This window comes from Phyllobates terribilis, unplaced genomic scaffold, assembly GCF_046119375.1.
Source record: "Phyllobates terribilis strain yellow unplaced genomic scaffold, ASM4611937v1 Scaffold_2__4_contigs__length_985480577, whole genome shotgun sequence".
Taxonomy (NCBI): Eukaryota; Metazoa; Chordata; class Amphibia; order Anura; family Dendrobatidae; genus Phyllobates; species Phyllobates terribilis.
The window spans coordinates 982,620,811-982,691,805 of NW_027362762.1; the positions used below are offsets into that span (position 1 = coordinate 982,620,811).

At 52.6% G+C, this 70,995-nt stretch overlaps 1 protein-coding gene across 1 annotated transcript; it reads left to right on the forward strand.

Moving 5' to 3' along the window:
• Positions 1 to 6,191: 6,191 nt before the first annotated feature.
• PDXK (pyridoxal kinase) lies at positions 6,192 to 43,554 on the forward strand. Its single transcript, XM_073668807.1, has 11 exons — positions 6,192 to 6,379; positions 21,072 to 21,126; positions 21,202 to 21,306; positions 26,754 to 26,837; positions 36,139 to 36,185; positions 38,716 to 38,801; positions 39,152 to 39,197; positions 39,266 to 39,377; positions 39,882 to 40,018; positions 41,645 to 41,711; positions 41,871 to 43,554. The coding sequence occupies exons 1-11, from the start codon at positions 6,281 to 6,283 to the stop codon at positions 41,981 to 41,983; spliced, it is 951 nt and encodes a 316-aa protein (XP_073524908.1). The 5' UTR covers positions 6,192 to 6,280; the 3' UTR covers positions 41,984 to 43,554.
• Positions 43,555 to 70,995: the final 27,441 nt, after the last annotated feature.

Here is a 70,995-nt window from a genome sequence, read left to right on the forward strand (position 1 = left end):
GTGATCTCCTCTCTCTCTCTGTACATTACAGGGTGATCTCCTCTCTCTCTCTCTGTACATTACAGGGTGATCTCCTCTCTCTCTCTCTGTACATTACAGGGTGATCTCCTCTCTCTCACTCTGTACATTACAGGGTGATCTCCTCTCTCTCTCTGTACATTACAGGGTGATCTCCTCTCTCTCTCTGTACATTACAGGGTGATCTCCTCTCTCTCTCTCTCTCTGTACATTACAGGGTGATCTCCTCTCTCTCTGTACATTACAGGGTGATCTCCTCTCTCTCTGTACATTACAGGGTGATCTCCTCTCTCTCTCTGTACATTACAGGGTGATCTCCTCTCTCTCTCTCTCTGTACATTACAGGGTGATCTCCTCTCTCTCTGTACATTACAGGGTGATCTCCTCTCTCTCTCTGTACATTACAGGGTGATCTCCTCACTCTCTCTCTGTACATTACAGGGTGATCTCCTCTCTCTCTCTGTACATTACAGGGTGATCTCCTCTCTCTCTCTGTACATTACAGGGTAATCTCCTCTCTCTCTCTCTCTGTACATTACAGGGTGATCTCCTCTCTCTCTCTGTACATTACAGGGTGATCTCCTCTCTTTCTCTACATTACAGGGTGATCTCCTCTCTCTCTCTCTGTACATTACAGGGTGATCTCCTCTCTCTCTCTACATTACAGGGTGATCTCCTCTCTCTCTCTACATTACAGGGTGATCTCCTCTCTCTCTCTCTGTACATTACAGGGTGATCTCCTCTCTCTCTCTGTACATTACAGGGTGATCTCCTCTCTCTCTCTGCACATTACAGGGTGATCTCCTCTCTCTCTCTCTGTACATTACAGGGTGATCTCCTCTCTCTCTCTGTACATTACAGGGTGATCTCCTCTCTCTCTCTGTACATTACAGGGTGATCTCCTCTCTCTCTCTGTACATTACAGGGTGATCTCCTCTCTCTCTCTCTGTACATTACAGGGTGATCTCCTCTCTCTCTCTCTGTACATTACAGGGTGATCTCCTCTCTCTATCTCTCTGTACATTGCAGGGTGATCTCCTCTCTCTCTCTGTACATTACAGGGTGATCTCCTCTCTCTCTCTCTCTGTACATTACAGGGTGATCTCCTCTCTCTCTCTCTGTACATTACAGGGTGATCTCCCCTCTCTCTGTACATTACAGGTTGATCTCCTCTCTCTCTGTACATTACAGGGTGATCTCCTCTCTCTCTGTACATTACAGGGTGATCTCCTCTCTCTCTGTACATTACAGGGTGATCTCTCTCTCTCTGTACATTACAGGGTGATCTCCTCTCTCTCTCTCTCTGTACATTACAGGGTGATCTCCTCTCTCTCTCTGTACATTACAGGGTGATCTCCTCTCTCTCTGTACATTACAGGGTGATCTCCTCTCTCTCTGTATATTACAGGGTGATCTCCTCTCTCTCTCTGTATATTTCAGGGTGATCTCCTCTCTCTCTGTACATTACAGGGTGATCTCCTATCTCTCTCTGTACATTACAGGGTGATCTCCTCTCTCTCTCTCTGTATATTACAGGGTGATCTCCTCTCTCTCTCTGTACTTTACAGGGTGATCTCCTCTCTCTCTCTCTGTACATTACAGGGTGATCTCCTCTCTCTCTCTGTACATTACAGGGTGATCTCCTCTCTCTCTCTCTGTACATTACAGGGTGATCTCCTCTCTCTCTCTCTGTACATTACAGGGTGATCTCCTCTCTCTATCTCTCTGTACATTGCAGGGTGATCTCCTCTCTCTCTCTGTACATTACATGGTGATCTCCTCTCTCTCTCTCTCTCTCTGTACATTACAGGGTGATCTCCTCTCTCTCTCTCTCTGTACATTACAGGGTGATCTCCTCTCTCTCTCTCTCTGTACATTACAGGGTGATCTCCTCTCTCTCTCTCTCTGTACATTACAGGGTGATCTCCTCTCTCTCTGTACATTACAGGGTGATCTCCTCTCTCTCTCTCTGTACATTACAGGGTGATCTCCTCTCTCTCTCTCTGTACATTACAGGGTGATCTCCTCTCTCTCTGTACATTACAGGGTGATCTCCTCTCTCTCTCTGTACATTACAGGGTGATCTCCTCTCTCTCTCTCTCTGTACATTACAGGGTGATCTCCTCTCTCTCTGTACATTACAGGGTGATCTCCTCTCTCTCTGTACATTACAGGGTGATCTCCTCTCTCTCTGTATATTACAGGGTGATCTCCTCTCTCTCTGTACATTACAGGGTGATCTCCTATCTCTCTCTGTACATTACAGGGTGATCTCCTCTCTCTCTCTCTCTGTATATTACAGGGTGATCTCCTCTCTCTCTGTACAGTACAGGGTGATCTCCTCTCTCTCTCTCTGTACATTACAGGGTGATCTCCTCTCTCTCTTTCTGTACATTACAGGGTGATCTCCTCTCTCTCTGTATATTACAGGGTGATCTCCTCTCTCTCTGTACATTACAGGGTGATCTCCTCTCTCTCTCTGTACATTACAGGGTGATCTCCTCTCTCTCTCTCTGTATATTACAGGGTGATCTCTCTCTCTCTCTGTACATTACAGGTTGATCTCCTCTCTCTCTCTCTGTACATTACAGGGTGATCTCCTCTCTCTCTCTCTCTCTCTGTATATTACAGGGTGATCTCCTCTCTCTCTCTGTACATTACAGGGTGATCTCCTCTCTCTCTCTCTGTATATTACAGGGTGATCTCCTCTCTCTCTCTGTACATTACAGGGTGATCTCCTCTCTCTCTCTCTGTATATTACAGGGTGATCTCCTCGCTCTCTCTGTACATTACAGGGTGATCTCTCTCTCTCTCTGTACATTACAGGGTGATCTCCTCTCTCTCTCTGTACATTACAGGGTGATCTCCTCGCTCTCTCTGTACATTACAGGGTGATCTCCTCTCTCTCTCTCTGTACATTACAGGGTGATCTCCTCTCTCTCTCTGTATATTACAGGGTGATCTCCTCTCTCTCTCTCTGTACATTACAGGGTGATCTCCTCTCTCTCTCTCTGTACATTACAGGGTGATCTCCTCTCTCTCTCTCTGTACATTACAGGGTGATCTCCTCTCTCTCTCTCTCTGTACATTGCAGGGTGATCTCCTCTCTCTCTCTGTACATTACAGGGTGATCTCCTCTCTCTCTCTCTCTGTACATTACAGGGTGATCTCCTCTCTCTCTCTCTGTACATTACAGGGTGATCTCCTCTCTCTCTGTACATTACAGGGTGATCTCCTCTCTCTCTGTACATTACAGGGTGATCTCCTCTCTCTCTCTGTATATTACAGGGTGATCTCCTCTCTCTCTCTCTCTGTACATTACAGGGTGATCTCCTCTCTCTCTGTACATTACAGGGTGATCTCCTCTCTCTCTGTACATTACAGGGTGATCTCCTCTCTCTCTGTATATTACAGGGTGATCTCCTCTCTCTCTGTATATTTCAGGGTGATCTCCTCTCTCTCTGTACATTACAGGGTGATCTCCTCTCTCTCTGTATATTACAGGGTGATCTCCTCTCTCTCTGTATATTTCAGGGTGATCTCCTCTCTCTCTGTACATTACAGGGTGATCTCCTCTCTCTCTCTCTGTATATTACAGGGTGATCTCCTCTCTCTCTCTGTACATTACAGGGTGATCTCCTCTCTCTCTCTCTGTACATTACAGGGTGATCTCCTCTCTCTCTCTGTACATTACAGGGTGATCTCCTCTCTCTATCTCTCTGTACATTGCAGGGTGATCTCCTCTCTCTCTCTGTACATTACATGGTGATCTCCTCTCTCTCTCTCTCTGTACATTACAGGGTGATCTCCTCTCTCTCTCTCTGTACATTACAGGGTGATCTCCTCTCTCTCTCTCTCTCTCTCTGTACATTACAGGGTGATCTCCTCTCTCTCTCTCTCTCTGTACATTACAGGGTGATCTCCTCTCTCTCTGTACATTACAGGGTGATCTCCTCTCTCTCTCTCTCTGTACATTACAGGGTGATCTCCTCTCTCTCTCTCTGTACATTACAGGGTGATCTCCTCTCTCTCTGTACATTACAGGGTGATCTCCTCTCTCTCTCTGTACATTACAGGGTGATCTCCTCTCTCTCTCTCTCTGTACATTACAGGGTGATCTCCTCTCTCTCTGTACATTACAGGGTGATCTCCTCTCTCTCTGTACATTACAGGGTGATCTCCTCTCTCTCTGTATATTACAGGGTGATCTCCTCTCTCTCTGTACATTACAGGGTGATCTCCTATCTCTCTCTGTACATTACAGGGTGATCTCCTCTCTCTCTCTCTGTATATTACAGGGTGATCTCCTCTCTCTCTGTACAGTACAGGGTGATCTCCTCTCTCTCTCTCTGTACATTACAGGGTGATCTCCTCTCTCTCTTTCTGTACATTACAGGGTGATCTCCTCTCTCTCTGTATATTACAGGGTGATCTCCTCTCTCTCTGTACATTACAGGGTGATCTCCTCTCTCTCTCTGTACATTACAGGGTGATCTCCTCTCTCTCTCTCTGTATATTACAGGGTGATCTCTCTCTCTCTCTCTGTACATTATAGGGTGATCTCCTCTCTCTCTCTCTGTACATTACAGGGTGATCTCCTCTCTCTCTCTCTCTGTATATTACAGGGTGATCTCCTCTCTCTCTCTGTACATTACAGGGTGATCTCCTCTCTCTCTCTGTATATTACAGGGTGATCTCCTCTCTCTCTCTGTACATTACAGGGTGATCTCCTCTCTCTCTCTCTGTATATTACAGGGTGATCTCCTCGCTCTCTCTGTACATTACAGGGTGATCTCTCTCTCTCTCTGTACATTACAGGGTGATCTCCTCTCTCTCTCTGTACATTACAGGGTGATCTCCTCGCTCTCTCTGTACATTACAGGGTGATCTCCTCTCTCTCTCTCTGTACATTACAGGGTGATCTCCTCTCTCTCTGTACATTACAGGGTGATCTCCTCTCTCTCTCTGTACATTACAGGTTGATCTCCTCTCTCTCTCTGTACATTACAGGGTGATCTCCTCTCTCTCTCTCTGTACATTACAGGGTGATCTCCTCTCTCTCTCTCTCTCTCTGTACATTACAGGGTGGTCTCCTCTCTCTCTCTGTACATTACAGGGTGATCTCCTCTCTCTCTCTCTGTACATTACAGGGTGATCTCCTCTCTCTCTGTACATTACAGGGTGATCTCCTCTCTCTCTGTACATTACAGGGTGATCTCCTCTCTCTCTGTATATTACAGGGTGATCTCCTCTCTCTCTCTCTCTGTACATTACAGGGTGATCTCCTCTCTCTCTCTGTACATTACAGGGTGATCTCCTCTCTCTCTCTGTACATTACAGGGTGATCTCCTCTCTCTCTGTACATTACAGGGTGATCTCCTCTCTCTCTGTACATTACAGGGTGATCTCCTCTCTCTCTCTCTCTGTACATTACAGGGTGATCTCCTCTCTCTCTCTGTACATTACAGGGTGATCTCCTCTCTCTCTCTGTACATTACAGGGTGATCTCCTCTCTCTCTGTACATTACAGGGTGATCTCCTCTCTCTCTCTGTACATTACAGGGTGATCTCCTCTCTCTCTCTGTACATTACAGGGTGATCTCCTCTCTCTCTGTACATTACAGGGTGATCTCCTCTCTCTCTGTACATTACAGGGTGATCTCCTCTCTCTCTCTCTCTGTACATTACAGGGTGATCTCCTCTCTCTCTCTGTACATTACAGGGTGATCTCCTCTCTCTCTCTGTACATTACAGGGTGATCTCCTCTCTCTCTCTCTGTATATTACAGGGTGATCTCCTCTCTCTCTGTACATTACAGGGTGATCTCCTCTCTCTCTCTGTACATTACAGGGTGATCTCCTCTCTCTCTCTGTACATTACAGGGTGATCTCCTCTCTCTCTCTCTGTATATTACAGGGTGATCTCCTCTCTCTCTGTACATTACAGGGTGATCTACCCTCTCTCTCTCTCTGTATATTACAGGGTGATCTCCTCTCTCTCTGTACATTACAGGGTGATCTCCTCTCTCTCTCTGTACATTACAGGGTGATCTCCTCTCTCTCTCTGTACATTACAGGGTGATCTCCTCTCTCTCTCTGTCTGTACATTACAGGGTGATCTCCCTGTGCAGCTCTCTGTGAGCTCCCGGTTTGTCTCTCCGGTCTCCGCCTCCTCTCCCGGGGTCTCCGCCTCCTCCCCGGTCCCTCCTCCTCCTCGGCTGCCCCGGTTCTTCCTGTCCTCGCAGCCTCTGCAGTGTCCGGTCATGGAGGACCCCGCGGCTGCCGAGTGTCGGGTCCTCTCCATCCAGAGTCACGTGGTCAGGGGATATGTGGGCAACAAGGCGGCCTCCTTCCCGCTGCAGGTACCGGAGACCTGGGAGAGCGACGAGGGGGTGACAGGAGCGACGAGGAGGTGACAGGAGCGACGAGGAGGTGCATGACAGGAGCGACGTGGGGGTGACAGGAGCGACGAGGGGGTGACAGGAGCGACGAGGAGGTGCATGACAGGAGCGACGAGGGGGTGACAGGAGCGACGAGGGGGTGACAGGAGCGACGAGGGGGTGACAGGAGCGACGAGGGGGTGTATGACAGGAGCGACGAGGGGGTGACAGGAGCGACGAGGGGGTGCATGACAGGAGCGACGAGGGGGTGACAGGAGCGACGAGGGGGTGTATGACAGGAGCGACAAGGGGGTGACAGGAGCGACGAGGGGGTGACAGGAGCGACGAGGGGGTGACAGGAGCGACGAGAGGCTGACAGGAGCGACGAGGGGGTGACAGGAGCGACGAGGGGGTGTATGACAGGAGCGACGAGGGGGTGTATGACAGGAGCGACGAGGGGGTGACAGGAGCGACGAGGGGGTGACAGGAGCGACGAGGGGGTGTATGACAGGAGCGACGAGGAGGTGCATGACAGGAGCGACGAGGGAGTGACAGGAGCGACGTGGGGGTGACAGGAGCGACGAGGAGGTGCATGACAGGAGCGACGAGGGGGTGACAGGAGCGACGAGGGACTGACAGGAGCGACGAGGGGGTGTATGACAGGAGCGACGAGGGGGTGACAGGAGCGACGAGGGGGTGTATGACAGGAGCGACGAGGGGGTGTATGACAGGAGCGACGAGGTGGTGACAGGAGCGACCAGGGGCTGACAGGAGCGACGAGGGGGTGTATGACAGGAGCGACGAGGGGGTGACAGGAGCGACGAGGGGGTGACAGGAGCGACGAGGGGGTGTATGACAGGAGCGACGAGGTGGTGACAGGAGCGACCAGGGGCTGACAGGAGCGACGAGGGGGTGACAGGAGCGACGAGGGGGTGTATGACAGGAGCGACGAGGGGGTGACAGGAGCGACGAGGGGGTGTATGACAGGAGCGACGAGGGGGTGTATGACAGGAGCGACGAGGGGGTGTATGACAGGAGCGACGAGGGGGTGTATGACAGGAGCGACGAGGGGGTGACAGGAGCGACGAGGGGGTGTATGACAGGAGCGACGAGGGGGTGACAGGAGCGACGAGGGGGTGCATGACAGGAGCGACGAGTGGGTGCATGACAGGAGCGACGAGTGGGTGACAGGCGCGACGAGGGGGTGTATGACAGGAGCGACGAGGTGGTGACAGGAGCGACGAGGTGGTGACAGGAGCGACGAGGGGGTGACAGGAGCGACGAGGGGGTGTATGACAGGAGCGACGAGGGGGTGTATGACAGGAGCGACGAGGGGGTGCATGACAGGAGCGACGATGGGGTGCATGACAGGAGCGACGAGGGGGTGCATGACAGGAGCGACGAGGGGGTGCATGACAGGAGCGACGAGGGGGTGCATGACAGGAGCGACGAGGGGGTGCATGACAGGAGCGACGAGGGGGTGCATGACAGGAGCGACGAGGGGGTGTATGACAGGAGCGACGAGGGGGTGACAGGAGCGACGAGGGGGTGTATGACAGGAGCGACGAGGGAGTGACAGGAGCGACGAGGGGGTGCATGACAGGAGCGACGTGGGGGTGACAGGAGCGACGAGCGGGTGTATGACAGGAGCGACGAGGGGGTGACAGGAGCGACGAGGGGGTGCATGACAGGAGCGACGAGGGGGTGCATGACAGGAGCGACGAGGGGGTGACAGGAGCGACGAGGGAGTGACAGGAGCGACGTGGGGGTGACAGGAGCGACGTGGGGGTGACAGGAGCGACGAGGGGGTGACAGGAGCGACGAGGGAGTGACAGGAGCGACGTGGGGTTGACAGGAACGACGTGGGGGTGACAGGAGCGACGAGGGGGTGACAGGAGCGACGAGGGTGTATGACAGGAGCGACGTGGGGGTGTATGACAGGAGCGACGAGGGGGTGTATGACAGGAGCGACGAGGGGGTGTATGACAGGAGCGACGAGGGGGTGACAGGAGCGACAAGGGGGTGACAGGAGCGACGAGGGGGTGCATGACAGGAGCGACGGGGGTGCATGACAGGAGCGACGAGGGGGTGACAGGAGCGACGAGGGGGTGACAGGAGCGACGTGGGGGCGTGTGACGGGAGTGGCGTGGGCGCGTGTGACGGGAGCGGCGTGGGCGCGTGTGACGGGAGCGGCGTGGGCGCGTGTGACGGGAGCGACGTGGGCGCGTGTGACGGGAGCGACGTGGGGGGTTGTCACGCCAGGTGTGGGAAAGATTTAGTGTAACGAAGAGGGAAAGGGGGAAGTGGAGACCCCCTAGTCTGGTCTAGTGTCACCCTGTCTCAACTATCGGCCCTGTATTGGCTCTTCAGCAATCGCCGCACGCTTGCCTCGCCCTGCCTTTCCCTGGCATGTGGCTAAGGCTAGGGAAGGAAAGAGATGAGCGCTAGTCGATCTCCACTAAACTCTATAGACAACAAGGGAGGACAAATGGGGAGAATGCTTAGCTTTAGACGACTCCAGAGAGGACGAAGTACCGCTCTTGCTAAGCCTTCACAAGTAGAAATGAATATAGCTGGCACCTCCCTCTCAGACACACCAGGTATATATACACCCAGGTAGAGAGTTAATTAGCCAGAGGGAGGTAGCCACTCAGTCCTAAAGACAGCCTCATATCTAAGAGGCGGTCTGCAATGCCAAACGTAGAGATCTCCTGCAACCCACTGTCTGTCACCTCTGATACACCCATGACAGTACCCCCCCCCTCTACGAGTGGCCTCTGGACACTCAGGACCGGGTTTCTCAGGAAAAGAGGTGTAAAATGAGCAAAACAATCTGGTAGCGTCCACCTCTGACGCTGAAACCCACATCCTCTCCTCTGGACCATAGCCTTTCCAGTGCACCAGGTATTGTAGAGAACGACGTTGGAGACGAGAATTTACAATCCTCGAAATTTGGAGCTGTAGATTACCATCAACCATTACTGGGGGCGGCGGTAGAGGTGAGGGCTCAAGAGGTTCCACATACTTTTTGAGTAAGGACCTGTGGAACACATTGTGGACCTTAAAGGGGTTGTCCGGTACTTTTAAAAATATGCCAATGTGTTTTAATGAATAATAGAAGCTTCTTTCTAATTACCTCCTGGTGCTGTTTCTGCCTGTGGGAGGCGCTATCGGTGGCCGCTCACAGGCAGCACATGACCCCCGGCTGCAGCCGGCTCTAACATCTTGACGTCACGACAAGTCCAGGCTGCAGCCGAGGGTCCCTCTTCCACGTTCCACTGGTGGCTGCTAGGCTGTGGGCGGGGTTACCCCGCGCATCACACCCGGCATCCACCGCGCGCTTTCCCTGTCCCCATTCATTGGGAAAGCGCGTGGTGGATGCTGGGTGTGACGCGGGGAATAACCCTGCCCACAACCCAGCACACACCGCGGGGACCCCAGCACCGAGTCACGCCTCACTTGATGTGACGTCAGCGGGGGGTCACGTGCTGCCTGTGAGCGGCCACCGATAGCGCCTCCCACAGGCAGAAACAGCACCAGGAGCTAATTAGAAAGAAGCTTCTATGTATCATTAAAACACATTGGCAGATTTTTAAAAGTACCGGACAACCCCTTTAAGAGCCTGAGGAAGTTCAAGACAAACGCTGCTGGGTTAATGACGGCGGTTATTTTATAGGGACCAATAAACCTAGGTCCCAGCTTCCAAGAAGGAACCTTCAATCTTATATTCCTTGTAGACAACCACACAAAGTCATTCACTTTCAGGTCCGGACCTGGCAAGCATTTTCTGTCAGCCATATGTTTATAAAAGTCTCCCATGGTCTTTAAATTACTCAGAACACCCTGCCATACCGAGGAGAGCGACAAAGCAAACCGTTCCTCCTCAGGCACTCCTGAAGCTCCTCCCCACTAAAGGTACCAAACTGTGGGTGATAACCGTATGCACCGAAGAACGGTGACCTGCCAGTGGATTCTTGACGATGATTATTAATGGCAAATTCTGCCAGCGGTAGGTAGGATGCCCAATCCTCCTGATTTTCGGAGACAAAATACCTGAGGTAGGTCTCCAAGTTCTGATTGACGTGCTCGGTCTGTCCATTCGACTGAGGGTGGAAGGCAGAGGAAAAGGACAGCTGCACCCCCAGCCGAGAAGAGAATGGCTTCCAAAACTTGGAAACAAACTGGGTCCCCCGATCCGACACCACAATCTCATTTATGAACGCCTGAGCAAGTGTCTTGGCATTTTGAGTGCAGGCAATGCGACAAAGTGAACCATTTTACTGAACCTGTCTACAACCACCAAAATTACAGTTTTGCCTGCAGAAACCGGTTGGTCAGTAGTAAAATCCATGGACAAGTGTGTACATGGCCTATTAAGGATAGGTAGCGGAAGAAGAGTACCAGACGGACGGGTGTACGAAACCTTAGACTGCACGCAAATACTACAAGCAGCTACGTGTTCAATCGCAACCCGATGCAACCCCGGCCACCAAAAACGACGAGAGTGGAGGTCCGCGCTTGCCTTACCACCTGGATGCCCAGCAAGCACTATGTTATGATGTTCTTTAATTACTTTGCGGCGCAGATTAGATGATACAAATAACTTTCCTGGAGGCAGGGGCGTCCCCCTGAGCCTCCAACACCTCACCCTCCAGTTCAGGATAAAGTGCCGAATTGACTACCCCTTTCTGTAATATCGGGGCAGGGTTCTCATGGTCCCCACCACCAGGGAAGCTCTGGGACAAAGCATCAGCCTTGACATTTTTGACCAATGGATGAAAAGTGACAACAAAATTGAACCTAGTTAAAAACAGGGACCATCTGGCTTGCCTAGGGTTGGGACGTTTAGCTGACTGGAGATATGACAGATTCTTATGGTCAGTAATAGGATGGACAGCCCCCTCCAACCAATGTCGCCATTCCTCGAACGCCAATTTGATCACCGAAAGTTCCCTATTACCTACGTCATAATTTCTCTCAGCCGAAGACAATTTTTTAAAAATGAAGGCGCATGGACGCCATTTACCAGGGGACGAACCCTGAGACAACACAGCCCCAACCCCGACATCCGACGCATCAACCTCCACAATAAAGAGTTGGGAAACATCGGGTTGACTGAGTATAGGTGCAGTGGCAAAAATGATTCTTTAAGGAAGAAGAAGCCTGGAGGGAAGCATCCGACCATTTGGAAAAATCAGACCCCTTCTTAGTCATGTCAGTAAGGGGTTTCACTATAACAGAGTAATTTTGGATGAATTTCCGATAAAAATTAGTAAATCCCAGAAAACGTTGTAGAGCCTTCAGGTTCTCGGGACGTTCCCAGTTAAGAACTGCGCGGATCTTCTCCAGATCCATCCGAGAACTCGAAGATGACAAGTACCCCAAAAACTGCACCTCCTGAACAGTGAAAACACATTTTTCCAGATTGGCATAGAGTTTGTTATCCCTTAATATCTGGAGCACCTGCTTAACATGCCCCCAATGAGTCTCGAAAGTAGGTGAGTAAACCAAAATATCGTCCACCACAAACCTCCCCACCAAATGATGGAAAATATCATTTATGAAATGCTGTAACACCGCAGGTGCATTGGTCAAACCAAAAGGCATAACCAGACTCTGGAAATGTCCTTCCGGGGTATTGAACGCTGTCTTCCATTCATCCCCTTCTCTGATTCTAACCAGATTGTAGACTCCCCTTAAATCCAACTCGGAGAATACCTTAGCTCCCACAACCTGGCTGAATAAATCAGGAATTAGAGGAAGAGGGTATGGATCACGGATGGTAATTTGATTTAATTCCCGGAAATCTAAAAATGGACATAGACCACCATCTTTTTTTCTTCACAAAGAAGAACCCTGCTGCCACGGTTGAAGATGAGTATTTGATATGTCCCTTCTCCAGACTTTCTGTAATCAAATCCTTCATGGCTTGTCTCTCAGGGCCAGAAAGATTATACAGTCTGGACTTCGGTAGTTTAGCTCCGGGGGTTAATAGGACAGTCATAAGCCCGATGAGGAGGCAAATCCTGACACCCCCTTTTAGAAAAAACGTCCTCAAAACCAGACAGAAAAGCGGGTAAAATTACCGTAGAGACAGTAGCAAGGGAAATATCTAAACAGTTCTCATGACAGTAATCTCTCCATTCTATAATCTCCCCGGTTTGCCAATCCACCAGCGGATAATGTTTAACAAGCCAAGGTACACCCAAGACAATCGGTGTGGGAAGATTGTCCAGAACATAGCAAGGAATTATTTCACAATGAACTGACCCCACACTCAGTTTTACATTATGTACAATCTGAGTAAATGCTTTCTGTGCAAGCTGAGTCAATGACAAAGATGGAAATAGGTTCAGCTAAAGCACAGCAAGCAAGACCATGAGTTTTCACAAACTCAACATCAACCATGCTGACCCCGGCTCCACTGTCAACAAACACAGAAATTTTCTTGGTTTTGCTCTCTAGCACCACCTCAGTTGTCAGGACAAAGCGGGAACTGCAGTTTGGCCACAAATGCACCCCTAGTTTATCCAACTCCAGACTACCAAGAGTTAATTGAGTCTCCTTTTGTTTAGGAATTGAAGGACATGTCCCAACAAAATGTCCCTTTTTCCCACAAAAAAATACGCCTATTTTCTTACGAATCTCTGGGGAGATGTATGATGTAGAGGCACCCCCTAACTGCATGGGTTTCTCCACCTTCCCCACTACTTCTTGTTCACCCCAGATCGCTCCCCTGGCAGAGGTACACAACCCCGACAAGAAGGCCCCGGAGAAAGTGGTCTCACCCATCTATCCCGAAGACATCTATCAAGACGTATGGCCAAAGACATGGCAGCCTCCAAGGACTAATGGGTTTCATACACAGCCAAGGCAACTTTCAACCTTTTCAGTAAGCCCCTCACAAAATTGTCTTCTAAGGGCTGAGTCATTTCATTTGGACTCCGTCGCCCATTTACGGAATTCCGAACTACGTTTCCACTGACCGAATCCCCTGCTGAAGACGACGTAGCCTGGACTCAGCCAAGGCGACTGTCAGGGTCATCATAGATGAGGGCCAGAGCCCCGAAAACCCCTCCACAGAATGGAGACAAATCGAGTCCTGCGGTAAAGAAAACGCCCACGACTGAGGATCTCCCTGCAATAGGGAGGGCAACCTTGGGTTCAGGCTGGACAGGCCTACCTGCTGAGACCCCCACATTAGCGACCTGTACCCGCTGATGCTGCTGCTGTACCTCACCACAGAGGTCATTCACTTCCAGAGTCAGCCTGTTCAGCCGCTTTGCAACTGATCCCCATACCAAGGGAGAAAGGAAAAAAATGTGCACGCCCAAAAACACACAGAAAAAAAATGTCAGTTTTTTTTTTTCCTTTTTAAAACGTGCTCGGACGGCTATAATGTCACGCCAGGTGTGGGAAAGACAGTGCAACACAGAGGGAAAGGTAGCCCAGACACTAGGGAAAGGGGGAAGTGGAGACCTCCTAGTGTCTAGTGTCACCCTGTCTCAACTACCGCCCCTATATTGCCTCTTCAGCAATCGCCGCATGCATGCTTTCTCTGGTTTATGGCTATGGCTATGGATGGGAGAAGATGAGCACTAGTCAAGCTCCACTGAACTCTATAGACAACAAGGGTAGACGAACAGGGGGAGAATGCTTAGCTTTAGACTCCTGACAAATGCGAACTTGGCCTCAAGCTCCAGAGAGGACGAAGTACTGCTCTTGCTAAGCCTTCACAAGTAGAAATGAATATAGGCGGCACCTCCCTCTCAGACACACCAGTTATATATACACCCAGGTAGAGAGCTAATTACCAGAGGGAGGTAGCCGCTAGGTCCTAGAGACAGCCTCTCCTCTAAGAAGATGTCTGTAATGCCAAACGTAGAGATCTCCTGCAACCAACTGCAGGGCGACTATCACCTCTGATACACCCGTGACAGGGGGGTGACAGGAGCAACGTGGGAGTGTATGACAGCGACGGGGTGACAGGAGCGTCGTGGGGGTGTATGACAGGAGCTACGTGGGGTTGTTGTGATGGTGTGTGATATGATATGTGGGTATCATTTTGTGTATATTTATATTTTACTGATTTTCATAGTGTTCTCTTGTTGCTCTGTGTCCCTCTAATGTTATCTTGTTGCTCTCTGTCCCTCTAATGTTGACTTCTCTTGTAGGATGAGTTGATATTGGTTAATTGATGAATAGCTGTTATTTATCATCTGATATCAGCTCCCACAGCTTATTGTACTGTTATCTGTGCACAGGGTCAGTGAATAATGCTGTTTGATAATATGCTAATGACATATTGAACCAGGCCAGCTTGTTGATTTTGTAAAGCAATGGAAGGACCAACAATGCCTCCTCCCACCCTGAACTGTGAATGAGGAGAAGGGACTTTTTAAATATCACAGCCAGGAGAGACACGGGGGAGATTCTGTGTGGTACAATGACGTGAGGACAGCATGTCAGGGAGAATGGGGGAAACCTGGATGACTGGAAATACTGCTGGAGGAATATATATGGAGAAGCACATGGACTATTTTATCCTCTGTCTGCTGGATTGTTGGACTCTCATCTCCCGGGACATTTATCCAGTTACCGGACTGCATTTGTATTTCTGGACAATATTATCCTCTGTGTTGTGGATTGTTTATGGACCTTTCAGTTTTGCCTATAATAAAGGTCTTGGAATTGTTCAATCTTCTCTTGCTCTGTTGATTGTGTGATGTTGGAGAAGGACCCCGTGACAGTTGTATTTTACAGGGGCGACGTGGGGGTGTATGTGACAAGATCAATGTGGGGGTGTATGTGACAGCGGTGATGTGGGAGTGTATGACAAGACCGACGTGGGGGTGTATGTGGCAGGGGCGACGTGGGTGTGACAGGAGCGATGTGTGGGTGTATGTAACAGGAGCGACATGGGGGCTGACAGGAGCGACATGGACTTGTTTGTGACAGGAGCAACGTGGGGCTGACAGGAGCGACGGGAGTTATATGTGACGGGAGCGATGTGGGGCTGACGGGAGCGGCATGAGGGTATATGTGATAGTAGCAATGTGGGGGTGTTTGTGACTGGAATGGCGTGGGGGTGACAGGAGTGACATGGGGGTGTATGTGTGTTATGATACGGGCGTAGAAACCAGTGGCCGAAGGAGCAGGAACAGTAAGCGGTAGTAGAAGTTCTTGGAGTTAGCAAAAGGAGTTGTAGGAAACAGTCCGTAGATAGGTGAGAACAGTCTGGGTAAGAATGTTCAGGAGCTGGAGACTGCAACTAGGCTAACCGCTAGACACAATACTCAAGCAATGAGTGAGAGTTCAATGCGGCTTAAGTAGGCCCAAACAGGAAACAAGATGGATCCCACAGGTTCAGAATCTGCCATCTTAGTAAAGGGCAATTGCAGAACATAACAGCAGCCTCCAGTGGTAAGGATTGGGATTGCAGCACAATTATTAAGGTGAACTATAGGAGCCACAAATGGTCAACTGTAGAAGGACTGCAGAATTCCTGACTTTACTCCCCCTTTCAGCAGCGGCCTCTGGACGATGCTTGGCTTGGTTAATGTGGGTATTTTTAGTGAAACTCTTTAAGCAGTCGAGGAGCATTGATATTTTCCACAGGTTCCCAGGAGTTATCTTCAGGGCCGTACCCTTGCCACTTTATTAAATACTGCAACTTGTTTCTGAATATTCTGGAATCCAGGACCTTTTCAACTGTGTAATGCTCTTTCCCATCCACTTCAATAGGATCAGGAGGAGGCAGACGGCGCCCTGGAAAAGGATTTGGAACTAATGGCTTTAGTAAGGAGGCCTGAAAGACTGGATGTATCTTCATTGTTCTGGGAAGTTGAAGGCGAAAGGCTACTGAGCTAACTCGTCCTATTATTTTAAAAGGACCACTACATTTTTGACCCAGTTTTGGTGAGGGTATATGGAGTTTCAAATTCTTGGTGGAAAGCCATACTTCATCACCCACTAGGAAGCTTGGAGAAGGTCTGCGAGATATATCTTCTGCTTCCTTATATTTCTCCTGGGCAATTCTTAAAGTGTCTTTTAGCATTTCCAGATTCTGTTGCAGGGATTGTATTCTGTCGGTGACAGCAGGGATAGGCGTTTCTCTGGGAATATTAGGAAGGATACCTTGGATTCTACCCAGAATTTGTGAAGAATGGTGTTTGTTTGGTCGAAGCATTTCGAGAATTGTTGTATGAAAATTCTGTCATACGAAGCGAATCAACCCAGTCATCCTGGAGATGACACATGTAGCATCTGAGATATTGCTCTAAGGTTTGGTTTGTGCTTTCAGTCTGACCATTAGATTGGGGATGGATGCAGAAGATAAGCGGACATCAATGTCCAATGCTGCACAAAAATTCTTCCAGAATCTCAATGTCAATTGTGTTCCACCATCAGAGACTACTTCATCTGGGACCCCATGAAGACGAAACGCATCTTGAATTACAAGATCAGCAGGCGGTAAACCAGCACAGGACAAAATATGCTGCTTTGGTGAGTCGGTCCACCACGACTAGGTTGAACTCTTTCTCTTTGAAACGGGTAGTTCCACAATAAAGTCCATAGATATAGCGCCCCAAGGACAAGATGGAATTTTCAAAGGCTCCAATAATCCTATTGGTGATGTGCGGGGAGTTTTATACATGGCACAGATGCTACAGGAAGATGCATATTCTTTAACTTCTTTTTGGCAATTGGGCCACCAAAAGAAACGAGACAGAAATTCTTGTGTTTTTTTTAAATTCCTTTGTGTCCTGCTAACTTTAGAGTCATGGATTAGTTTTAATACTGTGTCTCACAGTTTCTGGATCATGGATGCAATGATTATGAGTCCATACTTTATTTTGAAAGGTAAGAGATATATCATCTGGTAAATGAGTCTCTGTCATATGCTTCTCATATATCTTCCAGCAAGTCTTTGTTATGGATCAAGCCCCAGGAAGTTGGACTCAGGCAGAATAGTTGGTGGTTGTGCTCCTGTAGAAGGATCTTTGGAGAACATCCTAAATAAAGTATGGCCTTACTGTTACGGGAGCCAGGTCTGTAAGAGATAACAAAGTTGAATCGGTTAAGAAAGAGGCTCCATCGAGCTTGGCAGGGGGTCAAACATTTGGCAGACCTGGTAAATTCAAGGTTACAATGGACAGTTAGAACAACACTTTGTTGAGCTGCTCCTTCTAGACGCTGTCTCCATTCCTTGAAAGCAGCAATGATAACTAAGAGCTCTTTGTTCCCCACATCATAATTCTTCTCTGACACGGTCAAATTTCTGGAAAAATGTATGCAAATCTTTTGTTCCTGTTCTTTGTGATAGAAGGGCCCCTACTGCAACATCCGAAGCATCCACTTCTACAATAAAGGCATGTTCAGGATTGGGATGAATTAGTATAGGAGCTGTGATGAACTTCATCTTCAGGCAAGAAAAAGCATCTTGTGCTTGAGGAGACCAAACAAACGATATGCCTTACTTTTGTTAATTCAGTGATTGGTGCTATTATACCTGAAAAATTCTTAATGGAACGTCTTTAAAAATTGGCAAACCCCACAAATCGTTGGGCTTCCTTCATGTTTTTTGGCGTTGGCCGCTCAGTGATGGCTTGAATCTTGCTAGAGTCCATTTGCAATCCTTGAGTAGAGATTATATAGCCCGAGAACTGGATCTGTTTGATGGAACTCACATTTTTCCAGCTTAATATAAAGATGGTGGGTTCTTAGACTCTCCAGCACAGTTTTCACATGATTCTGCTGTTATTCTGCAGAATTAGATATCTAAGATTAGTATATCATCCAGATAAATGACTACAAATTGATCAAAGAATGTGTAATCCGCCACTCTTTGAAAGATTTATTTAGAAGTAGAGTATAGTGTATGAAAATAATTTTGACGTTTCGGTCTGAATGAGATTAGGCTAACCGCTAGACATAATACTCAAGCAATGAGTGAGAGAGATCCATGCAGCTTTAAGTAGGCCCAAACAGGAAACAAGATGGATCCCACGGGTTCAGAATCTGCCATCTTAGTAAAGGGCAGTTGCAGAACACAACGGCAGCCTCCAGTGGTAAGGAGTGGGATTGCAGCACAATTATTAAGGTGAACTACAACAGCCACTAATAGTCAAACGGTAGAAGGACAACAGGAATTCTGACAATGTGACAGGATCAACGTGGGGTTGACAAGAGTTGGGGGTGACGGGAGTAACGTGGGGGTGCAGGCGGCTGTTAACAGATCATGGGTGTAAGCACTGCAGATGTGGGAAATGTAGAATGGTGTAATAAAGTGTGGATAAATGTAGGAATGCAAGGCTGTAAAGGGAATGTGCCTATACATGTGCTTCCTCATCTTCCCCCATTTCTGTGGTTGGCATTCCCCTTTCCCTTGTATTCTCCTTGCTGTTGTGAGCTTTTTCCTGCAGCTGCTCCCCACCACTTTTCCCTGAAATCATCTCCTTCCCTCCTCTTTCCCTCTGGCTCTGGCCGCCCCCTTCCTTCCTCTTTTCCTCTGGCTGTGGCCGGCCACTCCCTTCCCTCCTCTTTCCCTCTGGCTTTGGCTGGCTACCCCCTTCCTTCCTCTTTCCCTCTGGTTGTGGCCGGCCGCCCCCTTCCCTCCTTTTTCCCGATGACTTTGGTCGGCCGCCCCTTTCTCTCCTTTTTCCCTCTGGCTTTGGCTGGCTACCCCCTTCCTTCCTCTTTCCCTCTGACTGTGGCCGGCCGCCCCCTTCCCTCCTTTTTCCCGATAGCTTTGGTCGGCCGCCCCGTTCTCTCCTTTTTCCCTCTGGCTTTGGCTGGCTGCGCCCTTCCTTCCTCTTTCCCTCTGGCTGTGGCCGGCCGCCCCCTTCCCTCCTTTTTCCTGATGGCTTTGGTCCGCCGCCCCGTTCTCTCCTTTTTCCCTCTGGCTTTGGCTGGCTGCCCCCTTCCTTCCTCTTTCCCTCTGTTTGTGGCCCGCCGCCCCCTTCCCTCCTCTTTCCCTCTGGCTGTGACAGGCTGCCCCCTTCCCTCCTCTTTCCCGATGGCTTTGGCCGGCTGCCCCCTTCTCTCTTCTTTCCCGATGGCTGTGGACGTCTGCCCCCTTCTCTCCTCTTTCCCTCTGGCTATGGCCGGCTGCCATCTTCCCTCCTCTCTCCCACTGGCTGTGGCTAGCTGTCATCTTCCCTCCTCTCTCCCTCTGGCTGTGGCCGGCCGCCCCCTTCCCTCCTTTTTCCCTATGGCTTTGGTCGGCCACCCCGTTCTCTCCTTTTGCCCTCTGGCTTTGGCTGGCTACCCCCTTCCCTCCTCTTTCCCTCTGGTTGTGGCCAGCCGCCCCCTTCCCTCCTCTTTCCCTCTGGCTGTGACCGGCCGCCTCTTTGGCTTTGGCCGGCTGCCCCCTTCTCTCTTCTTTCCCTCTGGCTATGGCCGGCTGCCATCTTCCCTCCTCTCTCCCACTGGCTGTGGCCGGCTGCCATCTTCCCTCCTCTTTCCCTCTGGTTGTGGCCGGCTGCCATCTTCCCTCCTCCTCCCTCTGGCCGTGGCCGGCTGCCCCCTTCCCTTATATTTCCTGATGGCTTTGGTCGGCCGCCCCGTTCTCTCCTTTTTCCCGATGGCTGTGGTCGGCCGCCCCCTTCGCTCTTCTTTCCCAATGGGTGTGGTCGGTTGCCTGTGGAGACACTGGGGTCAGTGGGTGCTCTCGTCCACTCACCTTGCTGTCTCTAGGAAGACCGCATGGACCAGGGCTCATCCCGCTCTCCTTTCCAGTGGACAGAATACTACTCAGACAACACAGGGTGAGGGTAAAATAGTATGGCAATACTTTATTGAACCACCAAGAGACAATAACACACAGTACAGTCCAAGCAAGTACACAAGATGATGCAAATTACAGAGTTTCACCCTTCCGCTGACTTGCCAGGATTAGAGCAACTGCCACTTCAGGGCTTCCTGGGCCAACTTCCCCCACCAGTGACACCCCGCTTTTGGCGGGCACCCAAATAGAGGAGGTAACAACAAGCTTAGGAAGCTGACAGTCCATTGAAGTACGTGGCATGATGACTTGATTGTCCCCCAACCTGGCTTCTACAAACGTTTCCATGGGGTCAGTGATTGTCAATGGAGCAGATCTGTATTCCACCATCTGGGGCCGTGGTCCCTTAAGCTGGGTGTCCTGTAGAGTCTCAAATCTGTATTCCCTCTGTGCCTTGCCTCTTTTTCTGTAGAGTCTCTCTGCAGAAGGATAGAGGTCCATTTTTATACCCACACCAGGCCATCATCAACAGGTCAGGGGGAACGTGGGATGATGTCAACTCTCATTGTTCGAGTATTCAATCAATCTGCACAGTTTGTCCATCAATGTTTGCAGGTCAGCAAACCGTATGGACTGATACAATGGGTAATCAACATTTTAGCAAACCTCAATTGTTCAGTTACCCTGCATCCCCGTCTCCCAAGGCTAAATATCAATTCAAAAGTGAACTTTCAGGCTCATATGAACAGTGCTCTATGTCTCCTGACCTACTGACATATACGTCTGGTCTAATTAAGTATAAATGCTGTGTCGTTACACTACTCCTCTTCCTTCTGCATGTTTCCGACCGTCTCCCTATTTTATTCATTGGCTGTCGTTGGTCCTTTACCTACTTCCCGCATACGTTTTCGTGCCCATCGTTGATTCATCCTCTCTTATTTCCTGCAGATTTTGGGGTTTGAGGTGGACACTATAAATTCTGTGCAGTTCTCCAACCACACGGGTGAGTGCAGTGTGATGAGCAGTCTCTTTGGGGGTTTATCCTCTCACTCACGGATGTGTCTTTTCACCGTTTCAGGATACACACACTGGAAGGGGCAGGTACTAAACGCGGAGGAGCTGCAGGAGGTGTACGAGGGGCTGAGGCTGAATGGGGTCACTCAGTATGACTATGTCCTGACAGGTGACCATGTCATGTGATCTGTGTGTACTCCGCCAGACACATCATATAACGTGATAAATGTGGGACTGTCTCGTGTGACAGTCCCTGTGTCTTGTGCACTGGTCTTGTGTCTCTTCCTGTGTGGTGTTTGGGTCCCGTGTTTGTCACTGTGTGGTGTGCACGTCCCTTGAGGGTGTGTGGTGTGCACGACACGTGTCCATCTCTGTGTGTGGTCTCTGCATCCAATGTCGTCCCCCTGTGTGTGGTGTGTGCGTCCCGTGTCCGTCCCCGTGTGTGTGGAGTGTACGCCCCGTGTCCGTCCCCGTGTGTGTGGAGTGTACGCCCCGTGTCCGTCCCCGTGTGTGTGGAGTGTACGCCCCGTGTCCGTCCCCGTGTGTGTGGAGTGTACGCCCCGTGTCCGTCCCCCTGTGTGTGGAGTGTACTCCCCGTGTCCGTACCCCTGTGTGTGGAGTGTGCGCCCTGTGTGTGGAGTGTACGCCCCGTGTCCGTCCCCCTGTGTGTGGAGTGTACGCCCCGTGTCCGTCCCCCTGTGTGTGGAGTGTACGCCCCGTGTCCGTCCCCCTGTGTGTGGAGTGTACGCCCCGTGTCCGTCCCCCTGTGTGTGGAGTGTACGCCCCGTGTCCGTCCCCCTGTGTGTGGAGTGTACGCCCCGTGTCCGTCCCCCTGTGTGTGGAGTGTACGCCCCGTGTCCGTCCCCCTGTGTGTGGAGTGTACGCCCCGTGTCCGTCCCCCTGTGTGTGGAGTGTACGCCCCGTGTCCGTCCCCCTGTGTGTGGAGTGTACGCCCCGTGTCCGTCCCCCTGTGTGTGGAGTGTACGCCCCGTGTCCGTCCCCCTGTGTGTGGAGTGTACGCCCCGTGTCCGTCCCCCTGTGTGTGGAGTGTACGCCCCGTGTCCGTCCCCCTGTGTGTGGAGTGTACGCCCCGTGTCCGTCCCCCTGTGTGTGGAGTGTACGCCCCGTGTCCGTCCCCCTGTGTGTGGAGTGTACGCCCCGTGTCCGTCCCCCTGTGTGTGGAGTGTACGCCCCGTGTCCGTCCCCCTGTGTGTGGAGTGTACGCCCCGTGTCCGTCCCCCTGTGTGTGGAGTGTACGCCCCGTGTCCGTCCCCCTGTGTGTGGAGTGTACGCCCCGTGTCCGTCCCCCTGTGTGTGGAGTGTGCGCCCCGTGTCCGTCCCCCTGTGTGTGGAGTGTGCGCCCCGTGTCCGTCCCCCTGTGTGTGGAGTGTGCGCCCCGTGTCCGTCCCCCTGTGTGTGGAGTGTGCGCCCCGTGTCCGTCCCCCTGTGTGTGGAGTGTGCGCCCCGTGTCCGTCCCCCTGTGTGTGGAGTGTGCGCCCCGTGTCCGTCCCCCTGTGTGTGGAGTGTGCGCCCCGTGTCCGTCCCCCTGTGTGTGGAGTGTGCGCCCCGTGTCCGTCCCCCTGTGTGTGGAGTGTGCGCCCCGTGTCCGTCCCCCTGTGTGTGGAGTGTGCGCCCCGTGTCCGTCCCCCTGTGTGTGGAGTGTACGCCCCGTGTCCGTCCCCCTGTGTGTGGAGTGTACGCCCCGTGTCCGTCCCCCTGTGTGTGGAGTGTACGCCCCGTGTCCGTCCCCCTGTGTGTGGAGTGTACGCCCCGTGTCCGTCCCCCTGTGTGTGGAGTGTACGCCCCGTGTCCGTCCCCCTGTGTGTGGAGTGTACGCCCCGTGTCCGTCCCCCTGTGTGTGGAGTGTACGCCCCGTGTCCGTCCCCCTGTGTGTGGAGTGTACGCCCCGTGTCCGTCCCCCTGTGTGTGGAGTGTACGCCCCGTGTCCGTCCCCCTGTGTGTGGAGTGTACGCCCCGTGTCCGTCCCCCTGTGTGTGGAGTGTACGCCCCGTGTCCGTCCCCCTGTGTGTGGAGTGTACGCCCCGTGTCCGTCCCCCTGTGTGTGGAGTGTACGCCCCGTGTCCGTCCCCCTGTGTGTGGAGTGTACGCCCCGTGTCCGTCCCCCTGTGTGTGGAGTGTACGCCCCGTGTCCGTCCCCCTGTGTGTGGAGTGTACGCCCCGTGTCCGTCCCCCTGTGTGTGGAGTGTACGCCCCGTGTCCGTCCCCCTGTGTGTGGAGTGTACGCCCCGTGTCCGTCCCCCTGTGTGTGGAGTGTACGCCCCGTGTCCGTCCCCCTGTGTGTGGAGTGTACGCCCCGTGTCCGTCCCCCTGTGTGTGGAGTGTACGCCCCGTGTCCGTCCCCCTGTGTGTGGAGTGTACGCCCCGTGTCCGTCCCTCTGTGTGTGGAGTGTACGCCCCGTGTCCGTCCCCCTGTGTGGAGTGTACGCCCCGTGTCCGTCCCCCTGTGTGTGGAGTGTACGCCCCGTGTCCGTCCCCCTGTGTGTGGAGTGTACGCCCCGTGTCCGTCCCCCTGTGTGTGGAGTGTGCGCCCCGTGTCCGTCCCCCTGTGTGTGGAGTGTGCGCCCCGTGTCCGTCCCCCTGTGTGTGGAGTGTGCGCCCCGCGTCCGTCCCCCTGTGTGTGGAGTGTGCGCCCCGCGTCCGTCCCCCTGTGTGTGGTGTGCGCGTCCCGCGTCCGTCCCCCTGTGTGTGGTGTGCGCGTCCCGCGTCCGTCCCCCTGTGTGTGGTGTGCGCGTCCCGCGTCCGTCCCCCTGTGTGTGGTGTGCGCGTCCCGCGTCCGTCCCCCTGTGTGTGGTGTGCGCGTCCCGCGTCCGTCCCCCTGTGTGTGGTGTGCGCGTCCCGCGTCCGTCCCCCTGTGTGTGGTGTGCGCGTCCCGCGTCCGTCCCCCTGTGTGTGGTGTGCGCGTCCCGCGTCCGTCCCCCTGTGTGTGGTGTGCGCGTCCCGCGTCCGTCCCCCTGTGTGTGGAGTGCGCGTCCCGCGTCCGTCCCCCTGTGTGTGGTGTGCGCGTCCCGCGACCGTCCCCCTGTGTGTGGTGTGTGCGTCCCGCGTCCGTCCCCCTGTGTGTGATGTACGCCCCGTGTCCGTCCCCCTGTGTGTGGAGTGTACGTCCCGCGTCCGTCCCCCTGTGTGTGGTGTACGCCCCGCGTCCGTCCCCCTGTGTGTGGTGTGTGCGTCCCGCGTCCGTCCCCCTGTGTGTGGAGTGTACGCCCCGCGTCCGTCCCCCTGTGTGTGGTGTGTGCGTCCCGCGTCCCCCTGTGTGTGGTGTGCGCGTCCCGCGTCCGTCCCCCTGTGTGTGGTGTGCGCGTCCCGCGTCCGTCCCCCTGTGTGTGGTGTGCGCGTCCCGCGTCCGTCCCCCTGTGTGTGGTGTGCGCGTCCCGTGTACGTCCCCCTGTGTGTGGAGTGTACGCCCCGTGTCCGTCCCCCTGTGTGTGGTGTGCGCGTCCCGCGTCCGTCCCCCTGTGTGTGGTGTGTGAGTCCCGCGTCCGTCCCCCTGTGCGCGTCCCGTGTCCGTCCCCCTGTGTGTGGAGTGTACGTCCCGCGTCCGTCCCCCTGTGTGTGGTGTGCGCGTCCCGCGTCCGTCCCCCTGTGTGTGGTGTGCGCGTCCCGTGTCCGTCCCCCTGTGTGTGGAGTGTCCGTCCCCCTGTGTGTGGAGTGTCCGTCCCCCTGTGTGTGGAGTGTCCGTCCCCCTGTGTGTGGAGTGTCCGTCCCCCTGTGTGTGGAGTGTCCGTCCCCCTGTGTGTGGAGTGTCCGTCCCACTGTGTGTGGAGTGTCCGTCCCCCTGTGTGTGGAGTGTCCGTCCCCCTGTGTGTGGAGTGTCCGTCCCCCTGTGTGTGGAGTGTCCGTCCCCCTGTGTGTGGAGTGTACGCCCCGTGTCCGTCCCCCTGTGTGTGGAGTGTACGCCCCGTGTCTGTCCCCCTGTGTGTGGTGTGCGCGTCCCGCGTCCGTCCCCCTGTGTGTGGTGTGCGCGTCCCGCGTCCGTCCCCCTGTGTGTGGTGTGCGCGTCCCGCGTCCGTCCCCCTGTGTGTGGAGTGTCCGTCCCCCTGTGTGTGGAGTGTACGCCCCGCGTCCGTCCCCCTGTGTGTGGAGTGTCCGTCCCCCTGTGTGTGGTGTGTGCGTCCCGCGTCCGTCCCCCTGTGTGTGGTGTGCGCGTCCCGCGTCCGTCCCCCTGTGTGTGGTGTGCGCGTCCCGCGTCTGTCCCCCTGTGTGTGGTGTGCGCGTCCCGCGTCCGTCCCCCTGTGCGCGTCCCGCGTCCGTCCCCCTGTGTGTGGTGTGTGCGTCCCGCGTCCGTCCCCCTGTGTGTGGTGTGTGCGTCCCGCGTCCGTCCCCCTGTGTGCGTCCCGCGTCCGTCCCCCTGTGTGTGGAGTGCGCGTCCCGCGTCCGTCCCCCTGTGTGTGGTGTGTGCGTCCCGTGTCCGTCCCCCTGTGTGTGGAGTGTACGTCCCGCGTCCGTCCCCCTGTGTGTGGTGTGCGCGTCCCGCGTCCGTCCCCCTGTGTGTGGTGTGCGCGTCCCGTGTCCGTCCCCCTGTGTGTGGAGTGTCCGTCCCCCTGTGTGTGGAGTGTCCGTCCCCCTGTGTGTGGAGTGTCCGTCCCCCTGTGTGTGGAGTGTCCGTCCCCCTGTGTGTGGAGTGTCCGTCCCCCTGTGTGTGGAGTGTCCGTCCCCCTGTGTGTGGAGTGTCCGTCCCCCTGTGTGTGGAGTGTCCGTCCCCCTGTGTGTGGAGTGTCCGTCCCCCTGTGTGTGGAGTGTACGCCCCGTGTCCGTCCCCCTGTGTGTGGAGTGTACGCCCCGTGTCTGTCCCCCTGTGTGTGGTGTGCGCGTCCCGCGTCCGTCCCCCTGTGTGTGGTGTGCGCTTCCCGCGTCCGTCCCCCTGTGTGTGGTGTGCGCGTCCCGCGTCCGTCCCCCTGTGTGTGGTGTGCGCGTCCCGCGTCCGTCCCCCTGTGTGTGGAGTGTCCGTCCCCCTGTGTGTGGAGTGTACGCCCCGCGTCCGTCCCCCTGTGTGTGGAGTGTCCGTCCCCCTGTGTGTGGTGTGTGCGTCCCGCGTCCGTCCCCCTGTGTGTGGTGTGCGCGTCCCGCGTCCGTCCCCCTGTGTGTGGTGTGCGCGTCCCGCGTCTGTCCCCCTGTGTGTGGTGTGCGCGTCCCGCGTCCGTCCCCCTGTGCGCGTCCCGCGTCCGTCCCCCTGTGTGTGGTGTGTGCGTCCCGCGTCCGTCCCCCTGTGTGTGGTGTGTGCGTCCCGCGTCCGTCCCCCTGTGTGCGTCCCGCGTCCGTCCCCCTGTGTGTGGAGTGCGCGTCCCGCGTCCGTCCCCCTGTGTGTGGTGTGTGCGTCCCGTGTCCGTCCCCCTGTGTGTGGAGTGTGCGTCCCGTGTCCGTCCCCCTGTGTGTGGAGTGTGCGTCCCGCGTCCGTCCCCCTGTGTGTGGTGTGCGCGTCCCGCGTCCGTCCCCCTGTGTGTGGTGTGTGCGTCCCGCGTCCGTCCCCCTGTGTGTGGTGTGTGCGTCCCGCGTCCGTCCCCCTGTGTGCGTCCCGCGTCCGTCCCCCTGTGCGCGTTCCGCGTCCGTTCCTCTCTGATTCCATGCTGGACTCTGACACTTGTCTCTGTGATGCAGGTTACACTCGTGACTCCTCGTTCTTGGCCCGGGTCGTGGACATTGTCCAGGAACTGAAGCGTCAGAATCCACGACTGGTTTATGGTACAATATTATTATATCAGTGATGTCATCACCGGGGGGCCGGGCTGACAACTCTCACTGTAGACAGGCGGTGGTGTGCGGGGCGCGGTGGCATACGGGGCGCGGTCTTGTGTCTGATCACGACATACTTGCCCCGGACGCGACTATAAAGAGGGGCTCTGCGTCCCAGTCACTCGTCCACTCGCCTATGGCAATAGGCCAAGATTGAGCTGAGGTCCCCCCCACAGCCGGTGCCCACATCCACGCCACTCTCTACGCTGCCGCCAGTCCTCGTATTACCAGGCCAGCGAGACGCCTGCCTCGGTCAGCACACGTACACAACACCAAGCTTTCCCAAGGGTTACACTTAAAATGCAAAAAGAAGTGCAGCACGTAAAAAGGTTAGAACAGATGGAAGAATACAAAGACACAGAGCAGTGTAAAGTAAGAGGGATAAATCCAGATACCGCTGACGACCTGGATCCGTGAGCGCTTCTGGTGGAGGAGAGCGCCGCCGGAAATATGGACAGATCGGCAACACTCGATGCTTCTCCTGGGGTCTGAGCCGGATATTCGGTAGATTCGGTTCCAACCCTTATTTCTGCTCTGGGTCATCTATTTCCTCAGGAACCTCCTAGAGAAACAATATGGCGTCATCTTACCGGACAGCCAGCGTTCTGTACATCTCACACATGAATAAGATAGATCCACAATTCAGGGAGATACCGCACCCCTGGGGGTCGCCAGCTAACAAATATGATGCCCCCTCGTGTACCACCTATATGCCAGTGGGGGGGCATACAGGACACCTCTACCGGCCCAGATGGTTCTCCGACAATCACAGCTACCTGTGAATTCCTCTGTGTGCACCCTCCATGTCTGCTCTCCATCAGATAACCTGCTTCATTACCTAGTCACAGCGGGGGGAGCAGGCAGTGATCCAATGCCCCCAGCCTCTGATCTGTAGAACACGTAGCTTCACTTATGACATACAGTGGGGGAAATAAGTATTTGATACGCTGCCGATTTTGCAAGTTTTCCCACCTACACAGAATGGAGAGATTTGTTTTTTTTATCGTAGGTCACTTCACCTGTGACAGACAGAATCTAAACATAAAGAACAGAAAATCACATTGTATGATTGTTACATAATTTGCATTTTATTCCATGAAATAAGTATTTGATACAATAGAAAAACAGAACTTTAATATTTGGTGCAGAAACCTTTGTTACAATTACAGAGGTCAGACGTTTCCTGTAGATCTTGACCAGGTTTGCACACACTGCTGCAGGGATTTTGGCCCACTCCTCCATACAGATCTTCTCCAGATCTTTCAGGTTTCGGGGCTGTTGCTGGGCAACATGGAGTTTCAGCTCCTCCAAAGATTTTCTACTGGGTTCAGGTCTGGAGACTGGCTAGGCCACTTCAGGACCTTGAAATGTTTCTTACGGAGCCACTCCTTAGTTGCGCAGCCTGTGTGTTTCTGGTCATTGTCATTCTGGAAGACCTAGCCAAAACCCATCTTCAATGTACTTACTGAGGGAAGTAGGTTATTGGCAAAATTTCGCGATACATGACCCCATCCATCCTCCCTTCAATACGGTGAAGTCGTCCTGGCCCCTTTGTAGAAAAGCACCCCCAAAGTATGATGTTTCTTCCTCCATGCTTCATGGTTGGGACGGTGTTCTTGGGGTTGTACTCATCCTTCTTCTTTCAAACAGGGCGAGTGGAGTTGATACCAAAAAAAAACAAACATCTGGCCAAATGACCTTCTCCCATGCCTCCTCTGGATCACCCAGATGGTCATTGGCGAACGTCAAACAGGCCTGAACATGTGCTGGCGTGAGCAGGGGAACCTTGCGTGCCCTGCAGGATTTTAATCCATGACAGCGTAGTGTGTAATATTTGAGACTGTGGTCCCAGCTCTCTTCATGTCATTCACCAGGTCCTCCCGTTTAGTTCTGGGCGGATTCCTGAGCTTTCTCAGAATCATCCTTACCCCACGAGGCGAGATCTTGTAAGGAGCCCCAGACCGAGGAAGACTGACAGTCATCTTGTGTTTCTTCCATTTTATAATAATTGTGCCAACAGTTGTTGTCTTCTCACCAAGCTGCTTGCCTATTGTCCTGTAGCCCATCCCAGCCTTGTGCAGGTCTAGAATTTTGTCCCTGGTGTCCTTAGACAGCTCTTTGGTCTTGGCCATGGTGGAGAGGTTGGAGTGTGATTGATTGAGTGTGTGGACAGGTGTCTTTTATACAGGTAAGGAGTTCAAACAGGTGCAATTAATCCAGGTAATGAGTGCAGAGTAGGAGGCTTCTTACAGAAAAACTAACAGGTCTGTGAGAGGCAGAATTCTTCCTTGTTGGTCGGTGATCAAATACTTATTTCATGCAATAAAATGCAGATAAATTATGTAAAATCCTACAATGTGATTCTCTGGATGTTATTGTTAGATTCTGGCTCTCACAGGTGAAGTGACCGACGATAAATATCACAGATCTCTCCACTCTCTGTAGGTGGAAAACTGCAAAATCACCAGTGGATCAAATCCCCACTGTATGTCATTACATCAGTGATGTCCTCACCGGGGGCGGGGCTGACAACCTCTCCACCATACACAGACTGGTTGTCAGCAGTACATTGTGATGTCATCATGGGGCGGGGCTGACAACCTCTCCACCATACACAGACTGGTTGTCAGCAGTACATTGTGATGTCATCATGGGGCGGGGCTGACAACCTCTCCACCATACACAGACTGGTTGTCAGCAGTACATTGTGATGTCATCATGGGGCGGGGCTGACAACCTCTCCACCATACACAGACTGGTTGTCAGCAGTACATTGTGATGTCATCATGGGGCGGGGCTGACAACCTCTCCACCATACACAGACTGGTTGTCAGCAGTACATTGTGATGTCATCATGGGGCGGGGCTGACAACCTCTCCACCATACACAGACTGGTTGTCAGCAGTACATTGTGATGTCACCATGGGGCGGGGCTGACAACCTCTCCACCATACACAGACTGGTTGTCAGCAGTACATTGTGATGTCATCATGGGGCGGGGCTGACAACCTCTCCACCATACACAGACTGGTTGTCAGCAGTACATTGTGATGTCATCATGGGGCGGGGCTGACAACCTCTCCACCATACACAGACTGGTTGTCAGCAGTACATTGTGATGTCACCATGGGGCGGGGCTGACAACCTCTCCACCATACACAGACTGGTTGTCAGCAGTACATTGTGATGTCATGTCATCATGGGGCGGGGCTGACTGGTTGTCAGCAGTACATTGTGATGTTATTATGGGGCGGGGTCTGTGACATTAATTTGTTGCTTCCAATCACAAAAATCCACTAGATTTGTTCCTTATTAAATAAGAAATGAGAAAGTAATGAAGCCTGTAAATGCAGTTACTTGTAAAACTCAGGGAAGTGTGCGGCCTCCGCTATCAGGACGGGCCGAGCGCTGCTGCCTGGAGGCGCCCAACATGCTGTAGGGCCTCTGCTGTCAGGACGGGCCGAGCGCTGCTGCCTGAAGGCTCCCAGCATGCCGTAGGACCTCTGCTGTCAGGACGGGCCGAGCGCTGCTGCCTGGAGGCTCCCAGCATGCCGTAGGGCCTCCGCTGTCAGGACGGGCCTAGCGCTGCTGGCTGGAGGCTCCCAGCATGCCGTAGGACCTCTGCTGTCAGGACGGGCCGAGCGCCGCTGCCTGGAGGCTCCCAACATGCTGTAGGGCCTCTGCTGTCAGGACGGGCCGAGCGCTGCTGCCTGAAGGCTCCCAGCATGTCGTAGGGCCTCTGCTGTCAGGACGGGCCGAGCGCTGCTGCCTGGAGGCTCCCAGCATGCCGTAGGACCTCTGCTGTCAGGACGGGCCGAGCGCTGCTGCCTGGAGGCGCCCAGTGTGCCGTAGGACCTCTGCTGTCAGGACGGGCCGAGCGCTGCTGCCTGGAGGCTCCCAGCATGCTGTAGGGCCTCTGCTGTCAGGACAGGCCGAGAGCTTCTGGCTGGAGGCTCCCAGCATGGTGTGCGGTCTCCGCTGTCAGGATGGGCCGAGCGCTGCTGCCTGGAGGCTCCCAACATGCTGTAGGACCTCTGCTGTCAGGACGGGCCGAGCGCTGCTGCCTGAAGGCTCCCAGCATGCCGTAGGGCCTCTGCTGTCAGGACGGGCCGAGCGCTGCTGCCTGGAGGCTCCCAGCATGCCGTAGGGCCTCCGCTGTCAGTACGGGCCGAGCGCTGCTGCCTGGAGGCTCCCAGCATGGTGTGCGGCCTCAGCTATCAGGACGGGCCGAGCGCTGCTGCCTGGAGGCTCCCAGCATGCCGTCCGGCCTCCGCTGTCAGGACGGGCCGAGCGCTGCTGCCTGGAGGCTCCCAGCATGGTGTGCGGCCTCTGCTGTCAGGACGGGCCGAGCGCTGCTGCCTGGAGGCTCCCAGCATGCCGTAGGGCCTCTGGTGTCAAGACGGGCCGAGCGCTGCTGCCTGGAGGCTTCCAGCATGCCGTAGGGCCTCTGCTGTCAAGATGGGCCGAGCGCTGCTGCCTGGAGGCTTCCAGCATGCCGTAGGACCTCTGCTGTCAGGACGGGCCGAGCGCTGCTGCCTGGAGGCTCCCAGCATGGCGTGCGGTCTCTGCTCGGGCCGAGCGCTGCTGCCTGGAGGCTCCCAGCATGCCGTGCGGCCTCCGCTATCAGGACGGGCCGAGAGCTGCTGGCTGGAGGCTCCCCGCGTGCCGTAGGGTCTCTGCTGTCAGGACGGGTCGAGCGCTGCTGCCTGGAGGCTCCCAGCATGCCGTGCGGCCTCCGCTGTCATGACGGGCCGAGCGCTGCTGGCTGGAGGCTCCCAGCGTGCCGTAGGGCCGCCGCTGTCAGGATGGGCCGAGCTCTGCTGCCTGGAGGCTCCCAGCATGCCCTAGGGCCTCTGCTGTCAGGATGGGCCGAGCGCTGCTGCCTGGAGGCTCCCAGCATGGTGTGCGGCCTCAGCTATCAGGACGGGCCGAGCGCTGCTGCCTGGATGCTCCCAGCATGCCGTCCGGCCTCCGCTGTCAGGACGGGCCGAGCGCTGCTGCCTGGAGGCTCCCAGCATGGTGTGCGGCCTCTGCTGTCAGGACGGGCCAAGCGCTGCTGCCTGGAGGCTCCCAGCATGCCGTAGGGCCTCTAGTGTCAAGACGGGCCGAGCGCTGCTGCCTGGAGGCTTCCAGCATGCCGTAGGGCCTCTGCTGTCAGGACGGGCCGAGCGCTGCTGCCTGGAGGCTTCCAGCATGCCGTAGGACCTCTGCTGTCAGGACGGGCCGAGCGCTGCTGCCTGGAGGCTCCCAGCATGGTGTGCGGTCCCTGCTCGGGCCGAGCGCTGCTGCCTGGAGGCTCCCAGCATGCCGTGCGGCCTCCGCTATCAGGACGGGCCGAGAGCTGCTGGCTGGAGGCTCCCCGCGTGCCGTAGGGTCTCTGCTGTCAGGACGGGCCGAGCGCTGCTGCCTGGAGGCTCCCAGCGTGCCGTAGGGTCTCTGCTGTCAGGACGGGCCGAGCGCTGCTGCCTGGAGGCTCCCAGCGTGCCGTAGGGCCTCCACTGTCAGGACGGGCCGAGCGCTGCTGCCTGGAGGCTCCCAGCGTGCCGTAGGGCCTCCGCTGTCAGGACGGGCCGAGCGCTGCTGGCTGGAGGCTCCCAGCATGCCGTAGGGCCTCTGCTGTCAGGATGGGCCGAGCGCTGGTGCCTGGAGGCTCCCAGCGTGCCGTAGGGCCTCTGCTGTCAGGACGGGCCGAGCGCTGCTGGCTGGAGGCTCACAGTATGTCGTGCGGTCTCCGCTGTCATTATGGGCAGAGCGCTGCTGCCTGGAGGTTACCAGCATGCCGTGTGGCCTCCACTGTCAGGACGGGCCGAGGCAGACACTGCATGCATGAGGCAGTGTCTACAACCCACACAAGTTGCTCAGGTAGTGTAGCTCATCCAGGATGGCACATCAATGCGAGCCTTGACAAGAAGGGCAGCTGTGTCTGTCAGAGAAGTGCCCAGAGCATGGCGCAGATACCAGAAGACCGGCCAGTACACCAGGAGACGTGGAGGGGGCCGTAGGAGGGCAACAACCCAGCAGCAGGACCGCTACCTCCGCCTTTGTGCAAGGAGGAACAGGAGGAGCACTGCCAGAGCCCTGCAAAATGACCTCCAGCAGACCACAAATGTGCAGGTGTCTGCACAAATGGTTAGAAACCGACTCCATGAGGGTGGTATGAGGGCCCGACGTCCACAGATGGGGGTTGTGCTCACAGCCCAACACCGTGCAGGATGCTTGGCATTTGCCACAGAACACCAGGATTGGAAAAGTGGCCACTGGCGCCCTGTGCTCTTCACAGATGAAAGCAGGTTCACACTGAGCACATGTGACAGACGTGACAGAGTCTGGAGACGCATTGGAGAGTGATCTGCTCTCTGCAACATCCTTCAGCATGACCGGTTTGGCAGTGGGTCAGTAATGGTGTGGGGTGGCATTTCTTTGGAGTGCCGCACAGCCCTCCATGTGCTCGCCAGAGGTAGCCTTGACTGCCATTAGGTACTGAGATGAGATCCTCAGACCCCTTGTGAGACCATATGCTGGTGCGGTTGGCCGCTGGGTTCCTCCTAATGCAGGACAATGCCAGACCTCATGTGGCTGGAGTGTGTCAGCAGTTCCTGCAAGATGAAGGCATTGAAGCTATGGACTGGCCGCCCGTTCCCCAGACCTGAATCTGATTGAGCACATCTGGGACATCATGTCTTTCTCCATCCACCAACGTCACGTTGCACCACAGACTGTCCAGGAGTTGGCGGATGCTTTAGTCCAGGTCTGGGAGGAGATCCCACAGGAGACCATCCACAACCTCATCAGGAGCATGCCCAGGCGTTGTAGGGAGGTCATACAGGCACGTGGAGGCCACACACAATACTCAGCCTCATCAGGAGCATGCCCAGGCGTTGTAGGGAGGTCATACAGGCACGTGGAGACCACACACAATACTCAGCCTCATCAGGAGCATGCCCAGGCGTTGTAGGGAGGTCATACAGGCACGTGGAGGCCACACACAATACTCAGCCTCATCAGGAGCATGCCCAGGCGTTGTAGGGAGGTCATACAGGCACGTGGAGGCCACACACAATACTCAGCCTCATCAGGAGCATGCCCAGGCGTTGTAGGGAGGTCATACAGGCACGTGGAGGCCGCACACAATACTCAGCCTCATCAGGAGCATGCCCAGGTATTGTAGGGAGGTCATACAGGCACGTGGAGGCCACACACAATACTCAGCCTCATCAGGAGCATGCCCAGGCGTTGTAGGGAGGTCATACAGGCACGTGGAGGCCACACATAATACTCAGCCTCATCAGGAGCATGCCCAGGCGGTGTAGGGAGGTCATACAGGCACGTGGAGGCCACACACAATACTCAGCCTCATCAGGAGCATGCCCAGGCGTTGTAGGGAGGTCATACAGGCACGTGGAGGCCACACATAATACTCAGCCTCATCAGGAGCATGCCCAGGCGGTGTAGGGAGGTCATACAGGCACGTGGAGGCCACACACAATACTCATCCTCATCAGGAGCATGCCCAGGCATTGTAGGGAGGTCATACAGGCACGTGGAGGCCACACACAATACTCAGCCTCATCAGGAGCATGCCCAGGCGTTGTAGGGAGGTCATACAGGCACGTGGAGGCCACACACAATACTCAGCCTCATCAGGAGCATGCCCAGGCGTTGTAGGGAGGTCATACAGGCACGTGGAGGCCACACATAATACTCAGCCTCATCAGGAGCATGCCCAGGCGGTGTAGGGAGGTCATACAGGCACGTGGAGGCCACACACAATACTCAGCCTCATCAGGAGCATGCCCAGGCGTTGTAGGGAGGTCATACAGGCACGTGGAGGCCACACATAATACTCAGCCTCATCAGGAGCATGCCCAGGCGGTGTAGGGAGGTCATACAGGCACGTGGAGGCCACACACAATGCTCATCCTCATCAGGAGCATGCCCAGGCATTGTAGGGAGGTCATACAGGCACGTGGAGGCCACACACAATACTCAGCCTCATCAGGAGCATGCCCAGGCGTTGTAGGGAGGTCATACAGGCACGTGGAGGTCACACACAATACTCAGCCTCATCAGGAGCATGCCCAGGCGGTGTAGGGAGGTCATACAGGCACGTGGAGGTCACACACAATACTCAGCCTCATCAGGAGCATGCCCAGGCGTTGTAGGGAGGTCATACAGGCACGTGGAGGCCACACATAATACTCAGCCTCATCAGGAGCATGCCCAGGCGGTGTAGGGAGGTCATACAGGCACGTGGAGGCCACACACAATACTCATCAGGAGCATGCCCAGGCATTGTAGGGAGGTCATACAGGCACGTGGAGGCCGCACACAATACTCAGCCTCATCAGGAGCATGCCCAGGCGTTGTAGGGAGGTCATACAGGCATGTGGAGGCCACACACAATACTCATCCTCATCAGGAGCATGCCCAGGCGTTGTAGGGAGGTCATACAGGCACGTGGAGGCCACACACAATACTCAGCCTCATCAGGAGCATGTCCAGGCGTTGTAGGGAGGTCATACAGGCACGTGGAGGCCACACACAATACTCAGCCTCATTTCCTTGTCTTGAGGCATTTCCACTGAAGTTGGATCGGCCTGTAGTGGGTTTTTCCACTCTGATTTTGAGCATCATTCCATATCCAGGCCTCCATGGGAGATTCATTTTTATTGACATTGATGATTTTTATGTTTTATTGTTCTCAACGCTCCACTATGTAATGAATAGAGATTTCATTCGGTGATCTCTAGGATGTGGGATTTAGTGTTTTTTGGAGCAGTGTAAATGTACATAACAAAATGTATAAAAACATTTAGAAGGGGAGTAGTGGAAAAGTCCCAAAAATCCAATCTTATTTTCATATAAAATATATTATATATTATATCGCAATTTCGGCTGCTGAAAAGTAGGTACTCAAAAATGGAAAAAAAATAGTCTGATTAAGGAGTTAAACAGGTTGTCCGGGCAGATGATGAGAGTAGCTAGCACACCAATGCTCAGCAGTATCGGCAGCGCTGGGCCTGCGGGGGCGACTTTGTTATCCTCATCAGGTGCCGGCCTCTGGCTAAAAATATATGATTCTAGGACAGTCCCTTTAACGAGAATTCTGCAGACCTGGATTTCTCATGATTCCACGCCACAGGCTTCACGACCTCGTTCTCTTCGATTATGGCGCCGTCAAACTGTGACGTGAGATCAATAACTGAAGCAGAGCGACGTTCAAAGGTTAATCTCTCTCTGTTTCCCACAGTCTGTGATCCTGTGCTGGGAGATAAGTGGAACGGGGAAGGTTCAATGGTACGACCTCCATCATTGGTGATGAGTGCTGTGAACAGAACGCCTGACCCCTCCCCTTGTACTGCCTGTGCCTTTACACTGACCCCTCCCCCTGTACTGCCTGTCCCTTTACACTGACCCCTCCCCCTGTACTGCCCACACCTGACCCCTCCCCCTGTACTGCCTGTCCCCTCACCCTGTACTGCCTGTCCCCTCACACTGACCCCTCCCCCTGTACTGTCTGTGCCTTTACACTGACCCCTCCCCCTGTACTGCCCACACCTGACCCCTCCCTCTGTACTGCCTGTCCCCTTACACTGACCCCTCCCCCTGTACTGCCTGTCTCCTCACCCTGTACTGCCTGTCCCCTCACACTGACCCCTCCCCCTGTACTGCCTGTCCCTTTACACTGACCCCTCCCCCTGTACTGCTCACACCTGACCCCTCCCCCTGTACTGCCTGTCTCCTCACCCTGTACTGCCTGTCCCCTCACACTGACCCCTCCCCCTGTACTGTCTGTCCCTTTACACTGACCCCTCCCCCTGTACTGCCCACACCTGACCCCTCCCCCTGTACTGCCTGTCCCCTCCCCCTGTACTGCCTGTCCCCTCACACTGACCCCTCCCCCTGTACTGCCCACACCTGACCCCTCCCCCTGTGCTGCCTGTCCCCTCCCCCTGTACTGCTTGTCCCTTCACACTGACCCCTCCCTCTGTACTGCCTGTGCCTGTCCCCTTCCACTGACCCCTACCTCTGTACTCCCCACGTCTGACGCCTCCCCCTATACTGCCTGGTCCCTTACACTGACCCCTCCCTCTGTACTGCCCACGTCTGACGCCTCCCCCTGTACTGCCTATCCCCTTACACTGACCCCTCCCCCTGTACTGCCCACGCCAGACCCCTCACCCTGTACTGCCTGTCCCCTTACACTGACCCCTCCCTCTGTACTGCCCACGCCAGACCCCTCACCCTGTACTGCCTGTCCCCTTACACTGACCCCTCCCTCTGTACTGCCCACGTCTGACGCCTCCTCCTGTACTGCCTGTTCCCTTACACTGACCTCATCCCCCTGTTCTGCCCATGCCAGACCCCTCCCCCTGTACTGCCTGTTCCCTTCCACTGACCTCTCCTCCTGTACTGCCCGTGCCTGACCCCTCCCACTGTACTGCCTGTTCCCTTACACTGACCCTTCCTCCTGCACTGCCCGTGCCTGGCCCCTACCCCTGTACTGCCTGTCCCCTTACACTGACCCCTCCTCCTGTTCTGCCCGAGCCTGACCCCTCCCACTGTACTGCCTGTTCCCGTACACTGACCCCTCCTCCTGTACTGCCCATGCCTGACCCCTCCCCCTGTACTGCCTGTTCCCTTACACTGACCCCTCCTCCTGTTCTGCCCGAGCCTGGCCCCTCATCCTTTTCCATCCAGGTCTGTCCTTTCATGCTGAGTCCTCTTCCTGTTTCCTCCCCTCACACTCTGGCCCCCTACCCTCACCCTCTGACCCCTTCACGCTCTGACCCCCTCCCCTCACGCTCTGACCCCCCTCCCCTCATCCTCTGACCCCTTCACGCTCTGACCCCCTCCCCTCATCCTCTGACCCCTTCACGCTCTGACCCCCTCCCCTCACCCTCTGACCCCTTCACGCTCTGACCCCCTCACCCTCTGACCCTCTCATGCTCTGACCCCCTCCCCTCACCCTCTGACCCCCTCCCCTCTTGCTGTGACGCCTCTCACTAGTACATTTCTCTGTCTTTCATCAGTATGATCCCGACACTGACCCCTCCCCCTGTACTGCCCACGCCAGACCCCTCACCCTGTACTGCCTGTCCCCTTACACTGACCCCCTCCCCCTGTACTGCCCACGCCAGACCCCTCACCCTGTACTGCCTGTCCCCTTACACTGATCCCCTCCCCCTGTACTGCCCACGCCAGACCCCTCACCCTGTACTGCCTGTCCCCTTACACTGACCCCCTCCCTCTATACTGCCCAGGTCTGACGCCTCCCCCTGTACTGCCTGTCCCCTTACACTGACCCCTCCTCCTGTTCTGCCCGAGCCTGGCCCCTCATCCTTTTCCATCCAGGTCTGTCCTTTCATGCTGAGTCCTCTTCCTGTTTCCTCCACTCACCCTCTGACCCCCTCCCCACACCCTCTGACCCCCTCCCCACACCCTCTGACACCCTCCCCTCACGCTCTGACCCCTCCCCTCATGCTCTGACCCCCTCCCCTCACCCTCAGACCCGCTCACGCTCTGACCTTCTCCTCTCATGCTCTGACCCCTTCACGCTCTTGACACCCTCCCCTCTCCCTCTGACCCCCACACCCTCTGACCCCTCACTCTCTGACCCCCTCCCCTCACGCTCTGACCCCTCCCCTCATGCTCTGACCCCCTCCCCTCACCCTCTGACCCGCTCACGCTCTGACCTTCTCCTCTCATGCTCTGACCCCTTCACGCTCTTGACACCCTCCCCTCGCCCTCTGACCCCTTCACCCTCTGACCCCCTCCCCTCTTGCTGTGACGCCTCTCGCTAGTACATTTCTCTGTCTTTCATCAGTATGTCCCGGTGGAGCTTCTCCCGGTCTATAAAGATCTGGTTGTCCCGGTCGCTGATATCATCACTCCAAACCAATTTGAAGCGGAGTAAGTGCATGTGTAGCTTAGTGGCAAACATTACAATATTTGCCCCAATATTTGCAGTATTTTCTGTTTGAGCCTCCGATGTCCTTACGATTGTAAAGTAGGTGTGTGAATGGCTGCGTACCGCATCGGCTGCCCCACGAGCCACCTTTATAATTGGGTTTTTGCTACATTCCCTTCATAAGATGATATCTTGTAATGGCTGTAATCAGGGATGAAGTAATCAGGGATGAAGGTGATGGTCCGGGTGTAGGACGTCTCAGTAAGCTGAGGATGGTGATTTCTACGTCAGGCAGCTGTATGTAGAGGAATGGTGCTCGTCCGTCCTGTAACATTGTCCTCCTCCTCCTCAGGTTGTTGACTGGGCGTAAGATCCGCACTCAGCAGGAGGCTGTGCAGGTGAGCAGATCCCCATTGTGCCTTCACTGTTGTCCTGTGCTGGGATTTACGCCGCTTACGTCTCTCAGGTCATGGATATGTTACATTCTCTGGGACCGAACACCGTGGTGATCACCAGCTCAGACCTCCCGGCCTCGCGAGGTTCTGATTATCTCATTACACTGGCGAGCCAGAGACGAGGTGAGGACTTATTGACGCCAAAGAGCACTAACTTCCCGTTCACCGGTCACTTGGCCGACAGCTGTTCTGCTTTCGGTCAAAACAACTTGAACTTTGTTTTTATCCCTGAGTTACGTGTAAATCTTTCCTGCCTTCTTCTGTTTCCTAAATGGGGTCAGATGGCTGGTAACTCCTTGTTTACCAACCAGTCTGTTCCCACGGACTACCAGATTATCCATCGTTTCTACTACTGTCTGCTCGCCGGGTGGGGCTCATCAGGCCCTAGACACTCGCCGGGGGCTCATCACGCTCCGCCCGTTCCCCCGGGGAAGCTCGACACTCTCTGGCTTCTGTCCCTGAGCCTCGTGACGCGCCGGCCCCAGGGACTCAACACACGCTGGCCGAACCCTCACATTCTAATAAAATAGGGGACACTGACATCTTAAAGATAAGGACAGGACATAAAAATCCTGAAACTGTGTTGCTTCTGATGAACACCCCCTGCTTGTTCTGCCTTTTTTGTAGTGCGGGAGGACGGACAGATCCAGACACTGAGGATCTGCTTTGAACTACCCCGAGTTGACGCAGTGTTTGTGGGCACAGGAGATCTCTTTGCAGCTATGCTTTTGGCTTGGACTCACCTTCACCCCAACAACTTTAAGGTAAACTCTGCGATGGCGATGATGTCGGTGACTGGTGACCACATTGTACAGAGACAGCTCAGAATGTGTTTGTCAAGGAGAACACCAGTTTGTCAGGGAACAACACTCCTCTTCCTGTAATTGCCCTGACAATTAGACAGTTGTCTGTCAAATGATGGACAAGGCCGCGGCTGCTTTCACTACTAGGTAGTTTATTGGGGAACTAACTGTGAGTGTATGGTATATACACCTCTGATTCCAATGCATGGAATATATATACCCCGGTACGGTCACTGCGAATTCCAAAATAACAAAAGGAACTGAACCACTACTAGCTGCCAATGCCTCCCCCAATCATTTATACAGGATGATTGGACACCCGTTACAGGTAGTGTATGACTTCAGGGGTGCGGTTTACAGAGCAAGAGGAACAGAGCTATTACATTTTATATTTAATCCAAAAAGATAGGCAGTGTTTATAAAAATATACAAAGATGTTACAAAATGGGAACAAAACAATACAGTATATACAATTATATAAAATAAAAATGATAAATAGAAGAAAAGTACTAAACCTGATGTCACAGGAACGACTCTGTCTCTTGTGAAGGGGAGCTCTTTGTTTTTGGGCGATTATGGTACAGAACCACAGCGCACTACATCTCCCAGGACTGACACTAAACATAGTTCGGTATTTGCTTTTATTAACACCAGTCACGCCCCCATACCTCCCCTCCAGTGACCCAAAACAGGGGTAATCATGAGTTGTGCTAGTCTTTAGAAAATTATGGGATCCCCACCTTCGACAATATCTTCACCCCTGCAGGTCCCAGGCGAGAGATATTACTGTCATGTTTCCTATCTTGATTTTGCCTTTCTATAGATAGGAGACACGGCATGTATAGCATCATCCATCTGATCAATAGTAGTTTTGAGGTGTTGCCGCAACTGCCCAGTGACGTAAGACAATGCGCTACATTTGCCACTTTGTCACAACTCCGAAAATATGTCTCTCATATCTGTCATATCTCTGCCGTTCATAAAAACCTCCATTCATAATCTGCAAAAGGAGGACAAAGGATTTTAAAGTAATCTGCTGCGTGTTTCTATCCAAGCTGAGGCTGGAGGTGATAGGTTGTTATCTCCACCGGCCATAAATTTCTCTGTCAGCCCTGCCTGGTCTGCAATCCATCAGATAATCCTCTTTAATTACCTGTTCACATCAGGGGATCCCCTTACACTGGGGTCATCTGGAGGTCATAGTCTTGCTATGAAACGGCTTATAGCTATTACAATCACATCTGACAGTGTGTATAGAGGAGGCTCCGCGCCATATTATTTTATTATTTATTCACTTATATAGCGCCGTTAATTCCGCAGCGCTTTACGGACACTATCGGCACTGTCCCCATCGGGGCTCACAATCTACATTCGCTATCAGTCTTTGGAATGTGGGAGGAAACCACCATAGTGTTAGTGTTTAGCGGATTTACTGCAACTCTGCAACGTAAACCGTTAATAATGGTGTAAATTATTAATAACTGAGAAATCGATGGTCCCAGAGCTCGGGGTGATTCCTGCCGGTTCTTGTCAGTGCTTGGTGTGAACTTGGCCAGTCCTGGTCCTGACTTGTTCCTGTGATTGCAGCTGGCGTGTGAGAAGACGGTGTCCGCCATGCAGCTTGTACTGCAGAGAACCATCACCAGCGCACGCAGTGAGTCCCGGGAGAAGAAGGGTTGAGGCGTCTGTGTGTGCAGTATGTGGACCCTCGGCTGCTAGAAACATGGGGGGCAGGGCCACCACATCGGGAGAGGCTTTTTCGTCATTAATGTGAGGTGTGCATGGAACAATTCTGATTGTTGTCTCTTTGCAGCTCTGGCTGGACCTGGGGTGAGACCATCATATCCTCAGCTGGAACTCAGGATGGTGCAGAGCAGAAAGGACATTGAGAACCCAGAGTTGATCATTCAGGGCACCGTGTTATAAAGAATGGTTACTAATAAACCTCGGGACCAATGTAGAGACTCCTGTCCTAACCCACATTGAGACCCTGGGCCCCAGCACAGAGAGAGCCGTCCCTGGAACCAGAGGAGCTCTGCCTACAGGAAGGGGTGACCTCCAGGCTCTCGGAGGTCCCCTCCAGCTTTATGGGTCCATCTTTTCTGTGTGCCAAACACTCACCAGCAACAAGCCAGAGTCCACTCAGTCCCTCCCTTACCTGCTCTCCTGGTTTTCTTTCCCCTCCTCGCACCGCTGTGTTCAGGGGGGACTGGTTTCACGGATGATCAGGGTCTAATCTGCGCGTTTTCAGCTCTTAGACCATGTTGATTTGTGGTTTTAATTGCACATAGGTAATAAAATAATTATCTAGATGATGACTACTGACCGTACGCTCCTCTGTGGCTGAACCCGTGTGAGAGCGCTGTAGATGAGGCTGCACAGATACTGGTGACCTCCACGCTTCATCTGTACAAGGCTCCATTTTGGTTTGTGTCGGTGGTGTAGCCGATGGTGGAGCCACTCCCTGCTGGTGGAGCCACTCCCCACTGGTGGAGCCACTCCCTGCTGGTGGAGCCACTCCCTGCTGGTGGAGCCACTCCCCGATGGTGGAGCCACTCCCTGCTGGTGGAGCCACTCCCCGCTGGTGGAGCCACTCCCTGCTTGTGGAGCCACTCCCTGCTTGTGGAGCCACTCCCTGCTGGTGGAGCCACTCCCTGCTGGTGGAGCCACTCCCTGCTTGTGGAGCCACTCCCCGATGGTGGAGCCACTCCCTGCTTGTGGAGCCACTCCCCGATTGTGGAGCCACTCCCTGCCGGTGGAGCCACTCCCTGCTTGTGGAGCCACTCCCCGATGGTGGAGCCACTCCCTGCTTGTGGAGCCACTCCCCGATGGTGGAGCCACTCCCCGCTGGTGGAGCCACTCCCCGCTGGTGGAGCCACTCCCCGATTGTGGAGCCACTCCCTGCTGGTGGAGCCACTCCCTGCTTGTGGAGCCACTCCCCGATGGTGGAGCCACTCGCTGCTTGTGGAGCCACTCCCCGATGGTGGAGCCACTCCCTGCTGGGTCTAACTCTACATCTGCCATCTCCATCTCCTCCAGTCCTTGTCTTCCTCTCACTGGACACCAGCAGACATCGGACTCTGTAACTCTTCTCCAGCACTCCTCCATCACCTGTTCCCGGGGGGCACCTAACACCGTAGCTCCCATAACCTAGTGGCCATCACTTTTGTCTTGTGTCTCATCGGGGTGGCCTGTGGACCATCTCTCCATGTTTGCTGCCTTCCCTTCTGCCTCCGCTGACTCCTGCCATAGGACGCTCTTCCATGCCGTTGGCTGTATATTACGCCCTGATGGTTTGAAAAACGTGACATTCTTTTTCACTGTCTGGTTTGTTTATAATGTGCCTTTAAATTAACCCTTACAGCTGCCCCAGCCCTTCTGTTCTTGCCCTGATCTATCAGAACTAAGTCTGGAAATGTCTGTATCTTATATGTGATCTGTGACCTTCAGAGAATTGTCTGTAGATATCCAATATGGCCAATAAACTGCCACACTTATCACTGGCTGACCTTATTACATTCACCCCATCTTCTCCCCTCCCCCCCAGTATTTCCAGACACTGTGCTCGGGTGGTAAATTTGTACTGATTTGTTGCTTTTAGTTTCCATTTTAATGGTTCTTTTGTAGATTTTCTACACTGTTCTATGACCACCCGTAGTTCACAACATTTGGTAGTCGTCCACCTGTCTGATCCCGGAATAAAATATTATATATCGATATTATAAAATTATGTTCCATGATGCATCATTTACTAATGGCCGGATAATGTACTGGAGTCTGGAAATCTGTAACTGAGCTGCAGCACTGTAGCCTGGGATTGTAACTGAGCTGCAGCACTGTAGCTTGGGATTGTAACTGAGCTGCAGCACTGTAGCCTGGGATTGTAACTGAGCTGCAGCACTGTAGCCTGGGATTGTAACTGAGCTGCAGCACTGTAGCTTGGGCTTGTAACTGAGCTGCAGCACTGTAGCTTGGGATTGTAACTGAGCTGCAGCACTGTAGCCTGGGATTGTAACTGAGCTGCAGCACTGTAGCTTGGGATTGTAACTGAGCTCCAGCACTGTAGCTTGGGCTTGTAACTGAGCTGCAGCACTGTAGCCTGGGATTGTAACTGAGCTCCAGCACTGTAGCTTGGGCTTGTAACTGAGCTGCAGCACTGTAGCCTGGGATTGTAACTGAGCTGCAGCACTGTAGCCTGGGATTGTAACTGAGCTGCAGCACTGTAGCTTGGGCTTGTAACTGAGCTGCAGCACTGTAGCTTGGGATTGTAACTTAGCTGCAGCACTGTAGCTTGGGCTTGTAACTGAGCTCCAGCACTGTAGCTTGGGATTGTAGCTGAGCTGCAGCACTGTAGCCTGGGATTGTAACTGAGCTGCAACACTGTAGCCTGGGATTGTAACTGAGCTGCAGCACTGTAGCCTGGGATTGTAACTGAGCTGCAACACTGTAGCCTGGGATTGTAACTGAGCTGCAGCACTGTAGCTTGGGATTGTAACTGAGCTGCAGCACTGTAGCCTGGGATTGTAACTGAGCTGCAGCACTGTAGCCTGGGATTGTAACTGAGCTGCAGCACTGTAGCCTGGGATTGTAACTGAGCTGCAGCACTGTAGCCTGGGATTGTAACTGAGCTGCAGCACTGTAGCCTGGGATTGTAACTGAGCTGCAGCACTGTAGCTTGGGATTGTAACTGAGCTGCAGCACTGTAGCCTGGGATTGTAACTGAGCTGCAACACTGTAGCTTGGGCTTGTAACTGAGCTGCAGCACTGTAGCCTGGGATTGTAACTGAGCTCCAGCACTGTAGCTTGGGATTGTAACTGAGCTGCAGCACTGTAGCTTGGGATTGTAACTGAGCTGCAGCACTGTAGCCTGGGATTGTAACTGAGCTGCAGCACTGTAGCCTGGGATTGTAACTGAGCTGCAGCACTGTAGCTTGGGCTTGTAACTGAGCTGCAACACTGTAGCTTGGGCTTGTAACTGAGCTGCAGCACTGTAGCCTGGGATTGTAACTGAGCTGCAGCACTGTAGCCTGGGATTGTAACTGAGCTGCAACACTGTAGCTTGGGCTTGTAACTGAGCTGCAGCACTGTAGCCTGGGATTGTAACTGAGCTGCAGCACTGTAGCTTGGGATTGTAACTGAGCTGCAGCACTGTAGCTTGGGATTGTAACTGAGCTGCAGCACTGTAGCCTGGGATTGTAACTGAGCTGCAGCACTGTAGCCTGGGATTGTAACTGAGATGCAGCACTGTAGCTTGGGATTGTAACTGAGCTGCAGCACTGTAGCCTGGGATTGTAACTGAGCTGCAACACTGTAGCTTGGGCTTGTAACTGAGCTGCAGCACTGTAGCCTGGGATTGTAACTGAGCTGCAGCACTGTAGCTTGGGCTTGTAATTGAGCTGCAGCACTGTAGCCTGGGATTGTAACTGAGCTCCAGCACTGTAGCTTGGGCTTGTAACTGAGCTGCAGCACTGTAGCCTGGGATTGTAACTGAGCTGCAGCACTGTAGCCTGGGATTGTAACTGAGCTGCAGCACTGTAGCCTGGGATTGTAACTGAGCTGCAGCACTGTAGCTTGGGATTGTAACTGAGCTGCAGCACTGTAGCTTGGGATTGTAACCGAGCTGCAGCACTGTAGCTTGGGATTGTAACTGAGCTGCAGCACTGTAGCTTGGGCTTGTAACTGAGCTGCAGCACTGTAGCTTGGGCTTGTAACTGAGCTGCAGCACTGTAGCCTGGGATTGTAACTGAGCTGCAGCACTGTAGCCTGGGATTGTAACTGAGCTCCAGCACTGTAGCTTGGGATTGTAACTGAGCTCCAGCACTGTAGCTTGGGATTGTAACCGAGCTGCAGCACTGTAGCTTGGGATTGTAACTGAGCTGCAGCACTGTAGCTTGGGCTTGTAACTGAGCTGCAGCACTGTAGCCTGGGATTGTAACTGAGCTGCAGCACTGTAGCTTGGGCTTGTAACTGAGCTGCAGCACTGTAGCTTGGGATTGTAACTGAGCTGCAGCACTGTAGCCTGGGATTGTAACTGAGCTGCAGCACTGTAGCTTGGGATTGTAACTGAGCTGCAGCACTGTAGCTTGGGATTGTAACTGAGCTGCTGCACTGTAGCCTGGGATTGTAACTGAGCTGCAGCACTGTAGCCTGGGATTGTAACTGAGCTGCAGCACTGTAGCTTGGGATTGTAACTGAGCTGCAGCACTGTAGCCCGGGATTGTAACTGAGCTGCAGCACTGTAGCTTGGGCTTGTAACTGAGCTGCAGCACTGTAGCCTGGGATTGTAACTGAGCTGCAGCACTGTAGCTTGGGATTGTAACTGAGCTGCAGCACTGTAGCTTTGGATTGTAACTGAGCTGCAGCACTGTAGCCTGGGATTGTAACTGAGCTGCAGCACTGTAGCTTGGGCTTGTAACTGAGCTGCAGCACTGTAGCTTGGGATTGTAACTGAGCTCCAGCACTGTAGCTTGGGCTTGTAACTGAGCTGCAACACTGTAGCTTGGGCTTGTAACTGAGCTGCAGCACTGTAGCTTGGGCTTGTAACTGAGCTCCAGCACTGTAGCTTGGGCTTGTAACTGAGCTGCAACACTGTAGCTTGGGCTTGTAACTGAGCTGCAACACTGTAGCTTGGGCTTGTAACTGAGCTGCAACACTGTAGCTTGGGCTTGTAACTGAGCTCCAGCACTGTAGCTTGGGCTTGTAACTGAGCTGCAGCACTGTAGCTTGGGATTGTAACTGAGCTGCAGCACTGTAGCTTGGGATTGTAACTGAGCTCCAGCACTGTAGCTTGGGCTTGTAACTGAGCTGCAGCACTGTAGCTTGGGATTGTAACTGAGCTCCAGCACTGTAGCTTGGGCTTGTAACTGAGCTGCAGCACTGTAGCTTGGGATTGTAACTGAGCTCCAGCACTGTAGCTTGGGCTTGTAACTGAGCTGCAGCACTGTAGCTTGGGATTGTAACTGAGCTCCAGCACTGTAGCTTGGGATTGTAACTGAGCTGCAGCACTGTAGCTTGGGCTTGTAACTGAGCTGCAACACTGTAGCTTGGGCTTGTAACTGAGCTGCAGCACTGTAGCTTGGGCTTGTAACTGAGCTCCAGCACTGTAGCTTGGGCTTGTAACTGAGCTCCAGCACTGTAGCTTGGGCTTGTAACTGAGCTGCAACACTGTAGCTTGGGCTTGTAACTGAGCTGCAACACTGTAGCTTGGGATTGTAACTGAGCTCCAGCACTGTAGCTTGGGCTTGTAACTGAGCTGCAACACTGTAGCTTGGGCTTGTAACTGAGCTGCAACACTGTAGCTTGGGCTTGTAACTGAGCTCCAGCACTGTAGCTTGGGCTTGTAACTGAGCTGCAGCACTGTAGCTTGGGATTGTAACTGAGCTCCAGCACTGTAGCTTGGGCTTGTAACTGAGCTGCAGCACTGTAGCTTGGGATTGTAACTGAGCTCCAGCACTGTAGCTTGGGCTTGTAACTGAGCTGCAGCACTGTAGCCTGGGATTGTAACTGAGCTGCAGCACTGTAGCTTGTGATTGTAACCGAGCTGCAGCACTGTAGCCTGGGATTGTAAGTGAGCTGCAGCACTGTAGCTTGGGCTTGTAACTGAGCTGCAGCACTGTAGCCTGGGATTGTAACTGAGCTGCAGCACTGTAGCCTGGGATTGTAACTGAGCTGCAGCACTGTAGCTTGGGATTGTAACTGAGCTGCAGCACTGTAGCCTGGGATTGTAACTGAGCTGCAGCACTGTAGCCTGGGATTGTAACTGAGCTGCAGCACTGTAGCCTGGGATTGTAACTGAGCTGCAGCACTGTAGCCTGGGATTGTAACTGAGCTGCAGCACTGTAGCCTGGGATTGTAACTGAGCTGCAGCACTGTAGCTTGGGATTGTAACTGAGCTGCAGCACTGTAGCCTGGGATTGTAACTGAGCTGCTGCACTGTAGCTTGGGATTGTAACTGAGCTGCTGCACTGTAGCTTGGGATTGTAACCGAGCTGCTGCACTGTAGCCTGGGATTGTAACTGAGCTGCAGCACTGTAGCCTGGGATTGTAACTGAGCTGCAGCACTGTAGCTTGGGCTTGTAACTGAGCTGCAGCACTGTAGCCTGGGATTGTAACTGAGCTGCAGCACTGTAGCCTGGGATTGTAACTGAGCTGCAGCACTGTAGCCTGGGATTGTAACTGAGCTGCAGCACTGTAGCCTGGGATTGTAACTGAGCTGCAGCACTGTAGCCTGGGATTGTAACTGAGCTGCAGCACTGTAGCCTGGGATTGTAACTGAGCTGCTGCACTGTAGCCTGGGATTGTAACTGAGCTCCAGCACTGTAGCTTGGGATTGTAACTGAGCTGCAGCACTGTAGCCTGGGATTGTAACTGAGCTGCAGCACTGTAGCCTGGGATTGTAACTGAGCTGCAGCACTGTAGCCTGGGATTGTAACTGAGCTGCAGCACTGTAGCTTGGGCTTGTAACTGAGCTGCAGCACTGTAGCTTGGGCTTGTAACTGAGCTGCAGCACTGTAGCCTGGGATTGTAACTGAGCTGCAGCACTGTAGCCTGGGCTTGTAACTGAGCTGCAGCACTGTAGCTTGGGATTGTAACTGAGCTGCAGCACTGTAGTTTAGGATTGTAACTGAGCTGCAGCACTGTAGCTTGGGATTGTAACTGAGCTGCAGCACTGTAGCTTGGGATTGTAACTGAGCTGCAGCACTGTAGCTTGGGCTTGTAACTGAGCTGCAGCACTGTAGTTTAGGATTGTAACTGAGCTGCAGCACTGTAGCTTGGGATTGTAACTGAGCTGCAGCACTGTAGCTTGGGATTGTAACTGAGCTGCAGCACTGTAGCCTGGGATTGTAACTGAGCTGCAGCACTGTAGCTTGGGTTGCTACACATGGAAAACTTACCACGGACATAGTGTAGGTTTACTTCTGGCACTAGGAAAGCCTACAAAACAAGGTAATTCATCCATGAAAGCCCCCATTCACCCTTCAGGAAGAATGTGTGCGTCAATAGCCTGCAGCTGCTCCAGCCCTCTGCCTAGTAATACTACCAAAGGCAGACCATTATTCGTCTCTTTTGCCTCTATCAAACTTTTATTGGGGAGGAAACTTATGATGTTGTGGACTATATGGCACAGTAACAGCAGGGTGATGTTACCTCTGAAAGTGACATCATCAGTTTGAGTCAGTGCTCTGCACTTGCCGCCGTAGGCTGGTTAACCTTTTGGATTGTCGGCTTTCAGTTCTGTCACTGACCTCTTTGCAATCCGTGATCCCTAGTAAGTGTGAGGTCCCTCGTCTCCAAGAGAGAGCGCTGTGCCAGCCAAGGGAGACATTTCACATCAGATTCTTCCAGATGATGCTTTGGATGAGAACAGTCAGTATTTGGACTGAAATAATGTGGAGGCCAACATGACACAAATGCCTAGCTCTGGTGGTGGTGGTAAGAGTAGTGGTAGTGACACTCAGAGGCAGGGCAAGGGCAAGGCGCTCAGGAGAGATGATGATGATGATGATTGTGTGATGGATAGGACCTGTGAACCAGATCAGGGCGATGAAGTCATGTCATCAGAGGAGTCGGCAAAATGGCCTTATTCTTCCAGGAAAAGATCTGCTACTGCTGTCAGCTCGGAAGCAGTTGGTATTGGAAGAGAAGGATCAAAAGCGCGTGAAAGATCTGGTCTTGAACATACTGGTGGTGGTGGCATTTCAGATGTGGGAATTCTCTTCTACATTGTCGGAGAACCAATCTATTTCAGTGTCCCGGACATGCAAACAGAAGATAAGCCGCAGATGTGCTGGTACAATCTACAGCACTATATTAGCACTAGTGGTTACAACAGCTTGCATTAGAAAAGCCGCAGATGTGCTGGTACAATCTACAGCACTATATTAGCACTAGTGGTTACAACAGCTTGCATTAGAAAAGCCACAGATGTGCTGGTACAATCTACAGCACTATATTAGCACATGAAGTGGTTACAACAGCTTGCATTAGAAAAGCCGCAGATGTGCTGGTACAATCTACAGCACTATATTAGCACATGAAGTGGTTACAACAGCTTGCATTAGAAAAGCCGCAGATGTGCTGGTACAATCTACAGCACTATATTAGCGCATGAAGTGGTTACAACAGCTTGCATTAGAAAAGAAAACCAACTAGTAATGCGATCAAGACCCTATTAAACATGGTCTTTCTAATAACCAAACTACATCCGCACATAGTTCCTGGTCGTTGTTGTCCTCATCATCATCACCTGCTTGGTGTACTCATCCGCCTGATCTGCATCAGCATACCTGATTTTGTGGTCCAGAAACAACAAGACATTTCAATTCGTCAGCTTTTGTACAAATTCGACTCCCTCCTGGCTGAGCTGCTAGTGGGTCAGTCGCTGCCATACCACTTAGTGTAGTCTACTACCTTTCGGGGACCGGTAGTTTGCGCTCACATCATTTCTAGGAGCTGTCCCTTTGTATTCACGTGGGAGACTGTGGCCTCTGCTTGCAGCTGTGTAGGCTGAAGCACTGCCATGCTGTCTTACAGCTGAGGAGGAGCCACATGGAGGAGGGGCCACACAGGAGGAGCCACATAGAGGAGCCACACCGAAAAGGGGCCACACAGAGGAGGGGCCACACAGGAGGAGCCACATAGAGGAGGGGCCACACAGAGGAGGACCCACAGAGGAGGGGCCACACAGAAGAGGAGCCACACTGAGGAGGGGCCACATAGGAGGAGCCACACAGAGGAGGAGCCACACAGAGGAGGGGCCACACAGGAGGAGCCACATAGAGGAGGGGCCACACAGAGGAGGAACCACATAGAAGAGGAGCTACACAGAGGAGGGGCCACATAGAGGAGGGGCCACACAGAAGAGGAGCCACACTGAGGAGGGGCCACATAGGAGCCACACAGAGGAGGAGCCACACATAGGAGGGGCCACACAAAAGGAGCCACATAGAGGAGGGGCCACACAGAAGAGGAGCCACACCGAGGAGGAACCACACAGAAGGAGCCACACAGGAGGGGCCACATAGAGGAGGGGCCACACAGAAGAGGAGCCACACCAAGGAGGGGCCACACAGGAGGAGCCACACAGAGGAGCCACACAGAGGAGGAGCCACACAGAAAAGGGGCCACACAGAAGAGGTGCCACACAGAAGAGGGGCCACACGGAGGAGGAGCCACATAGAGGAGGGGCCACACAGGAGAAGCTACACAGAAGAGGGGCCACACAGAGGAGGAGTGACACCTAGGAGGGGCCACATGAGGGGCCACACAGAGGAGCCACACCGAGGAGGGGCCACATAGAGGTGGACACACTCAGGAGGGGCCACAGAGAGGAGAAGCTACACAGAAGAGGGGCCACAGGAGAAGCCACACAGAGGAGGGACCACACAGAGGAGGAGCCACACAGAAGAGGGGCCATCTGGAGGAGGAGCCACACAGAGGAGGGGCCACATGAGGAGTCACACAGAGGAGCCACACAGGAGGGGGCCACACAGAGGAGGAGCCACACAGAGGTGGACACACGCAGGAGGAGCCACACAGAGGAGGGGCCATAGGAGGAGCCACACCAAGGAGGGGCCACACAGAGGTGGACTCACGCAAGAGGAGCCACACCGAGGAGGGGCCACAGAGAGGTGGATACACACAGGAGGAGCCACACAGGAGAAGCTACACCTAAGAGGGGCCACAGGAGAGGCCACACAGAGGAGGGACCACACAGAGAGGAGGAGCCACACAGAAGAGGGGCCATCCGGAGGAGGAGCCACACAGAGGAGGAGCCACACAGAAGAGGGGCCATCCGGAGGAGGAGCCACACAGAGGAGGGACCACACAGAGAGGAGGAGCCACACAGAAGAGGGGCCATCCGGAGGAGGAGCCACACAGAGGAGGAGCCACACAGAGGAGGAGCCCCTCTGCATCTAGGAGCACATTTACTGCTTGTCTACAACTAGGCAATTTAGTGAGTGATACTGTCTGTCGTACGTTTGGGCGATTTCAGCTATTCTCAGTCCTGAATTCGGTGGTGTAACGTTTTATGAGCACATTGTGGTTGGAATAAGGTATTGGCAGAGGCCATAGTTTGTTTATTTCAGCCATTCGTACGTCACTAAAAACACCCTCCAAAACTTACGCCATCGAAAGTTCTCCCTTTGCACCGCTTCATCTGCGACATGAAAACTGGATGGAATTTCACATTGCATTTGCTGGACCAACTGAACAAGCAGCGCAAAGCGGTCAACAATTACATCGCTCACCAAACCAGATGGTTACGTTGAAATCAGGCATTGCCTGGTAATGAGTTGCATGGCGCCTACTCAGGCCTTTCCATCAGTCCACCCAGTTTATAAGTTGGGACAATTATGGCGTCAATGATTTCCTCCTCCTGATACTTATATTACAGCAAATTACATTTCTGCAACAAGAGATGGAGGAAAAAGAGCTTCAGCTGCACCGGGGGGTTGTTGGTTCCTGCACCGAGACTGTCATATGCAGGGGCTGTTGAGAAGGATGAAAAGCTGGAGGATGTGGAGGGAGACGATGAGTTATCCAGGCACACCTAGAACGAGGACACTCTGGCCATGATGGCCAACTGTCGCAACACAGGGCAGAGAACAAACCAACGGGATCCTTGGGTCACACTGGTGAGTATGGCGAGTTGGATGTTTGTGGGCTGAAAGGCGTATTGTAAGCATCAATCAAAGGGATGACCATTGAATAGTTATGCTCTTAGACCCTTGCTATGAAACCAAATGGAAGAAATGAGTCCTGCTTCCGAAAGGAAGGAAACATTTCTTATTACCAGGATAAGCTCTGTACCCAGTTGGCAAAGTCTTTGCTCTGCTTCCCACAAACCCAACGTTCCAACACCTCTGCCAGCATTAATGCTACAAGTAGATGCAGCAGCAAATACGGCTTATGGGACATGATGCACCAGACATTTTATTATCCTCTGTGCCCTCCCAACGCACGTCCGCAAATGGACCTTCAATGTCTGAACAAGGAGGTTCTCTACCTGGAGAGGGCCTTATCTGCACTGGATACCTTGGGCCTTGATCCCATGGGCTTCTAGCCCAATTTGCTATAGTGTCTTGTCCAGCCCCCAGTACACAGTCAGATGGGTGTTAGTGTGGATGTGGATTTTTACACACCTGCTGAATGGTTAGATCTGCTATCGTTAAGAGTAAGGACTGGCTGCTTGTCACAATGATGCCACAGCCGCTGCCTTCTCCACCATGTTCCGGCGGAGCGGTACATCTCCTGCTCGTCCTCCATATTCTACACTGTGTGCAGAATTATTAAGCTCAAAATTTCCAAAAATACAGACATTTAAAACAAATCTCAGTGCTGCTATAGTGTTATGGAGGCGGTCAGCTTCCTACACCGCAGTCCCGGACACGGCGGCTCAGAGAGGCGACTGTTCTTCACCGGATAATGTGAGAAGGGCCACAAGATCGCTCTAGACTGTAGGTCCTGGGAGCCCATTCCTGGGTCATTATTCTCCATCTTTAAGGCCTAGTTCAGGGATACTCGTGAGCCTTTTGAAATAGACCATTGCTTCATCATTTTGGTGAAAATGAGGATGACGGTACTGTCGTGCAGCTGTGGGCATTTAATTGTACCCTACACAGTGAAAAAAAAGCTTTAAAACATCTTTACGTTTTCCAACAAAAAGTAAATTAAACATGTTAAAAATTGTCCAGGACTGGCTAAAGTAAGATATTATATAATGGGAAAGCAGCGGCAATATATTGTGTTAGAAGTCAAAATACACGAATACATAGGAAATATTGAATCTAGACTGGTTTGTCACTCAATGAAATATACTTACAAAATGAAGGTTTTCAGCACATAATTTGGCCAATTCATGTGTGCCCATCAACCACGACAAGGTAACCTCCGTATGATGGGTAACTACGCTACCACTTGATATGCCACTCTTGGGCTGTAAGCCTGTATGGACAATATGTCTCTGCTTGGGCTTTTAACCTACAATGTATGGGCTGGTAGAGCTAGTTAAAACCACCTGTGAATAAGTGGAAGCAATTAGTGGGAGGGATGCATGGTCAGAAAAAAGGGCTGTCAAACCTCAATGTTAAAAAAAGCAGCCCAAGAGTGGCATATCCAGTGGTAGCGTAGTTACCCGTCATACGGAGGTTACCTTGTCGTGGTTGATGGGCACACATGAATTGGCCAAATTATGCGCTAAAAACCTCCATTTTGTAAGTATATTTCATTGAGTAACAAACCAGTCTAGATTCAATATTTCCTATGTATTCGTGTATTTTGACTTCTAACACAATATATTGCCGCTGCTTTCCCATTATATGGTATTTGCAGTTTTTTTGCAGCAGGTATGTGTTCATACCAGTAGAATTGCTGGTCAGTTTTTCCTTTTTTTTTAAAGTAAGATATTACTTCTTCATGGTCCTCACTGCGCGGTGAACAAGAAAGGTCACATTTTCTTCCAATCCTAAATTTACTCATCCAGCACCCAAAGGTATTTCAGTATTTTCACAGGATCCTGACATTAGTCATTGCTTCTTCATGATTATTGGTAACAATGAGTTCCCGCTGTTGCTGACAGTTGGTGATGAATAAGCTATTGCTACTTTGTGGCCCTCAGCGCCGCTGAGAAATGTAAAATAGTATCCAGCCAAAAGTTTCTCGCGTCACAAATATTTTTCAGTGTTGTCACAACCACTGGAATATGCCATTGCTTCTTTATCAGTTTTGGTGAGGTGCCATTGCTTCTTTATCAGTTTTGGTGAGGTGCCATTGCTTCTTTATCAGTTTTGGTGAGGTGCCATTGCTTCTTTATCAGTTTTGGTGAGGTGCCATTGCTTCTTTATCAGTTTTGGTGAGGTGCCATTGCTTCTTTATCAGTTTTGGTGAGGTGCCATTGCTTATCAGTTTTGGTGAGGTGCCATTGCTTCTTTATCAGTTTTGGTGAGGTGCCATTGCTTCTTTATCAGTTTTGGTGAGGTGCCATTGCTTCTTTATCAGTTTTGGTGAGGTGCCATTGCCTCTTTATCAGTTTTGGTGAGGTGCCATTGCTTCTTTATCAGTTTTGGTGAGGTGCCATTGCTTCTTTATCAGTTTTGCCGAGGTGCCTTTGCTTCTTTATCAGTTTTGGTGAGGTGCCATTGCTTATCAGTTTTGGTGAGGTGCCATTGCTTCTTTATCAGTTTTGGTGAGGTGCCATTGCTTCTTTATCAGTTTTGCTGAGGTGCCATTGCTTCTTTATCAGTTTTGGTGAGGTGCCATTGCTTCTTTATCAGTTTTGCTGAGGTGCCATTGCTTCTTTATCAGTTTTGGTGAGGTGCCATTGCTTCTTTATCAGTTTTGCTGAGGTGCCATTGCTTCTTTATCAGTTTTGGTGAGGTGCCATTGCTTCTTTATCAGTTTTGGTGAGGTGCCATTGCTTCTTTATCAGTTTTGGTGAGGTGCCATTGCTTTTTCATGTGCTGCCTGCTCCCTGGTGATTACCCATCGTACAAGCCATTGCTTCAGTTCCAGACACCAATCTGTTCCTACTCCCCAATGATCTCCACCACTAGTTGAGAAGTCATGCTGTTTGTTACCGGCCATTTCCATCCGCGTTCCCATAGCCATATCTGATGAGATGTTTGCCTTAAAGAGCGTAAAACCCCCATGTCTTATACAGTCCTGCTGATGGTTATTGCCACCATGACGTGTAAGTACATGATGTGGAAAATCTCCTGAAAAAAGTGAATCGAGTGAAACAGTTTTTGTTGTATAAAAATAGTAATCCTGGAGGCGCTCCCTTGTGGATATATGGAGATCCCCGCAGCGAGACTTGATTAAATCCGTGGGTATGCGGTCGATTTCTTTTGAAAAACAGTTTTTAATAAAAAACCTTTCAAAAGTCATAATAAACAAATGACTGTCAAATGATCGCACAACGCGTTTCTGCTCGTGAGAGCCTTCATCAAGAGCATGGTGCTATACATCTAAGAGACTTTATATACCCATCGCCATTCATTAGATGTTCTCCGCTCATAGTTCATTTTGAACAGCTGAAAAAAAAATTTTCTTTAAATAATTTTTTTTTTTTAGAATAAATTCAGCAAAATTAGTGGATCCCCCCCGTCTTCTCAAGGAGAAAGAAAGCCATTTATATGATCCCCTTCAATCGACTTGAACCTTGGCTGTTCTGGCTCAGAACATTTCGTTCATACCATCCCTCCCCCAGCGTGTCCGTTGTTCCCCCCCGATTCGTGGAGACGTGGGGTGGTACTAGTTGTTTAGGGGAACATGGCATCCAAACAGGTGCCCACCCCGGGGAATGTAGAATAAGATAGGAGTTGTTGTATACAGCCTCTCCTATGACTCCATATTGGATCTCGAGCGCCCCCGCTTGTCCCCTACCGTGGAGAAGGAGGGAAACACAAGGGGGGCTCGGAGAGCCTCAAAGTCAAGAGGAGAAATGCACTTTATTTTGCTTCAGTAAAGATAGAGCAAATACTTTCTTATCACATCCACTCATCTTGAATAAGAACAATCCATATGAAGAGATAATCGATGGTTAGAGACTATTCCACCTCCAGTAGGGTTAGAGATGAGATGAGTATATTACAGATAAAACACTCCATCATTCCTAGGGATTCCTATATAGTGCGGCTCCTCTTTGACGCTGAAACGCACTATATGGCCGCAAACAGTTGGGTCACTTATTCAATATATACTTTACAAATGTGATGATTTTTTTAAAGTAGGTGTCACTGTGTTAGTGAAGATATTGTGTGCTGAGTGACACGGGGATAATACAATGGTGGGTGAGTATCGTCCGGAGAGGCCACCAGCTGTCCCAAACTATGAGCCGAATGGAGGAAAAAGAAAACATGGACGGTTATAAAATGGCCACAATGAGTCCTGACCTCAATCCCATAGAAAATCTTTGGGGTGAAATCTGCCATTGGGAAAAAGAACCTGCAAACATTCAAGAGCTCGAACAAAACTGCAAAGGATGATGGGAGAAAACTCTAGCTGAGAAGTGCAAGAAGCTTATAGATGGCTACAAGGAACGTGTGGAGGCTGTCAGCAATGCCAAAGGGTGGGCAACCAAGTGTTAATTAGGGGGGCAACCAAGTATTAATTAGGGGTAACCAAGTATTAATTATGGGTCCCTTTATTTCTGCACATGCTGGTTATTCTTTTTTTTCTCTGAAATTCCAGCATGGAAGTTGATAAACAATGTTTTATTGTTGTATGACTTTGGACACTAATTGAAAAATCCTGAGGATATAACTTTGGTACATTTACATTTATATCTGAAGATGTTGTCCAGCTTGTTTAGCGCCAGTAATGGCGAGCAGCATGGTACATTTCCGTTTATATCTGAAGATGTTGTCCAGCTTGTGTAGCGCCAGTAATGGCGAGCAGCATGGTACATTTCCGTTTATATCTGAAGATGTTGTCCAGCCTGTGTAGCGCCAGTAATGGCGAGCAGCATGGTACATTTCCGTTTGTATCTGAAGATGTTGTCCAGCTTGTGTAGCGCCAGTAATGGCGAGCAGCATGGTACATTTCCGTTTATATCTGAAGATGTTGTCCAGCTTGTGTAGCGCCAGTAATGGCGAGCAGCATGGCACATTTCCGTTTATATCTGAAAATGTTGTCCAGCTTGTGTAGCGCCAGTAACGGCGAGCAGCATGGTACATTTCCGTTTGTATCTGAAGATGTTGTCCAGCTTGTGTAGCGCCAGTAATGGCGAGCAGCATGGTACATTTCCGTTTATATCTGAAAATGTTGTCCAGCTTGTGTAGCGCCAGTAACGGCGAGCAGCATGGTACATTTCCATTTATATCTGAAGATGTTGTCCAGCCTGTGTAGCGCCAGTAACGGCGAGCAGCATGGTACATTTCCATTTATATCTGAAGATGTTGTCCAGCCTGTGTAGCGCCAGTAATGGCGAGCAGCATGGTACATTTCCGTTTATATCTGAAGATGTTGTCCAGCTTGTGTAGCGCCAGTAATGGCGAGCAGCATGGTACATTTCCGTTTATATCTGAAGAAGTTGTCCAGCTTGTGTAGCGCCAGTAATGGCGAGCAGCATGGTACATTTCCGTTTATTTCTGAAGATGTTGTCCAGCCTGTGTAGCGCCAGTAACGGCGAGCAGCATGGTACATTTCCGTTTGTATCTGAAGATGTTGTCCAGCTTGTGTAGCGCCAGTAATGGCGAGCAGCATGGTACATTTCCGTTTATATCTGAAAATGTTGTCCAGCTTGTGTAGCGCCAGTAACGGCGAGCAGCATGGTACATTTCCGTTTATATCTGAAGATGTTGTCCAGCTTGTGTAGCGCCAGTAATGGCGAGCAGCATGGTACATTTCCGTTTATATCTGAAGATGTTGTCCAGCCTGTGTAGCGCCAGTAACGGCGAGCAGCATGGTACATTTCCATTTATATCTGAAAATGTTGTCCAGCTTGTGTAGCGCCAGTAACGGCGAGCAGCATGGTACATTTCCGTTTATATCTGAAGATGTTGTCCAGCTTGTGTAGCGCCAGTAATGGGGAGCAGCATGGTACATTTCCGTTTATATCTGAAGATGTTGTCCAGCTTGTGTAGCGCCAGTAATGGCGAGCAGCATGGTACATTTCCGTTTATATCTGAAGATGTTGTCCAGCTTGTGTAGCGCCAGTAATGGCGAGCAGCATGGTACATTTCCGTTTATATCTGAAGATGTTGTCCAGCTTGTGTAGCGCCAGTAACGGCGAGCAGCATGGTACATTTCCGTTTATATCTGAAGATGTTGTCCAGCTTGTGTAGCGCCAGTAATGGCGAGCAGCATGGTACATTTCCGTTTATATCTGAAGATGTTGTCCAGCTTGTGTAGCGCCAGTAATGGTGAGCAGCATGGTACATTTCCATTTATATCTGAAGATGTTGTCCAGCCTGTGTAGCGCCAGTAATGGCGAGCAGCATGGTACATTTCCGTTTATTTCTGAAGATGTTGTCCAGCTTGTGTAGCGCCAGTAACGGCGAGCAGCATGGTACATTTCCGTTTATATCTGAAGATGTTGTCCAGCCTGTGTAGCGCCAGTAACGGCGAGCAGCATGGTACATTTCCATTTATATCTGAAGATGTTGTCCAGCCTGTGTAGCGCCAGTAACGGCGAGCAGCATGGTACATTTCCGTTTATATCTGAAGATGTTGTCCAGCTTGTGTAGCGCCAGTAATGGCGAGCAGCATGGTACATTTCCGTTTATTTCTGAAGATGTTGTCCAGCTTGTGTAGCGCCAGTAACGGCGAGCAGCATGGTACATTTCTGTTTATATCTGAAGATGTTTTCCAGCCTGTGTAGCGCCAGTAATGGCGAGCAGCATGGTACATTTCCGTTTATTTCTGAAGATGTTGTCCAGCTTGTGTAGCGCCAGTAACGGCGAGCAGCATGGTACATTTCTGTTTATATCTGAAGATGTTTTCCAGCCTGTGTAGCGCCAGTAACGGCGAGCAGCATGGTACATTTCTGTTTATATCTGAAGATGTTGCCCAGCCTGTGTAGCGCCAGTAATGGCGAGCAGCATGGTACATTTCTGTTTATATCTGAAGATGTTGTCCAGCCTGTGTAGCGCCAGTAATGGCGAGCAGCATGGTACATTTCCGTTTATATCTGAAGATGTTGTCCAGCCTGTGTAGCGCCAGTAATGGCGAGCAGCATGGTACATTTCCGTTTATATCTGAAGATGTTGTCCAGCCTGTGTAGCGCCAGTAACGGCGAGCAGCATGGTACATTTCCATTTATATCTGAAGATGTTGTCCAGCTTGTGTAGCGCCAGTAATGGCGAGCAGCATGGTACATTTCCGTTTATATCTGAAGATGTTGTCCAGCTTGTGTAGCGCCAGTAACGGCGAGCAGCATGGTACATTTCCATTTATATCTGAAGATGTTGTCCAGCCTGTGTAGCGCCAGTAATGGCGAGCAGCATGGTACATTTCCGTTTATATCTGAAGATGTTGTCCAGCTTGTGTAGCGCCAGTAACGGCGAGCAGCATGGTACATTTCCGTTTATATCTGAAGATGTTGTCCAGCTTGTGTAGCGCCAGTAACGGCGAGCAGCATGGTACATTTCCGTTTATATCTGAAGATGTTGTCCAGCTTGTGTAGCGCCAGTAATGGCGAGCAGCATGGTACATTTCCGTTTATTTCTGAAGATGTTGTCCAGCTTGTGTAGCGCCAGTAATGGCGAGCAGCATGGTACATTTCCGTTTATTTCTGAAGATGTTGTCCAGCTTGTGTAGCGCCAGTAATGGCGAGCAGCATGGTACATTTCCGTTTATTTCTGAAGATGTTGTCCGGCCTGTGTAGCGCCAGTAATGGCGAGCAGCATGGTACATTTCCGTTTATATCTGAAGATGTTGTCCGGCCTGTGTAGCGCCAGTAACGGTGAGCAGCATGGTACATTTCTGTTTATATCTGAAGATGTTGTCCAGCCTGTGTAGCGCCAGTAATGGCGAGCAGCATGGTACATTTCCGTTTATATCTGAAGATGTTGTCCAGCCTGTGTAGCGCCAGTAATGGCGAGCAGCATGGTACATTTCCGTTTATATCTGAAGATGTTGTCCAGCCTGTGTAGCGCCAGTAACGGCGAGCAGCACTGTACGTTGTGTCAGGGCAATTGGAGGCTTTGAAGTATTTTCTGATCTCCACAAGTCCATTCACTGCAAATTCAATTTCCCAAATTGTAGCAAATCTATTAAAGCCAAATTTTTGTAAATTTTGCTCATCCTTAAGTTGGCGTTGCCTCCTACGAATGGTTTTACTATAAGGTAAAGAAGCGGTGTGAAAAGAAACAGAATATTTCTGATCGTGTAGCTCGGGCTCCAGCGACCTGCAGCCGCTACTGATTGGAGTGAAGTCGTAGCTCGCCTACATGACACGAGGCTGGGCTTACGGGTTTCGGGCTAAGGCTTTGTGCACATGACGTCTTTTTCAACCCATCAGAGAACACTCAGAAGGTTGCAGATGTGCATTATTATGTCAATGTGACTCACTGTTCACACGTTCAGGTATTTAAATGCCGAGCAGTTAAAAGAAGTGATCGGCCAATTTTTCTGGCGTTTTCCACTCAGCCGACTCTCTGTGCTTTACAATATAAGTCAATGTGACGACGCCCAGACATCTTTTGTAGGGTCTTGCCATCATTTTTCCCTAAACAATGCGAACTGTTTGTTCATTATTCAACAGGTTGAAAGCAACAGTAAAAAAGACATTACAAAAACCATAGGAAAATGAGGCAAAACTCTGCCAGCAGCGAAAGCATCAGGAAAACACTGTTATGATCTGCAACAAGTACTAAGGAAAGAAGGGAGAAGCTGTCCCTACAGTAAGACTAAGCCGGATCCCTACGATGTAGGGGGCTGCCCGTTTCTAGCGAACGGACCCACATTAGTCCTCGGCTAGTCTGAACGAAGACCTATAGAAAAAGCGAGGGAATCCCTACTAGAACTAAAGACTGGGACAAAAATGGGACACCTCCTAAACAGAAATAATAGTTGCAGAACAACAAAGGAGAAACTGACAAAAAGTACTAGAGGTCCCAGCAGGACCAACGAAACACTGAAGACATAGGCACCGAACCACCTGGCTAGCAAAACAGTCTAACAACACTGAAGTCCAGCACAGCCAAAAGGGCGGAGCTGGAATATAAAGGCAGATGGTCACGTGACCGCAAAACAGAAGATGGAAAAAACAAACAGGAGGGTTCTAACAAACACTCAAGAAACAACTAAAAAACAACACAAAAGTCGCTTCAGGAGCAAAAACACCAGAGTTTCCCAAAACGTCTTCCACTTGAAAAACTAGGCAAGTTGCCCTGAAATTAAAATACGTCAAGTGCTCGTTGCCTAAACTGACTCAGTGTTACGTCTGCCAGAGTCCACAGGACCAAAAAGTCTACCTCGGACAGACTTCGCACAATCGAGCCCATCTGGCAGATACCAGAGGAACCTCAGGCTTCACCCTTGTACAGGGATCTGGTCTTTATAATGGGGTCGGCTAGATTGCTTCCATGGAAGGGTTGCTGTCCATAGGACTGAATCAGGCCAAGAGAATGGTCAGGTAGCCGGGTCAAAACCAAGAGGGCTGCAAAGGTACAAAATTGTCAGGCTGGAAAAATGTTCATGAACAAGCTGATGTCAAAACAGGGAACATATACAATAAAGAGGAGCAGAGACACAGAGGAGCACAAGGCTATCCTGGGGAGCTTCCAGCAGTAAGCTGGGACTTCAGTAGGGTGTAAGATATTAGAAGGAAAAGGTCAGCTCATCCATCCACAAGTCCGGAGCACGGAAAGCCAGCAGTGCCGCCGGAAAAGTAGTCGATAAGGAGAAAATCCAGCTTATGAGATCCCTTTTAAAATTGAGAAATTTATTAAAAAATAGTTAAAAATGGATATATAGCAAGCATAATTGTAGCATACCTGGCGGCGTTCTTGCATGGTGTTCCATCTCTCATCATGCAAGATCGCAAACTTCATCTCCCGCCCAGCTTCCTGGTCTGGCTTCTTTCCTTGTGCTCTGCTCTGCTCCACTTTGGCTGCATAGGGCGACGCCCGCTGAACTTCCTGTTTCTTGTACCTGCTGCGGACACGCCCCTGTTGCACCTTCAGCCTATTGCTGTCCATCTTTGGGTATTTATACCACCTTCTTCCTCAAGATGGCGCCTGAGCATTGTTTCTTGTCAGTTGGCTTTTTGTCTCTGACATGCCAGGTCCTATCCTGTTTTCCTGCCTGTTTTCCAGTTCTGTGTCTGAACTGTGGTCTGTTCTTGTGAACACGCTTCTTGCCTGTTCTTTCGCCTTCTAGGGGCCATATTCCTAGATCTGCCTGTCTGTGCCTTGCGGTATCTGTTCCCGTCTGAACAGAGTCCTGTTTGTGTCTCTGCCTTGCGGTATCTGTTCCCGTCTGAACAGAGTCCTGTTTGTGTCCCTGCCTTGCGGTATCTGTTCCCGTCTGAACAGAGTCCTGTTTGTGTCTCTGCCTTGCGGTATCTGTTCCCGTCTGAACAGAGTCCTGTTTGTGTCCCTGCCTTGCGGTATCTGTTCCCGTCTGAACAGAGTCCTGTTTGTGTCCCTGCCTTGCGGTATCTGTTCCCGTCTGAACAGAGTCCTGTTTGTGTTCCTGCCTTGCGGTATCTGTTCCCGTCTGAACAGAGTCCTGTTTGTGTTCCTGCCTTGCTGTCTCTGTTCCCGTTCCTCTGTTCCCTGTTGTCTGTGCCTTGTTTCTACTTTAATCTTGTCTCCCTTTTCCCTCTATGTCTGTTTTCTGCGTCTTTCTGCAGAGTCTGAACCCGCTCCTAAATTCCTTCTCGTCGTCTCTGTACCTCTGTTGTGAATTTAGTGTACGCTCGCTACTTCTATGTAAGTACTGTGCGTGCTTCTGGTTCTGCCTTTCCTTCTCCGTCTGTTCTTTGTGAACAGAGTCCTATCCCCTTGCCTTGTTTACCGCTCTGCGGTGTCCGCTCTGCTCCTGCTTAGCTTGCCGCTCTTGCGGTTTCTGCTCTGCTCCTGCCTTGTTTACCGCTCTGCTGTGTCCGCTCTGCTCCTGCTTAGCTTGCCGCTCTTGCGGTTTCTGCTCTGCTCCTGTCTTGTTTACCGCTCTGCGGTGTCCGCTCTGCTCCTGCTTAGCTTGCCGCTCTTGCGGTTTCTGCTCTGCTCCTGCCTTGTTTACCGCTCTGCGGTGTCCGCTCTGCTCCTGCTTAGCTTGCCGCTCTTGCGGTTTCTGCTCTGCTCCTGCCTTGTTTACCGCTCTGCGGTGTCCGCTCTGCTCCTGCTTAGCTTGCCGCTCTTGCAGTTTCTACTCTGCTCCTGCCTTGTTTACCGCTCTGCGGTGTCCGCTCTGCTCCTGCTTAGCTTGCCGCTCTTGCGGTTTCTGCTCTGCTCCTGCCTTGTTTACCGCTCTGCGGTGTCCGCTCTGCTCCTGCTTAGCTTGCCGCTCTTGCGGTTTTCACTCTGCTCTTGCCTTGCTTGCCGCTCCTGCGGTTTCTGCTCTGCTCTTATCTTGCTTACTGCTTCTGCGGTTTCCGCCCTGCCCTGCTTCTGCCCGCTGCTCCGGCAGTCCTGTCCTGCCCTGCTTGAGCTCGCTGCTCCTGCAGCCCCGTCCTGCTCTGTTCTTGCCCACCGCTTCGGGCGTTCCCTCTCTGCTGTGGTTGTCTACCGCATCTGCGGTTCTGTGACCCAGTCTGTACTGGGTCTTAACCTCTCTGTGCTCCAGCCCGTCCTTTCAGCCAGTACCTCCCTGCCTGCATACTCGCCTGTATCCACCCATCTGCATACCTGCCGTGTTTGCTTACATCCACCAGTCTGTGCCAGCCTAACCTGCCTGTTCCAGTAATCCCAGTGTGGGTCAACCCCCGTGTCCGGAGTTTGACCTGCAGTAGCACCTGGTCCCTCTGCCCGGTTTCTCCCTGGTGCACTGGCGTCGTATGCCGTCGTGCCACCTTGGTCGGATCGGCCAGATACTTAGTCACGCCCCTCCAGGCACTCTCCGGTCCATGGTCCAGTGGAACCACAACACCCGCACACGCCAGTCAGTCCGGGCGTGTGCATAACAGCATGCTCAGGCCATGGTTCCCGTTGAGCCCCACGGCCTTCGCTCTCTGAGACGTTTTCCAGCTAATACGTGCATTAAAAATAAATAAATAAATATTTTTTTTTTTCTCTAGCTGAGTTCCAGGCTAATTTCGCACCCGTCCAGATGGAGCTTTCTGCACCCGTTCCTGCGGATCCGCCCCAGTACTATGGGGATCCAAAACAAAGTCGTGCATTTGTGGAGCAATGCATGCTGCACTTCAAGTTCTACCCTCTTTCTTTTCCTTCTGATTGGTCTAAAGTGGCATTTATAATTGACTACCTAGCGGGGGATGCCTTGAAGTGGGTCACCCCCCTATGGGAGGCTTGGGATCCTATCGTCCTTGACCTGCAGGCCTTCCTGGTGGCCTTCCTAATGGTCTTCGATGACCCCAACCCTGGAGTCCCTGCTGAAGCTGCACCTGCTCCCGCGGATCCACCACGGTACTACGGGGATCCAAAACAATGCCGTGCGTTTGTGTGGCAATGCTTGCTGCAGTTCCGGTTCTATGCTAATGCTTATTCTTCTGATCGGGTTAAGGTGGGATTTATAATGTCCAACCTAGCGGGTGATGCCTTGGAATGGATCAACCCCCTATGGGAAGCACAGGATCCTATCGTTCTTGACCTACAGGCCTTCCTGGTGGCCTTCCTTTTGGCTTTCGATGATCCTAACCCTGAAGCCCCTGCTGAAGCTTCACTTCCCTGTATCCCGGAGCAGCCCCGACGGGTAATGTGCATAGGTAGCGCACAAGTTCTCCTGCCCGAAAAGACTGTTGCTTGCCCTGAATCCACTCAGGATGACTACACTCTCCGGAATACTGCTCCCAACCTCAAGAGGCAGTCCAGACGTACTAGACGCAGAGGCAAGCCGTCACGCCAGGGTCTGTCCTCCCTGAGACCTCCTGACCCCAACCTTGAAGTCCCTACTGAAGCTTCATCTTCCTGTATCCCGGAGAAGCCCCAGCGGGTGATGTGCGTGGGTGGTGCACCAGTTCTCCAGCCAGAAGAGACTGCTACCCATCCAGAGTCCACACAGGAGAGCTTCCTGCACCTGGCATCAGATTCTACACCCACTTTAACCAGTGTGCATGTCCAAGGATGCTCCGAAGCTGTGTTTACCTCCGAGTCTGTACACCTCTACTACCTGGCGGAGGACCCCTTGTTGCCTCCTGAATCCTCCGGGATATCACTCGATGACAATTGGAGAGAGACTTCCCTACACCCGGTACCCGATACTTCGTCCTCTCAGTCCTGTGGGCCTGACAATGGGTGCCTCAAAGTGGTAGTTACTCCCGAGTCTCTACACCCCTCTGACCAGGCGGAGGACCTCCAGTTGTCTCCAGAACCCTTCGGGGTGCTACCTGGTAGCGAAAGGACAGAGACTCTCCTATTCTCTGTACCTGATACCTCGCCCGCTTCTTCCAGTGAGTCCGACCTAGTGTACTCCGAAGCAGAGGTTACCCCCGAGTCTCTACACCCCTCCGACCAGGCGGAGGACCTCCAGTCGTCTCCTGAACCCTTGGGGGTGCTACCTGATAGCGAATGGACTGAGACTCTCCTTTACTCGGTACCTGATACCTCGCCCGCTTCTTCCAGTGAGTCCGACCTAGTGTACTCCGAAGCAGAGGTTACCCCCGAGTTTCTACACCCCTCCGACCAGGCGGAGGACCTCCAGTCGTCTCCTGAACCCTCCGGGGTGCTACCTGATAGCGAATGGACAGAGACTCTCCTTTACTCGGTACCTGATACCTCGCCCGCTTCTTCCAGTGAGTCTGACCTTGTGTACTCCGAAGCAGAGGTTACCCTCGAGTCTCGGTATCCCTCCAACCTGGCGGAGGACCCCCAGTTGTTTCCTGAATCCTCCGGGGTACCACCACATAACAAAGAGGCAGTGTCTTCTCTACACCTTGTACCTGATACTTTGCCCATTTCATCCTGTGAGCTTGACAAGATGTACCCCGAAGCAGAGGCTACCCCCGAGTCTCTGAACCCCTCCAACCCGGCAGAGGACCTCCAGTTGTCTCCTGAACTTTTTGGGGTGCTACCTAAAAATAAATGTAGAGAGACTTTTTTGTGTGCTGTTTCTGGTACTTCACCCGTTTCATCTGTTGCTGAAGATGGCGGGATGGGAAGTCCCATCCTAGCCATCCAGATTATGAGACCAGTTTTGTCTCCTCCTGTGGACAATAGAAGTAATCTCCTTGAAGAGAGGGATTGGCCCCCAAATTCCCTGCGGAAGATCCTTGCAGGCCTGAAGAAGAGGGGGCGTAAGGGGGGGGGGGTACTGTAGCATACCTGGCGGCGTTCTTGCATGGTGTTTCATCTCTCATCATGCAAGATCGCAAACTTCATCTCCCGCCCAGCTTCCTGGTCTGGCTTCTTTCCTTGTGCTCTGCTCTGCTCCACTTTGGCTGCATAGGGCGACGCCCGCTGAACTTCCTGTTTCTTGTACCTGCTGCGGACACGCCCCTGTTGCACCTTCAGCCTATTGCTGTCCATCTTTGGGTATTTATACCACCTTCTTCCTCAAGATGGCGCCTGAGCATTGTTTCTTGTCAGTTGGCTTTTTGTCTCTGACATGCCAGGTCCTATCCTGTTTTCCTGCCTGTTTTCCAGTTCTGTGTCTGAACTGTGGTCTGTTCTTGTGAACACGCTTCTTGCCTGTTCTTTCGCCTTCTAGGGGCCGTATTCCTAGATCTGCCTGTCTGTGCCTTGCGGTATCTGTTCCCGTCTGAACAGAGTCCTGTTTGTGTCTCTGCCTTGCGGTATCTGTTCCCGTCTGAACAGAGTCCTGTTTGTGTCCCTGCCTTGCGGTATCTGTTCCCGTCTGAACAGAGTCCTGTTTGTGTCTCTGCCTTGCGGTATCTGTTCCCGTCTGAACAGAGTCCTGTTTGTGTCCCTGCCTTGCGGTATCTGTTCCCGTCTGAACAGAGTCCTGTTTGTGTTCCTGCCTTGCGGTATCTGTTCCCGTCTGAACAGAGTCCTGTTTGTGTTCCTGCCTTGCGGTATCTGTTCCCGTCTGAACAGAGTCCTGTTTGTGTTCCTGCCTTGCTGTCTCTGTTCCCGTTCCTCTGTTCCCTGTTGTCTGTGCCTTGTTTCTACTTTAATCTTGTCTCCCTTTTCCCTCTATGTCTGTTTTCTGCGTCTTTCTGCAGAGTCTGAACCCGCTCCTAAATTCCTTCTCGTCGTCTCTGTACCTCTGTTGTGAATTTAGTGTACGCTTGCTACTTCTATGTAAGTACTGTGCGTGCTTCTGGTTCTGCCTTTCCTTCTCCGTCTGTTCTTTGTGAACAGAGTCCTATCCCCTTGCTTTGTTTACCGCTCTGCGGTGTCCGCTCTGCTCCTGCTTAGCTTGCCGCTCTTGCGGTTTCTGCTCTGCTCCTGCCTTGTTTACCGCTCTGCGGTGTCCGCTCTGCTCCTGCTTAGCTTGCCGCTCTTGCGGTTTCTGCTCTGCTCCTGCCTTGTTTACCGCTCTGCGGTGTCCGCTCTGCTCCTGCTTAGCTTGCCGCTCTTGCGGTTTCTGCTCTGCTCCTGCCTTGTTTACCGCTCTGCGGTGTCCACTCTGCTCCTGCTTAGCTTGCCGCTCTTGCGGTTTCTGCTCTGCTCCTGCCTTGTTTACCGCTCTGCGGTGTCCGCTCTGCTCCTGCTCAGCTTGCCGCTCTTGCGGTTTCTGCTCTGCTCCTGCCTTGTTTACCGCTCTGCGGTGTCCGCTCTGCTCCTGCTTAGCTTGCCGCTCTTGCGGTTTTCACTCTGCTCTTGCCTTGCTTGCCGCTCCTGCGGTTTCTGCTCTGCTCTTATCTTGCTTACTGCTTCCGCGGTTTCCGCCCTGCCCTGCTTCTGCCTGCTGCTCCGGCAGTCCTGTCCTGCCCTGCTTGTGCTCGCTGCTCCTGCAGCCCCGTCCTGCTCTGTTCTTGCCCACCGCTTCGGGCGTTCCCTCTCTGCTGTGGTTGTCTACCGCATCTGCGGTTCTGTGACCCAGTCTGTACTGGGTCTTAACCTCTCTGTGCTCCAGCCCGTCCTTTCGGCCAGTACCTCCCTGCCTGCATACTCGCCTGTATCCACCCATCTGCATACCTGCCGTGTTTGCTTACATCCACCAGTCTGTGCCAGCCTAACCTGCCTGTTCCAGTAATCCCAGTGTGGGTCAACCCCCGTGTCCGGAGTTTGACCTGGAGTAGCACCTGGTCCCTCTGCCCGGTTTCTCCCTGGTGCACTGGCGTCGTATGCCGTCGTGACACCTTGGTCGGATCGGCCAGATACTTAGTCACGCCCCTCCAGGCACTCTCCGGTCCATGGTCCAGTGGAACCACAACACCCGCACACGCCAGTCAGTCCGGGCGTGTGCATAACAATAATAGTCATGGCCCTGGATGGAGACAATGGTGGGCAGACGCGTTTCAGACCATCCGGTCTTATTCATTGCTTTCTAGAAAGCCCACAGGTCACACACGTATAGTGCTTCCTGTCAAGACCTTCTGACAGATTTGTGCCAATCAAATCCAAGATAAGGACAACCACTAAAAACAACTTCAGTAGGGTGTGGTGCTCTCCAATAGGCTGGAGCATTGAGTGGATCCCTCCAGCTGGACAACACAACTATACTGCCAGACTGGACAGCACTGCAGGTCACAGCCACCCAAATCTAAGCGGCTGGCCAGAGCCTGTGCCGCCCCGAGCTTCTGGTTCTAACGTCTCTTCAATCACCAGCACCTCCTGCAGAATGAATACAGAAGCATCTGGTGACAGAAGATGTCGTAGGAGCAGGACCTGGTGGAGATGTGACATGGAGATCAGATTGTCCTACTTTTAACTTCAGCTAAAAGCAGTTTCATTGTTAATAGCCATGGGGTTCTCCAACCTGACATGAATGAGAACCTTTCCACTCACGCTGGCCAAACCATGGGCTGCATCAATCAAATGCTCAACGCATTTCAGGGGCCCAGAGATGAGACTAGACCAGCTCCACCTCGGCCGACCTCTTGTATCGCTCCAAGTGATTGGCAGGTCTCTCCTTAAGCCCCCGTCACACTAAGTGACATCTGCTGAGTCACAAGTTTTGTGACGCAGCAGCGACCTCAGCAGCGATCTCGCTAACGTTTGACATTTAGCAGCGACCAGGCCCCTGCTGTGAGATCGCTGGTCGTGTCGAAATGGTCTGGACCATTTTTTGATCGTTGAGGTCCCGCTGGGTAGCATGCATCGGTGTGTTTGACACCTTACCAACGACCTCGTTGGCGGCTCAGAACGGAGACACATAGGCGTGCATTTGCGTTGCATCGTTATACAGGTCGCCATATCGTTGCTGCGTCGTTGGGAAGATCTGACTGTTTGACATCTCACCAGCGACCACATAGCGACGCAGCAACGATCCCTGCCAGGTCGTATCGCTGTCCGGATCGCGGTAGCGTCGCTACGTGTGACGGTACCTTTACATACGCACATGGGACAGACCAGACAATCAACTGGAGCGATGTTGGTAGAAGTCCGCCGGGGCATCGCCAAACCAGTTCTGTCTCCAGCTGTGGTCCGTTCTCTGAAGCATCAGAGCATTTCAGAGAAAAGCAATTGTGCAGCCCGGTTATGGATCATGCTTCCCATGGGTTGGAATCCACTGACAGGTTTTCTTTAAAAGAGGCCCGGCTTTTAGCTGCAGTCCATCGAACGTCTCCACGGTGGCAGTGCCGGCCGGTGGCAGTGTCGGCTGCACTGTGTATCTGGGGTCATGCACCGGCCACTATCACTCAGCAATTATAATAAATAGGCAGCACAGCCCCCTGAGGCTATATCCTGCTAGAGGAGCAGAGAATGTCACAAGCATATTTCCATTTCTTTACAGCCCATCAGGACAACATTGAGCCATAGAAATCTTGGGCTTGGGTGAGATCTTCATGGACATGAAATGCTTGAAGAAAAAGCGAGGTCCCAGAGATTGCTGGTAAGGCAGAGTTCACACCACGTTCTGTTCTCCGCTGGGCATGGTGTGAGGTTCTGACTGTAATATAGGGATTCCTTTGTCCTCTGTGTATTCACCTGAAGGAAGCAAAGTCTAAAACAGGAAACTTTGGACTGTTTCTCCCCCCTTGACTGGTCAGGTATGCCGACACCACTGAGCAGGAGCTAAACCGAGTCCAAAGTGTCATGGTTTAGACTTTGCTTCATTGAAGGGGCGCTCAGCGGAGAGTTGGATAGAAGGAGAACCCTTTCCTTCAGCTGAAAGATAATTGTCATAAAGAGCTTTCTTCAGAACGCTGAAGAGGAGGAGTAACCAGGCGGCCGACCACCCGCTGGAGGAGTAACCAGGCGGCCGACCACCCAGTGGAGGAGTAACCAGGCGGCCGACCACCC

Excerpts from the sequence above, each read along its gene's own strand:
- PDXK (XM_073668807.1), top strand. The coding sequence starts at position 6,281 with ATGGAGGACCCCGCGGCTGCCGAGTGTCGGGTCCTCTCCATCCAGAGT. Across the intron at positions 21,127-21,201 it reads GCAGTTCTCCAACCACACGG|GATACACACACTGGAAGGGG; the intron begins GTGAGTGCAGTG and ends TCACCGTTTCAG. Across the intron at positions 41,712-41,870 it reads AACCATCACCAGCGCACGCA|CTCTGGCTGGACCTGGGGTG; the intron begins GTGAGTCCCGGG and ends GTCTCTTTGCAG.